This window comes from Echiichthys vipera (assembly GCF_963691815.1).
Source record: "Echiichthys vipera genome assembly, chromosome: 7".
NCBI classification, from domain to species: domain Eukaryota; kingdom Metazoa; phylum Chordata; class Actinopteri; order Perciformes; family Trachinidae; genus Echiichthys; species Echiichthys vipera.
The window spans coordinates 12,763,419-12,824,366 of record NC_139832.1 but is presented as its reverse complement, the minus strand read 5'-3'; the positions used below and the strand labels follow the sequence as shown (position 1 = coordinate 12,824,366).

The 60,948-nt window shown below is 39.1% G+C and overlaps 3 protein-coding genes across 4 annotated transcripts; 2 read left to right on the top strand and 1 right to left on the bottom strand.

The window, feature by feature from the left end:
* Positions 1 to 2,788: 2,788 nt before the first annotated feature.
* Positions 2,789 to 4,015, top strand: gcnt3 (glucosaminyl (N-acetyl) transferase 3, mucin type; the record flags this gene model as incomplete). Its single annotated transcript, XM_083916426.1, has 1 exon — positions 2,789 to 4,015. One exon carries the CDS (start codon positions 2,789 to 2,791, stop codon positions 4,013 to 4,015), a length of 1,227 nt encoding a protein of 408 aa, XP_083772552.1.
* Positions 4,016 to 4,486: 471 nt separating this feature from the next.
* bnip2 (BCL2 interacting protein 2) lies at positions 4,487 to 17,571 on the bottom strand. Of its 2 annotated transcripts, XM_083915974.1 has the most exons (11): positions 16,676 to 17,571; positions 12,613 to 12,708; positions 12,413 to 12,480; positions 11,765 to 11,941; positions 9,964 to 10,146; positions 9,693 to 9,795; positions 9,480 to 9,611; positions 9,256 to 9,342; positions 9,080 to 9,178; positions 7,136 to 7,171; positions 4,487 to 5,182 (listed from the first exon to the last, which is right to left on the bottom strand). In XM_083915974.1, exons 1-11 carry the CDS (start codon positions 17,050 to 17,052, stop codon positions 5,125 to 5,127), a joined length of 1,416 nt encoding a protein of 471 aa, XP_083772100.1. In that variant the 5' UTR covers positions 17,053 to 17,571; the 3' UTR covers positions 4,487 to 5,124. The 2 variants fall into 2 exon arrangements, with proteins under 2 accessions (XP_083772100.1, XP_083772101.1); XM_083915975.1 differs by lacking the exon at positions 7,136 to 7,171.
* Positions 17,572 to 50,187: 32,616 nt separating this feature from the next.
* Positions 50,188 to 52,240, top strand: foxb1a (forkhead box B1a). The gene has a single exon (XM_083916287.1). It carries the CDS (start codon positions 50,592 to 50,594, stop codon positions 51,531 to 51,533), a length of 942 nt encoding a protein of 313 aa, XP_083772413.1. The 5' UTR covers positions 50,188 to 50,591; the 3' UTR covers positions 51,534 to 52,240.
* The last annotated feature ends 8,708 nt before the right edge of the window (positions 52,241 to 60,948 follow it).

Here is a 60,948-nt window from a genome sequence, read left to right as displayed (position 1 = left end):
CTGACAACATATTTTCTCAACAGCTTCTTTCTCTAGCTCTGCCAAAGTTGTACTAGTTTTGTTTATTTCACATAAGAAATCTCTTTGTGTTTTTGTCTGGGCTTATCGTTCTGGTTCTGCATTATCAGGATAGAGTGTTAAATGCTAACTAATGATCATTTCCTTTACCCTTTGATTGTTGTTCAGTTAATAATGGACATTTAATAAAGTGCAGACAAATACTGCAACTCAAGGCCAACAGTACAAATGAATGTTCACTCTGTCCACATTGCAGCCTGACCTCATGTCTACAACTGACATGTTTTTCTTGTATACGTCCAGTGCAATAATTTATGAAACTGTACTATTGTAGGAAACCTGTGAGCTATGTGATAGCTCATGTAGGCACTGCAACGGCCCCAGACCTGACCAGTGTCTGACTTGTCACTTGGATTCTGCTCTTCATGCTGTGGAGAACCGCTGTGCACGCTGCTGTCAGGCTCCAAGCACTGACACGGACTGCTGTGTCTGTGACAGCCGCTCAGGTGCAGACCCTGCCCATCATAAGAAACATAGTATTGTTTGAATGTGACCATCTGCTAAAGGCAGTTTTTGTGTTCCAGCTCTGTGCGTTGAGGCCCCCCGACCCAAGTCAGGAGACGATCAGGTGACGGATCTGAAAATGTCATCTAAAGCTCTGACGCACACCTCAGCAGGCTTGCCTATCGCCCTGCTGCTAGCACTGGTACTGGCTCTGGCTGTGTTTGCCTTGGTCAAGGCCCATGCCAGGAAGAGGCTCTGCTGGGGCCAAAGCTATGAGCAACTGAGCGGCAGCGCCAGCATCAGCATGCCGCATGGAGTTCCAGAGCCGGACAGTGGAGATGAGGTGGATGTGGTGTACACCAGTAGAGGTGGATCAGTATATCGACGCTACAGCTTTATCCATGAGCAGGACACAGACGCAGACCAGGATGTGGATGAGAGCACTTGTCTTAATCAATCTTAGATACATCCAAACCTGAACTTACAGTATCTGTGGAATGTAATGTGGAGGATCACAATATCAGGACCGACAGATGAATTCAAAATAGTTTAGTTAATGTTTAGAAGAGGATGTAGCGGTATTTTTGTTAGACAAGACATTTGTGAGTAGGCAGTGAAAAAAGACATATACTTTTTTGAACTTGATATTAAAGAGATATTTGTTAAACAGTCAAATGATCATGTATAATAAATTAAATCTGTATGATTTATTGTCAATTAAAAGAAACTGAACCTGTACTTGATGCCCTTGTGACAGGGCTTTCAAAAAAATCCTTACACTGGTTACCAGTCACTCAGAGAATCAACTTCAAATCCAGTTGTGGCTCTTGGCCCAAATACTGTACATCTGTGTTTGTGCCATGAACTTCCCAGAGCCCTTAGAACATCGGGGACTTGCCTACAAGTTTTCCTAGAGATTTAACAAAACACGGTGGAGCAGCATTTCGTTATCATGCAACTCAGACTTGGGGGGCCATTGCAAAAAGGCAGCATTTAGAAATCCGGGATGAATGAAAAAAGCCTTCCTTGATCTAGTCTAGACTGATCATGATGGCTTAATTTGTTGCACATATGCCAAGTCAGGATGAGATCGGCTTTCTTGAATGACAGATTTTAATAATGGTCGGATCTTGAAGTGCTCATAAAACTCTCTAAATGTCAAATAGATATTCAAACTGCAACTATTCTGTTTTTCTCACTTGGAGAAAGAAGCGCTGCAGCGTCACTCGGGTGTATCGAAGATTACCCGACGATTGGAACAAATTCAGTGTGATACATCACCTCCAGAGTCTTGTAAATCCCTCTGGGGTCCTTGTTTGCAATAGGGACACACGGAGTGAGAGGACGTTTGAAGGGCATGCCCTGAAACTTTCCCAGCGGCCACAATTTACCTAAATGGAAACGCACCTATAGTGGCGTTTCCATTACAGTCAAATACCAGTTGGTCTCCCTCGCTGAAACGGCCCTAATTTGAATGTGAGCCGCCCCTAGCGGCTGTTTGACTGGGCATTTGTTGGCCCTGGTTGCTGATTGGACATAACTCTAAGCGGGATGTGACATAGGTAATACTCAATGCCACAACAACACGCAACATTTTTAAAAGCCACTTTTAGTAGTTAGTAGTAGTGCGATTTTTTAAGGCGCGTTTCCATTTCCATGTCAAGTCAGGTGTAAGTAAATGAAAGCGCAAGTGTTAAAAAATATACACCTGTCATTCGTGTCACTTGTCATTTTCACAAATTAACAGGTGAACACGTTCCACTTGAAAGTGAGCAGTGGAATTTAACTTTAACCCATCTAACTTTGTGAAAGACTAATCACACATTGATGCGACCCTTATAGGTCTGTTGCTGTCGTCAAAATTGTAATCTTTTACATCGGCTGGATTTTTTTTATTACCCTGTAAAGCTCATTGAATTCCCCTGGTGTAGGAAATGTTCTATACAGTAAACTCTTCTTGCCTCACCTTAGTGCACCTTGAAAACACACACGTATTTTTATCTTGAGATCATAAAATGATGTCAAAAATGTTACAAGGGTCATATTGGCATGCAGCATTTATTATTGTGAATGGCATTCTCTCCACACCTTAGAAGGACACACCTACTCGAGGAGGCTGTTTCAACTTGGAAATATTAAAGAAACCACTGCAACTTTCACTGAAGACAAGGACACCTGTGTTATAGTAACCTCAAGCAAAGAAATGTTTTTTTCAAGGTTATTGAAGGGCACGATGCGGAGGTCCCTCTCTCTCATCTTAATGGTTATGTTACTTTCCTTTGTCCTTTGGGGAGCTGGCTCGAAAAGGCAGTCCTTATCTGATCTCAGAATACCACGGCAGTTCTCTATTGACTTGCCTGGCTGCTCGGCTATCATCAGAGGGGACGCAGAGGGCATGAATGACAAATTAGAAGAGCTTTTGGCATCCAGGAAAAGACGGAATCCTTTATCTGGGGACTTCTACCTTAACGTGACAAAGGACTGTCCATCGTACATTGAAAATAGAGGTTTCCTCACAGCAGCTCTCAGTCAAGAGGAGAAAGACTATCCCATCGCCTACTCCATGGTGATCCATGAGAAGATTGAGATGTTCGAGCGACTTCTACAAGCTATTTACACTCCTCAGAACATCTACTGTGTGCATGTGGACCAGAAATCCTCCAAAGAATTTCAGAGGGGTGTGGAGGCAATTGCTGCCTGCTTTCCTAATGTGTTTTTAGCCAGTCGGTTAGAAAGAGTGGTATATGCCTCATGGTCCAGAGTGCAGGCAGATTTGAACTGCATGAAAGATCTGCTGAACTCACACGTCGAGTGGAGGTACCTGCTGAACACCTGCGGGACAGACTTTCCCATCAAAACCAACAGAGAAATCGTTCAAGCACTGAAGGCCCTCAAGGGGAGGAACAGCATGGAATCTGAGGCTACCAATGGCTACAAAAAAGACCGTTGGCTGTATCATCACAATGTAACCGACACCGTCATCAGAACAAGCGTGAAGAAAAGTCCCCCACCCATTAGCAGCCCCATGTTCACAGGAAATGCTTACTTTGTGGTCACAAGAGCCTTTGTGAAATATGTAATGCAGGACAGAGAGGTTCAGCAATTTCTGGAGTGGGAGAGGGACACATACAGCCCTGATGAGCACTTGTGGGCCACCCTTCAGAGGATGCCCTCTGTTCCCGGCTCAATGCCCGCCGACATCAAATTCGATACATCTGACATGCAAGCAGTCGCTCGTGTGGTGAAGTGGAGCTATTTAGCAGGAAATATAAAACGTGGAGCCCCTTACGAACATTGCACTGGTGCTTACAGAAGAGCAGTTTGTGTGTACGGAGCTGGGGACCTCTCATGGCTCCTGAGACAACAACACCTCTTTGCAAACAAGTTTGACCCTGAGATTGATGACACTGCTATTAGATGTTTGGAGTCAGTTCTGCGTTTCAAAGCTTTAGGTTCGGACCCACTGTTATCAGATCAATATTCCATGTTCTAAACTTAAATCATTTCAAATGTAAAATATCTTGTACAGTTCTCAGATGTAACAAATATTATTGAAACCATATTAATTTATTCAATATTATATTTTTAAGGAGTTTTGCATTTTTTTTCATTCTTCAGTAATTTCCATTAAATCATCTATTTGTAATGGAATTAAAAAAAACATTTGGTTGCTGTTAATGTTAGTCTATTGTTATGAGGTTATGTAATTTCTTACAATATTCTGTGCATTTGTATATTATTGTCAAGATATTATTTATGGATCTTGCAATGTAATCTCTTTCTATCCCTATGATTTCAATGAAATCTAATAGTGGTGCCATCTAGAGGATTTAAGTGGAAGACATGTACAAGGCACTAAATACTTTTAGTGTTCCTATCTAACCATATCCATCTCTTTACCATTGCTAATTGAATAAAAAAAAATGCAACACAATGATGTGGATCCATGACTTTACTTGGAGGAAATGTTACATTAAGACCTACTGTACATCTTTGCTTTAGATTGCCGCTCTCACAAATGTTCTCCCTCCACAGCCCAGAGGGCAAATTCAAGTGAGGCAAACATTAAAACTTTCTTTTCCCCAGGCAGGATTTTGATAGAGAACATCAGCAGTGAACAGTGAAAAAGGTGCCATCAAAACTTGTTCTATGAAATGCCACTCAATGGGTCAGAGACCTAAAATGCAGTTTAAAATCAAAGCAACCATAAAAATATATTAATTTCTCTCCTTTGTCACCTTTTGAATATAAATATATATTTAAATGTAATAAAGCAGAACATGCATCAACCATTTGTAACAGAGTGTCTTAAATAACGTGTAGATACACCAGTAACTAGGAAACACCAATAAGCCAAGTTTGACATGATACACTGGCAGTAAATAAAAAAGAAAAAAGAAAATTAAAAATGTTTCAGACAGCATGTGGAAAAACATGAAGATCAAGCTGTAAAAAGTTCCACGATGTAACAGGCAGCATAGTTTCAAAAAGGCACTTCCTTGATGCAAAGCGCTAAGTCTTCAGTCACGTTGCCCAGAACATAAACCTATGAGTGGCTGTTCGAAACATTCCCCTCCTCCACATCTTTCAGTGCGAGCAGTGTCACTCTGGAACAGCAGCAGCTGCGATCTCCACTTTGCCATGCATGTCCTGGTCGATTCTGCAAACAAATTCAACAGTCAGACATCTGTGAGACGAGCTCACCCAACAGGCTACAGATAACAGTCTACTACACTGCCAACAAACACACTTCATATCATCACATCCTCAAATGTGACCATTGCCTCCAGACCATTTCAGAAGGGAATTCTGCATGTGAGAGAATATTTATTTATTTTACTTCCCAGACTTATTTTCATACAAATGAATGCTTAATAGATTCTATGCTCTTTCTAATTTCTACTGGGCAACACAAACCCACAATATCATCTATTATTATACTGCCCATACTCCCCTTGAAACTTTGCAAGACAAATGCACCAATGTGTACTTGTAATACGGTATGTACTGCAAAAGACCAAATTCCCAGACTGCTTTCATTATCTGCAGTGCACACTGCAAATTAGGGATGGGCAATATATCAGTGTCGTGATATGAGACTAGATATCGTCTTAGATTTTCATTAGATCTTAATATGACATCAAGGTTGTTTTTTCCTGGTTTTAAAAGGCAGCATTTTACAGTAAACTGTTAAAAGTTTCGAAACTTACCAGACATTTCTAGCTGTTCTATTATTTGCCTTTGCCTACTTAGTAATTATATTATCAAATTACAAGTGATTATTTATATAAAATCACATTGTGTAAATATTTTGTGAAGGCACCAACAGTCAATTTTACATTTTATTGTTGTATACAACTGATATTGAGGTATTTGGTCAAAAATATTTTGATATCTGATTTTCTCCATATTGCCCAGCCCTACTGCAAATAATCAAGGATGTACAAAAAGAAAATGTGTGCAGGTTATGCAATTTTTGCAAGCCTGTGAACAATCTATTATAGTCCAAAGCCATGTGATGAGTGCAAACTTTGTGCTTCCTATATAATTTTTGTTGATACCGTCAGAAAGAACTCCATGGTAACGTGTGAATGTGGCATTTGTCTTGCAAAGTTTGCCAATCAGCTCAGGAACTTGTGCACCTAATAACAGAAGTGCAACTAATTGTGCCAGTGTTGTATATACAATACTGAGTCTCTTCTACAACCTTACCATTATTACTTTTCCTATGTTCTAACATTCCATTATATATTCGCAAATTAATAACCTCACGCTTATCAGTATTGAGCAGAAAACCTTTGTGTGCATGAGCAAGGCTGACAAAGGTTTGTGGCCATTACTAAACATCAGCAGGGAGCGGGTATGCAGTGAGTCATGCAAAGAGCTGTGAGAGTGGACAAGCTGTGTTCAGTGAGAGCAAGTTATTGAGGGGAACCATGTGAGGACATGGTTACAGTGCAACCACAAGACCACAGTGACGAAGACAAGCTACTTCCTTGTAGTTCCACCCTGTTCGGTTGTACAAACAAGAACAAACTTACCCAAGATCAACCACATCACATTCTAAACCTGGTTTTCAAAAAGACACATGCAAGTAAGTGCTAAGAGGTGCCCCAACTTTAATATCAGAAAGCAGCAATGCAATAATTTACCTATAACTTGTTGTTGACATATCAATAATTCAGCATCACAGTGGAGACAGATAAGCTATAAAATGCACATGGTAGATTTTAAACCACATACAGATAGCTTGATATTATTTTTGAGGCAATAAATAGAGAACAAACTGAACAACAATTGACTTTGAAATGAACTTCACATAATTGGCTCAGAAATGGGATTTAGTTGGTTAAACAATCACCAAGCCATCTATTTTTGAAAACCAATCAAACAGCTTCTCAGTCTGCTTTTAAGGGAACGTCCATAATCTACTGAGAGGAAATGTGGGACATTTAGGGAGGAAAGCTGTTGATTTTGGCAAGAAGGTAACAGCTAATCATCCAACTACAAACACGCTGGACAGAGTGAGGTGTATTGGTGCATTTCTGAGAGCCAACAGATCATTTCGTTGTTAGTTTTGTGAAAGACTGACCCTGGGTGAAAGTGCATATACCTTTTACGGCTTTTCCTATTTTTTTCGTCGTCAAACCTTAAGAGGGGGCAGGGAAATGGAGTTAAGGAAAGGAGAATAACACAGCCAACAGCAACCATGAGAAGACATCCAAAAGAGCAAAAACATTTGATGAGTATTTGCGCTGAAGTCTTTTCAAAAGCCACGTGAATACAAAACCTGCCTCAGGTTAAGCCACATCAAGGAAAATCACAGCATGAACAATTTTTCAGCATGAGCTAAATAGTTTTGCATATCTGCTAAGGTTAACACGAGGAAATAGAGAATTCTTCAATAGCTGTTTACAAGACAAAATTATCTAGATGCAGTTTTTCTCGTAAGGTTGACGCTTGTTGACAAGGCTATACTATGCTCTTAATGTATATTTTACAAAGGAAAATGTTTATACATTTGTAGTTTGCATTTGGATCTTGAATGTAGTGCAAATTATAATCATGCTTCTGGGCATTTTGGAAAATGCCTAAATCCTGCCCAGGAATATCAGGGCTTGAGGAAGATAAATCATGCAAACTGGCCACTCAGAAAAAGCAGAATGATGCTGTAGCTCCATCTACAGATGAAATGTAATCAGAGTTTGCAGGATCAGTCAGAGTGGATAATGCGTATGCACAAAACGTCTACTGGAATTTAGTAACCAATTACAGGAAAAACAGGAAGGAACGTCAAAACACTTTTTAAAAAGAAATGAATTGTTTAATTATACATTGTTCGTGGCTATGTTGTGGTTGTGGTGGCCTTTACTGATGTGGTCATGGTTTATTTATTTACTAATTCAAGTGAATTGTTCTACTGCACAGCTATAAAATCTGCAATCACCAGGTCGACTTCATGATGAAACAAAACAAGCCTTGATTCTACCTTCGACCAAGAACCACCCTAATACTGATGACATTTCACAGGGTCAAGGAGTTGAAATCCTTATTTTATATAAACAATTTGGGATCATTTTCAAGAACAGGTTACTATGTGATAGTCAGGGGATTAGGAGTAAATGTATCTCATGTATAGAGTCAGCTGATAGCTATACCATCTAGAATATGTTAAAGGTTGAGTATTGAGAATCTTTAATAAAAGCTATATTAAAAAAAAATAATACACCCTCAGGGCGTTTTGAGGGGTACAGAATGAAAGTATTACTTTTCCATAAAAAAATATATTCGGCCTGAATTTTTTTTTTTTTTTAATGTTTTGACAGGTTTAACGATGACTTTCTGTCAAGTTCTATTCACATTGTACCCGCCGATAGCGGCCGGCATTGCAGGTTTCAAGGGTTACCTGTTGTTCGGCTACAGAAACAAGGAATCATTTTGAGTTGAGAGCTAGCTAGCTAATCGATAACACACCACTCAAAGAAAGACTTCCAGCTGAAGACTGGCTAACGTTAAATACTGTTGTAAAAGGAACTTATTAGTGGTGGTTACCCTGTATGATTCATCACTTGACCTGACGCAGGGTGATCGCTTGACACACTCAAAAACTAACCTGGCAACCCGACCCAGCCAAATAATTTTTTGTTGTTGCGACTACGATCTTGAGACACTAGATGACGGTGTTCTGCTCATTCTCCATATTCAACCTTGAAGTATAAATTTATAAAAGATAAAGATCCCTATATACACAGTTACCCTCAGGAGCACTACCATTAGCCCAAGACACCATCAGGTTTAATGCTACGCCAGATGAGGACAGACTTTGTTGTGTGAGCTAAGTGAAATTGACAGTGAGGTTAATTTTTACTGTCCTGTCTACAAGGACATAAGGGATGTACTTTTCAGTAAAAATACCTCCATCCAATGACTATCAAAAAGCTTGAATGGTGCTTCATAGGAACCTTTTTTGTAGCAATATTTTATGTTCTGACGGGACCATCGTATTGCTTTAGAAGAGCTTGAAAAGTGCTGATATGTTTGAGTGGAGCATACTTACTGTTTGATACAATCTGGTATGGACACGTACTCCATTGGAACCAATTCTGCAAGGTCTGTCAAGCTGAACACATACTTGATTTTCTGACTAAACTTGGAGCTGTGAAAAGAAGCAGGAAATGTCACCAGAGAAGATCTTCATTTCATTATTCTAGTGACCTGAAATATTACAGTTACCTTATGAAAGGTTTTGTGAGTGCCAGCAGGGTGCGAATAAACCAAGAGGGGTGGACAATTATCAAAGACTTCAAGTTCTTCCTTAACCTGTGCAAAAAGAGAAACTGTCAACAATTAAAGCCCAGATCACATATGATGATTTTGTTCTGGGGATTGGTCTAATGCCTCTGTATCGGTTGTGAAAATACGATTTGTTTTTTAATGTAGTAGCCACCCAAACTCACCTCCTATCAATCTGCTGATAACACCGTCTGAGCCAGCCGACAGTTGGCATCTTTTTCCGAGAGGTCGCCCCATTCAAATAGACAATCATATAGTTCTCAGCAACCAAAAGCTCCAGCGTGCCAATGACATACCTGCAGGATCACAAAAATCCCATTAGCGCTGGTTCTAAAATGATCGCTCACAAGGCCAGAGGATGTCAAACAAACACTCACTTGAATAAATTGTCCATGATGTATCTGTAATTTGGTTGATTGCTTTCAGGCATAAAGCACACAGCGAACACAATTATGGCATTCAAACCGTCTCCATAGTAACCTACAGTGAAGAACCAAACATAAAAAATTGATGTTTCAGTATCAAAACACTGTTTTCATTGTTTATTTAATATTTTGAATGAACAGACTGATCAACTCATGTCAAGCACAAATGCAATACTTAAAATTACTGTATTGATGTGTGTGTGCTAGATTTCACGTCACTGACCTCCATGGCTGATAACCCGCTTATAAGGTTCGATGGCCTTCATGTCCACTCTGTGTTCCTGATCCCCAAAACGAAACACCCTCCAGCGTCGACCCTCCTCCCTTTCCTCCGAGGCGGAGTACTCCTGAACTGAGTCCACGCCCTTCTGTAGGAGCTCTGTGGTTTTCGGTTTGGGGAGGTCGTCTAAAGGAGAGGAGACATTTTAAACCCACAGCTTGGATGCTACACCCCCTGGGTGTGAGGGCTGTGCGTTATCAAATCATATACAAAATCATCTATTAAATGTTTAGATGAATAAATCATTATTTGAACTTTTCAATCATGTTTTTTGATCAGTGGACATTAACATTACATTTTATTTTCGGCTTTCATCTTCTGTAACTTGACAGCATGCTCTCTCACTGAATCAACACCAACAATCACATCTCAACTCCTGTGTCTCCCTTTCACTTGAGGTCAACATTTACAATTACCTTTTACCATTTCCTGGGGGGAAACCCTGCTATTGTTCCCTGCATGAGAAGTAAATGTGTCGAATAAACAAAGGACTGAGAGGTGCTGAAAGGACGTCTGTGCATCTTTTATATATAGGATATATAGCTGCACAATGTCTGTAATTCTGCCCATCATGTAGACATCAAGTAAAGTGTTAAAATTATCATGAATGTGAAGCATGCAACATGCAGAATCGGGGCGGAAAAAGTAAATAGTGCAACCAAATCACATCAACACATTTTTATGAGGATCTCTCTGTGAGCGAGTGTTTCTTCTTTAAAGCACTGTATGAGCCACATAAATTGATTTAGCATGGAAATGCCTGGTAAGATGTTCATAAAATCATCTACCACATGAATCATTTAAAATCCTATAATGTCAGATTTAAGTGGTAAAATGCCTAATGTAATATTTCTCCAATTAAAAGCCAAATTCATTAGGCGCACATTTTTATTTTTGTATTCTGTTATGTGTGATATTTTGTAAAACACACTGAATGACTAATAACTAAACGACACGTTAGAAAATGTTAAAATGGCTTATATCTAATAAGTGCAGCATTACTGTGCAGAATAACCACTTCATAACCAACAAGTTGCCACTGTTTCCTTAAGGTAGAAAAATTCAAGGAAAGAAGAAATGACATGCATAAAAAACGTTAACTAAAAATTAAGCGTATGAAACACAAAACCTTGCAATGATTTGTTTGAACAACTGAAGACAGAATGCAATCTGAACAATAGGAGTTGATTGACTCATGGTTGGCAGTACAAAATGGGGGCTGTCCAAGAGACCTTACCACAAGGAAGAGAGAAACCTGTTCCTGGCCTGCAGCCTGTTTCCAGGCTGAGAATGGAAACAATTCTTCCAAGTAAAAAAGAGGAAGGCAGCAGTGTGGAAACACAAAAACAATAAAGCACATTTTAACTACACTTAAGGCAGTCAGCTGCCTAACCCAAACCTGTGCAATCAAGAAAGGGTAACACCAATAGATCCAGAACCAGGAAATTAAAGACTGATAACACACTGATAATAAAAGTCTGATAACACACTTGCTTCTGTGTTACAAGCCAACAAATAAACCCAAGAAAGGCAAATCTTTTCATAAATATATATCACAACCGTGGACTTCATTTGGGTCAAATTTGAAAGCGTTTTGCACCTTCCACCTCATCGAGTAAATCTAAACTTTACTTTTTGAACTTTAAGTATTAATAAAACAAGCTGGAACAAACAGGGTTAAAATACACTAAGTAGTGAAAATGTTATTATGGTCAATAGTCATTATGTGATATAAAGTTCCTACCTTCCCATTCAAACTCATTGCTGTTGTCTGATGGTGTGTCTATGTCATCCAGGTCAAGCTCTGTACTTTCATCCAGCTCATCAGAGAGAAGAGAACCTTCACTGCGGTCAAGTGTAAGACTGATGTCTGGAGCTGCAAGCTTCTTCTTTGCCTTCTTTCCATGGCCCATTGCATAGCCTAGGGTAGATGTCAAATCATGTTTGTTTATACTGTTTGTAAGAACTATTAAAAGAGTAAGTTCTCTTTTTTTAGGTGTATTATAATACAATTCTGTAGTTCAGCAAAAGCTAACAGAGGCTTCATTTAGTCAGTTACGCAAATTAAATGGTATCTTTCAGCGTTACAGTCTTAGTACAAAATTCCTCATGTAACTGCGCCTTCACAGCAAAGAAAACCCTGTCTGAGAGGCTTAAAAAGACTATGTTGGAAGATAACCTTTTGCATTGGCTAACTCAACTAACTGCTGAGTCCTCATATCAGTTTCAGCTGAACTTAAACATGCATTTTTGCATAAATAAGAATAAACAGGATCGATTACAGTGGCTAACCCTCTCAAAGTACATATGTGCATGTGGGTTTTAAGATAGACTTGTGAAAAATGTGAACATGTCATATTGTAAGGCGTGTTTATTATTTTGTTTTCATTACCAGGGTCTAGTTCTTCAGAGGTGCCTGCAAAAAGCTCATCTTCAAGCTCCTCTTCCTCCGGTAGGGGCCTAATTATCAAACAGCAGGTGATCATGCCTTCATTAAGGTTATGTTACATGTGACTTTCAAGACACAAACATGTGAGACAAAGCTGTGAACCATGATGATCCAATACATGATATAAACAAAATCGTGAATACCTTGGAAAGTCCTCATCCTGCCACTCTTCCTTAAGTTCAACTCCTTCCATTCTTAAGCGAGCTTCTGTTGTGGCGACTGACTCTTGGCGCTCCAAGCTGGGAATGAAAACACAAAAAGGTTATGCCATCTTTTATGTCTAATGATCTTTAATTGCTAAAAGGGGCCTCTTGTGCTACAAATGTATTGGGATCAAGAGCAGGGCCAGCAAGATTATCCATGACAAACAAAACACATAACTAGTTGTCTGACAAGACTGCTTGTGACTTTTACAATCCTCAAAGGATTAATGGAGAAACGTAGACCAGGAGTCAAAGGATTTTTTTGTTATAGGGTTTATACGTCAGCAACTGAAACAAAGTCAGAAGATATAAATAGTGACATTGATGGAACACTACAAGATGAAACTCTTGACTGAAGCTACACAAAAGCACATGATTGCACACTCAACAACAGTGGGGATATTTCTGTTCTGGATAGGATGTGTTCAGGAAATACAACACTATACTGGAAAACGTTGATTTGATTTCAAAGAGTTCAATTGAGCAAAACAAGAGCATAAAATCTCATTCTTAAAACGGTCTCCATACACGATTTATATAAGCTCTACTGATGTGGAATGTTCATAATACCTTCCCTCTGGTGGGCCAACAGCAGCCCCTACTGACAGCCTCAATGAACATTCACAGATTTGTAGATCAACATTTGAAATGTGATGAAACAGTTATTCGGATCGATGAGGTTTCTAATATTCCAAGAGCTAAACCGAGTCAATAGCTAAATCTCAAATTATGCAGACATTTAGTAATAGTATTTACAAGAGTAAGTATTAGTTTTACAAGATCTGTTTTAACAATTGTAAGACAGTGTGTCATATATTGGCAAATTGTTCATATGAATTGCCAAATAAGTTCACTGAAAACTCTTTCAACTAACACCCAAAGTGAATATAGCTTACTCCTCAGTTTGCAATAACATGCATCTTGGGCAATCCGATCACACGGGGTCAACTCTCAGTAGGCCTGTTCACACCTGGAATTTACACTGTGCAAGATTTTAAGAATTTTTTAGTCACCATGCACATGACATAACAGGAGAACAAATAGAATGAAACATGATCCATGTCACTTTTGCATTCAGGCATTTCTTGCAACATTTAAGCACTTTTTATTTCAAAAAGGCATTTTTGGCGTCAGTGCTGGACATACTGTATGATGTAAGAAGAATACCTAGCCAAAGTTTGAGGTAAAGGGGTTCCTATTGCTTGAAGGATGAACCTTGAACTTCCAACAATTACTAAATAATAAAGGGTAATGCCCTATTTCCATGTGGTTAACCCTATCTGTTACTTAACATCTGAGCATTAAGTGAAAACTCTGTTTATGTTTATATGCCAAGCAGTATGTATTCACATAGGCTTATTGCCTTTTTGAACAAACCAAATACTTTGCTAATGTGTCATATTTGATATGGACAGGTACTTTGTATTGCAGTGCTAATCAATACACAAGTCAAAGCCCTGCAAGAGGGTCAGCTTGCAACTGGCCACACAATCAGATCACTGGCTTCCTGACAAGCTTACAAGCTTGTGTTAAGGGCTTAGTTTATAAACCATAAGGCTACTCACTAATGCCGATCATGGTATCTGTATCTTTGCTGTACAGAGCTCCCTTTGATGCATTAATCACATACACGACTGTATTTCTGCTTCCAGACACCAAAACATTCTGGGCATTCGGTACTCAACATTTCAAATAGTTAAGCTGTGCTCATGTATAATGCTGCTAATCCCCACATTACATTTGAAATCCAACTGAGAGGTAGAAGAGCTATAGAAATGAAGTTTCCTGAAAAGAAAACATTTCAGCCCCATTAGGGAGTCAAGTGAGGGAAAACTGTAATACAAATAATAAAAATATTAATAATACTACTACTACTACTACTACTACTAATAATAATAATAATAATAATAATAACACAATTAGTGGTGAGTTTAATTAAGCTGCAGATTAGACTGGAAGGTTTGTCCAAAATGTTACATGATAAGTTAATTTTCATGGTCATGATTTCATCAACCTTGCCAGCAATATTATTATTGTTTATTGTCTACATCCTTGCAATATGATTCTCTTTCTACACCCTTCCATTTCTGCGTGTACCCCCATAGACTCTTCTTATGTCCCATCTGTATGAAGAAAATGGTGGGGAACCGTTACTATAACATGATATATTTGAATTTAGTTCCCTTACAGCAAGTTAGTGAAAGCTGACTGGACCCTGCAAGAAATCGCTGAGTTCCACTGGCAGCTAAGATTATAGGCACTTTGTTGTACATTGTTTCATCTCAGTTGTCAAATTCCATGAAACTGATTCTGCAATGCAGTGAATAATATATAAAGTAAATACTTCTACACCAAAACAGATACTGAAGCTTCAAATACCAGAATGTCATAAAGTTTGAAATGTCCTCCTCATTTAATATTCATGTCTGTCTGTCAGGGCTGTAAACTAGGGGTCGCCAATCGCCAAATGCGACTAAAATATTTCCCTAGCGACTTAGATTTGGAGGGCTACATGACACTGATTGGGTAAATGTTTGTCTCGATGGTCGTGCTTGTGCAATAAATTATGCATGATATAGCAAAACATTGCAGTGGCTATAAAATGATAAATTATGACGGTGGCAAACATTAGCGCTAATTCTGTGATTTGTTGTGTGTAGAAGTAGCAAACCCGAAGTCACTGCTGTAGAAAATAATTCCCCTCAGAAGCAACGTAGCGGACGCGTCACCGCTCTTTAAAAGATGGGCGTAGTGACTTTGATCCTCGCACAGCTATGAATGTTTGGCAGGAGAGCTCAGTTAGAGGCAGCCGGCCTGACTATATGGATGATGCAAAGAGGGTGTCTGAGAGGGTGTCTGCTGAAGACATTGATGAAGTGTTCTGATTACAGATGTATACTGGATCAGATCGGTCCCAGTTGTAGTTCTGATGAGTAGTTTCCTTTGTCAAAGTTTTGCACTGTTAAAGTTTTCAATTAGCAATGTTTTGAAATTCAATTAATAATATTAAAATCGATTTCTAATACTCTGGCCTCTTGTCTAAGCATGTATTGCTATATAATACTGTTATCTCAATGAAAAGTACTGAAACAGATGTAGTTGCAACAAAAAGAGGCTATTTATTATTTGGCCAGTAAAATAAATTGACTTGGCCGGTAGATTGTTTCATCCTTAGGTCCCCTTGGCAGGTGAGCCAAAAAGGTGGGAAAGTGAAGAAGCAGCACTTGCCCTTCCCTCATTACCACCACTGAGGTGCCCTTGGACAAGGCCCATAACCCCCAAATCACTCCAGTGAAGCCGCTCAGTGGCAAGTAGAGCAGACTGCGGTTTTACTGGGCAGCTTCCTGGTGTGAATGTGTAACTGTGTGAATGTGATAAGGGTGTTCCTGAAAAAGTGTTTGCCCCCTGAATAAATAAAGGTAAAAAAAAAAAAATTATTAATAATAATAATAATAATAATAATAATAATAATAATAATAATAATGTCTGGAAACTAAACTAACAGAATATGTTTGAAAGCCAGTGGAGACTCCCATGATCATTATAACAATATTATTACTTTTTTATTTTCTGGGTCTCAAACAGTTAAGTTTTGACCGTAAGGGAAGGTCTTAGCACTGAAAAATTGGTATTAGATAATCGCTGGCCTTTCAGTCAACACAGTTGTTTTGTTTTTATATATGTACTTATCCTTGTTCTCCTATTGATTTTGTTTTTGCCTGCCTTTGTTTTGGTTTTGTATGCATACGACTAGGCATTCATGGGTTTCCTGGACTTGTGATTAAGATAAACTGAAACTGAAAAAATAAAACATTTAAACTTGAGCCTAATTTCTTCAATAAATGGATAAAATATATTTTAAAAAAAAAATCCAAATCCAGTACAGTAGAAAACAATCACATACATTTGAACATAGGCAGGCGTCTGACTCAGGTAAAGACGAGATATTAAACCATAAACCAGCTTATTAAGTTACCAAACATAAAAATGTACATATACAGACCTTCCAATGGGTCCCGGTGGTGAACGTGGCTGTGGAAGGCTCACTGGGGTAGAGCTTCTTGCCCCCGGCTGTTTCTGCTCATTGTCTGGAGTTGTTCTTTCCTGTGGCGTACCTCTTGTTTTGGTAAGACTCTCTTGAAGTGCCTCTTCGCCATTTTCGACTGTAGAAGAAGTGCTGTTTTCTAATTCCTCCTCCTCCTCCTCCTCATCATCATCACCGTCTCCTGAAACGCCAGAAGATGAGGGACTAGACGTCTGTCTGTTTCCCAGCTCCTCGTGAGTCCTCCCGGGTGTGACAAAATCTGGGCTGCTATTGTTCAAATTCACATCACTCACACCCTTCAGCACCGCTTCACTCTCAATCACATCCGATGCCATGGGTTTCTCCCTGTCGACCTTGTAGTGTTAGAGCGGATCAGAGGGAAAGAGTCCAACAACGAAAAGCCAAAGAGAGCTGGATCTGACTTAACACCTCTTGTTTAGAAGTTTGTGGCTAAGCGTGCTAGCACTCGTCCGCTATTCGCCAAGAGGACTGTTGTTGTTGTTGACAGTTGTGTCAACTAACTGCAAGTAACAGTGTTAAATGTCACACACGGGGTGCACTAATAGTCACCCTTTTCTAAATGCGTCACAGTAAGTGAACTCGGGAGGCCAAAAAGTATGCTAGCTTTGCCGAAGCAGCGGTGTGCAGTGATCCTAACTTATCAATTTCCTTCCTCCGAGTCAGAATGTTCTCCTGCGAACGTGACGTCAGCGAACGTAACGTCACGCTAACTTAAGCTACCGTTAGCTAACGAACTAGCCTGCAGCAAAAGACAAGTTCACGTTGTTCACTTAACGCCGGCATTAATCATTTAAAACCAAGCCAGTTGTCAATAACGACACAAATGTTAGGACAACCACTCCATGGATTCAGGTACAGTATAAAGTCAGTATCCGCTAGCCGGGTCCACCACCGACTAATAACGGAAGAAGACGGCTGTTTGCTAGCGCCGCTCCACAGCTAACTTTTTTTTTTCTTCACAACTTTATTCACATATTCTCACAAACATCATGTGTTTTTATTCAGTAATTCAAAAGTCATCACATTGCATGTAGTACAGTTAAACAAGTGAATCCATTCTTATTACATGTTCACACGTGGATACGTAAAATGTACATATAAGGTTAAGCAAAAAACAAAACAAAGGGAAATCACACATTTATATTCGAAGTGTTTCTTTGTAATTAAAAGAAACATTGCATTGCATTAAAATACCACAGATGATTGTATAAACAGGGATTGTGTCACTGTTTTATTCTTCAGAAAACGGGCTTACCTGTATTCTTACATCTACTTCATATATATTTAACTAAGAGTTACTGTTTATTGTCTTTTTGTACTCTCTGTATTTTATTAGCTAAGAGTTTATTGGTTATCTTATACTGTATTTTTTTTATATTTTTGTAAGCTGCTGGAAACTCAATTTCCTTGCAGGAGTTATCCCAAAGTGATCAGTCTAAGTCTAAGTCTTTGTACACGTTTGATAACCTATAATTGAGTATAATATTCTTTAAAACTGTTAAAACTTTCTTCCTTGTCATTTTATCAAGGTATTTCTTATATATGTTAAATCTTCTCTTACTTATACTAAGAAGTAAGGGAATGTTTTTAAATATGTTTTTTTATGACTAAAACTTTCCCCCAATATAATCACCACATTCCCCATGTATTTCTCCTCTGAATTACAAACATCCTGTAACGCAAACAGTTGTAGAACAGTTCTGCATTATTATTAAATAAAAAATATATATACTTATATATTGTTACTTTTGTGCATTCACTTCCCATTTTCTATGAAAATGTATAAAAAGAGGTGTGGGACCAGAAAAGCCTTTTTTTTTAAAACTTCTTCTTATCCCCTTTGAAAATGAACGATATTATTTGCGTTGTTATTTTGGTTTTGTTTTTGCTAATATGTTTTATTTTGTGTTTTTATTATTTTAACATGTTCAATAAATTTACTAAATCCCCCCCAAAAAAATGTGCCTACAAATTTGACATGAATTTGACATCAATATTTTAATTTTGTTGTTTTTATTTCAGAGAGCAATATTTTACTTCATTTACAGATAACAAAGTATACTATCACTTTATAAAAGATGCATTGTTATTGATTTCCAATTTCTGCTGCAATTTCCCAGCTTGTGATCAATAAAGTATTTCTATTCTATTCTAAAAAACCCAATGATAAAGTACCTTTATGAGTTACAACTTAATTTTTGCTGCTTACATACTGTAGTAGTAATAATTAGTAGTACTGTTTTAATTCTGACTGTTAGGACCTGTAATAACGCAATTATAGAAATTATTTCATAATATAACACTCAAAAACTTGATCAAAACTCAAGCCTTTTACTTGTGATACTAGAAGAAGAAGAACTACTTAATTTTATCCCACACGGGGAAATTCAATTTTTTCACTATTATTATTATACATGTTACACACACAGGCCCGAAATACACACATGCACAACCAGGACCTATACATGCAATTAAGGAGAGATGTTAGAGCGAGGGGGCTGCCAGTGAACAGCGCCCCGAGCAGTTGGGGGTTCGGTGCCTTGCTCAACAACATGGTCCACACAAGGACTTGAACCAGCAACCCTGCGGTTCCCAACCATGTCACCTATGGACTGAGCTACTGCGTAGTGACTTAATATTTTTTGCATTGCACTGCTGCCAAGTAAAAGTACTTTTACTGCCACTTGTCTATTTCTATTAGTATTAGTTTCAGTATCAGCAAGCCTATAGCAGTGTGTTTTTTCTACTTGCAGCTTCAGCCCAAGCTTCATAAACAACCCCTGTTATTTTGCTATGCAAAGACACACTGGGGCATGTAGAAATGTTTCGCTTTGTATTTTTGCGGTACACATGATTGGAGTAAGGAACGTGTTATTAACTGTTTTAGTAAGTGTGTGGACTGCTGCTGTCATGTGTTTTTTTCACTTCTAGATGGTTATGGATAAACATGTTCAGGTATTTTGGCAGTACCACATCACCACATACAATTATTTACATTTTTTGTGGTTAAGTTTAAAATTTCTACCAATAGGATTTGAATCTGATTTTGAAACAGTTGTGGTCACTTCAATAAGTCTTAGCTTCAGCCTCAGTGACTATTCTTTGCCACTAGGTGGAGGCAGATGCTCACTCAAACACTTCAGTCTTCACCATAATTCCAACCTTTGTGAAAAGCAAACTGTGTCCAAGATATAATTGTACTTTAAAACATAATTACATTAGCCAGCATTCAACTTACATTTCTGGATTTATATCTTTATCAATATCTAAAGCTTTATCTCTTTCTAAATATATATATATATATATATTTATAATTTGGCAATGGTATGCTGTTATTTCTTCTTTGTAATTCAAGTACAATTGCATTGCTTTTTTAAAAGTGATATTCTCAAATTAATATGTTTGGGGTATACTGAAGAGTCTATTTAGTTTTAAGAGTTCACAGAAACACTCACTTCCAAATTGAAGTCAACTGCAACAAATGTGCCAGAAGTTCTCTTTTGGGGATACTTATAATTGGTGAAACAAAAAAAAGACAGCTATAAATGTAATATAATGATGCTGCCTGGTTAATACCTCCTCTGTGTGCAGCGGATCATTCAGTGTAATTTCTAATTAACACATTGCTATTTACTCTGTTGGATCATTAGGCCTCATCACAAAAGGATAATCCAGTCAAATTGAGAGTTTATGCTTCCCTTCCACCCTCCACCATGGTGATGTTTGCTAATGAGTCGTGTTGCAATTATCCAACAAATTAAGATAAATGTTGCCTGTTTAGCCAAGATGAATGTACTGAGCCAGGCTATAGCATTAACATATATAACACAGGTAGAAACATGTGTCTTAAAGGTTTCTTGTAAATGTATTTATTCCCAAAAATGTCACAGAAAATAATAAGAAAACATTGATTTATCATGACTTTTTTATTTTGTCCTTATTCCTTACTGATTTTTTAAGTTGTGAAATTCTATGTAAAAAAGCAAAATATGATAAATGACAAAAAGGAAGTGTTTCATCAAAAACCCTACCGCAAATACAATTTTGTTCCAACAGAAAAAAACAGTGCAAACTAGCTTTAGTGACTGTTGCACTATTGTAATGTTTATGTTGCATTGTTCATCTCTCATTGTTCATCTCTCATCAATACACAATTACCTGCAAGGGAGCAGATAGAGTATTGTTGTTGATACAGTTCCACTTCAGCCTAGCAGTTGGTTTAAAGAATAAAGTAGCATTGTCTCATGCCGGTTGTATCTCCTTTTAAAAGTAGTACGAGGACTCCAGATCTCAAAGCAGATGCTTTGGCAGACCCCTCCTTTCATGATGAAAAGAGGGATGAACGTTGGGATCAGAGATGGAAGCTGTAACCTATTTGTGAAGCAGAATCATTAGGAAGGTTCTCTAACCAATTTCCATAAGTGGGGTAGCGGGATGTATTTAGGCTACTCGAAGTATATCACTAATGAGAAAAGACAAAAAGGATTCATGTGCATGTTTTATGCAATCTCTTTCTGGGTGTAGATGAATAATTATTTATGATTGCAAAGCCTAAAAGGGAGGCAAAAAGATAGCAACTGCAAAGAGACTGGTAAAAAATTTAAAGAGGAAGTTAAATGAATATTTAAGGGAAGATGAAATATTTAATGGAAACAAATGAGCAAAACATTTAAAACGGCATGATAAATAGTAGTGAGTGTCATTAAAATGACCCTCGTAATTTGTGCTATTTGCTGCAGTAGCCATAATGTCTCATTCATACTCAGAATGGTGCAAACAGAGGACTCCGACAATTGTTTTCAACATGCCAGTCATTAAATGAGGACGCTGTGTCTGTAACCCAGGGCTGACCTCACAGCTGAGAAATATTAGCCTTTGATTCAATGGAGTTTGTATTGATGCCACAAGGCAGAAACAATTCATGTTTTATTGACATTCTTCAAGTTGAGGTTAGGGTTCTGAAAAAAAAAACACATAATGACATAAATTCTGAATATACTTGCAGTTAATTTCTCAAGACACGTTCTGCATTAGGCTTCATGATAACACCAGTGTTTCAGGCTGACACTCTACATCTACTACTACAGCAACTACAATCTGTAAATTTTCACCTGACAACATAAACAGAAAAAAAAAAAAATCTGAAATATGTACCAGCACAGTTAATTTGTTTTCCAAATGTGAAAATGATTAAATCAGCAAACAAATAATTATTCAAGTCAATGAGAACAATTATCTCAAAGACGCCTCTGAGACTTGGATGTGCATACTGAATTGATTAATTATCCTGCTAAAGATAATTGAGTGGAGCTAGATCTTTGACTGCATCCTTTCAACACACTTATACCTTCATTTTGATCTTGAAGAATATGATCCCCGGCATCAATTATAAATATATGGTCATCGTGAACACCTGTGTTATAAAAAAATAAAAACCGCCATCGTGTGATGGCATGTGGGAATTAAAGAGCTGTATTTTAATTTGGCCGTCATCTTGCTTTGCACTACTCTACATTATTCCTGGATCACAAGGATAAAACATGTAAAAAAGTCCATGACTAGAAATCAAGGGATACTCATCTCTTACTTAAACTTCATGAACCTTAGGTTTTACTATGTATTCCAATCTTTATGAAATTGCCTATAAAATGTATTAAAATATAGGCGTGTACTGACCTGAGTTGGTCTGTACAAGTTAAACTTTGTCAGCAACGCTGTGTCATGCCCTTACTAACCCGTGGGCAGACTATTACTTACTTCTGAGCCAGACAGAGATCATTACCTCTGTGAATGATAGCAAGGTAGCCCGAGCCCAACAGCTTTATTTCCCAGCTCTACTCGGCGGACGCAAGCCATCACATCCTGTTAACAATTCCATGGCTCCACCATAAAGATAAGCTCTCTCAATCAGCTCCGTCTGTCTCAATCGACACTGGAGGGCCATCTGTCATCACTAGCTGGGACGGGGAGCCCTCCATATTCACTTGTGATTGACACCGTTTAGATGATTCAGTCAGAACCACTGGGCTGTTTATTTCCTCTGTGGACCAGTGTAGTGTTTTCCGATTAAGGGAGTTCATGAAATATTTATTCTTGATATCATTCAACTTTCGTGCAATCAGTTTTTTCACGCTGTGCAAATATTGATCCATTTCATGTGGAATCTTCCAAAAGGGGCGAGATAAATTAAGTCAGAGGCTTTGACATTTTAATCAGAGTGAACATAAGAAGCCAATTGTCACTGTCAAACCACATGAAGGTCATATCAGTTGTTAAGGATCTGCTTGCCATAACATTTAATCGTTACATCCTAATGATTCGTTTACATGTGAGATCAGCTTGATATTTCATGTATAATCACATATTCTATTCAAGGCCTTTTATTCTATTAACCTGTCCTGTCTTTACTAGATCCTTTCTAAGATAATTCCCTTATGGCTTAGCCTTTGATAAATATGCTTTTAGGTCTATCTAATTAATGCATTCCACTGTGATTTTCTTCACTTGTCACCCACTCTTTAACCTCATAGCGGAGGAACAGACTTTTCCTACTCAAATTAAAGGTCCTCTGAGACGCTGTACATGTGTGAGCTAATGATGTAGTGTGCTGTACAACCGATATCTTATCTTGAGGGCCTTGTTGAAATGTTTTGAGTAGAAATGAATAATATGACCTCACTATTATAGAGTGTGGATATATTCCGAGCAAACATGTTTTAGTTTATTGTGTTTCTTCTTAACTGATAATTCTGTCCTTCTTTTCAGTTTGATTTCCTTGTGAATTCAGAGTTTTTAAATAGAGGTTTGGTTGTATCATGTTATTAAGCAGAGATTTGCTTTGTTATGAGGTTCTCTCTGAAATATAAAGTGCCATATTACAGTTGTAATTTGATGATGTGATTTGTGCCAAGAGACCGTAACTCTTTACATTAATTTGAACAGGGTAAAATGTGTAATGAAACAAAACTACATTTAAATTCATGTTGGCCCAGACAAACAAAGCGATGGGCTGATGTTGAGGCAGCATTTCTGAAGGGACACATGAGGATAGGCCTCCACTAGCAAAGTCTACTTTTTCAAGATTAATTAATCCAAGTCAGCGTTTTTAAATGTACTACTCAATTTTTCCTGCTATGTGATCCGGGGACCATTCATACTTAAAATGAATGGGATAAGATGGTGATCAGCATTTACGCCTGTCCCTTTTTGTAACAAAATGGGTTTAATGAGATTAAGGCCAGCTGTACTCTTAAGTCAGTGCAATAAAATATGATGCATATGATCCATAATGTGCTATATTTGCCATAATTTGCATTAAGAAACTCCAACATCGTTTAAATTATCCAGCTGTCACCTGTTACTTTAAAATTATACAATGTGGCTAAACAGGAAAAACGGTCTGTAGGTCAATATAGGATCTGTTGTCTGTGACTATGGTAACAAGGCCCAGGGTGCCTGCTGCTAAATCTTTACAAACAGTAAACATTGTCTTTATACACATCCAGAGCAAAGGTTGTTAGGGAGGAACAGCTCAGGTTCTTGGGTGGTCAGTGAGTGTTGAATTCACTAACAAATAAGACAAATAAATGAACATTGTATTGACTTTTATTCAGATAATCCAGGCTAGAGAACAGATTTTTATTCAAACCGGCCCCTGTTTACTTTATCATCATCTTTAAGAATCTACTCTGTATTCAAACACCATGGTACTGCAGATGTGGGATATGATTATGTGATTTCTGAGTATTGCAGTCTTCAGTATACAGGCAGTTATCTCTGTTTGTCTTGGGGGGCCCCCAACATGTAATTACCTAATGAATTATCAAGTGCATGTATGTCACAGTAGGAATGATGGATCAGTAGGGAAGAACTCCACATCACTGTCCAAATGGAGCTTGATAATAACATTTAAAGGCAGTGTGTTTATAATATGTGCATAAAATTAACAAAACATGAACTGTTTTCTTACTACAGTTTTGTATGATGTATTATGTCTTATAATGTTATTGTCACATCATATTAAAACTGCAGACATTCTGATTTGCATTGTGAGGTTATGTTATGCAGACTAAGTTTAGAGTCAGTTAAGGTAAAAGCAAAATGTTGTTCATATTTATTGTTAGTGTTAAAATACTAAATAATTGATTACTGCCTAATTGAGTTCATGGGGTCCATTTGATGTGCACAACATCAGGGTATAGCACTCTTGATACAATAAAGGGAAATTTTCCATTTTGCAGGTTCACTGAGGACACTCTTAATAAAGATTCAGTGAAGAGTTATATTATTTAGGCAAAATATAATTTTGACACTTGACTGAGCTCTCAAACAGCCTTTAGTACATCCATTGTCAAAATGCCAAGAATCTTTCAAAGTCAAAGATTGATCAACCCCTCAGACAACATGAAACTCTTTGAAGTATCCTTTTTATGTAGTGAGGCAGCAAAGCCTACCCGTAACTGTCAGTGCATGCATCTTACATCCAGTGAATGATGAGAAAAAGCAAAACTTATAATTACTCTCTTTGTCACTTTTTTATGATAAATGTTTAAGTTACCATCTACACAAAACAATAAATATTGTGCACAAAGGCTGCTGTTTTCCCCGGTCTGGCTTCATCCCTCTAAAGAATTTATTCAACATTACAGCCAAACAGTGTAACTACAAAAATACTTTTCCTTGTCTTTTAAAAAGATGAAATATTTTCTCTGGTATGTAATTCTCCTCTCTGTATTTCGAGAGATACTGACCTAAAAAGGTTGATCAAAGACTGTTGGAACTCTACAGCCTGCAGCAACCAATAAATTGGTCCATTCGATGTTTTGCACTGACAAATTATTCTCCAGAGTACTAACATTCTTGGTAGCAACTCAATTAACAAGAGACAGATGTAGCAAGAATTCACATTTATGTTTCATAGACCTTTCAATATTTTATTATTTCACTGCATGTTAGCACGGACTCTTTAATGTCACAGAAATGATAACTATTTGCTAATAAAGTGATAGTTGTTTCGGTGCGTGTTGCATATTTGAGGGGGAAAATACACTGTGTTTGAATCCCTTTAGGCTTTTACACAATCTTGGAATGGCCTAAAGCATCCATATGCTTTAAAGTGGCTGTTAAAAGCCAATATTTCTTATTATCGCTGAGGGGAGACCAGTCCCGCTCACTGTCAATGTAAAGAGAAATGTCGACAAAGGAATGTGGAAGAAATCATACCTAGGAGAAAAATCCCTTATTAATGTAACCCTTTCTGGAGTTTATATATTTAAACTTTATGAGTTCAGTTCATTTCAGTTTGGCTTGTAGCATGATAGTTGTCTTGTTGATAACTGACTGAAAAATCCATCCCCATTAGTGCCATAAGTTTGAGAAAGACTGTTTTGATTAGTTTTATTCTTTAAAACGCATATATATCATTTATCATCATATTAGTCTGTTCGTCATAAACTGTGATGAAAATGCAGTGAATGAACTGTGCATTCACTGTTGTCTTTTAAAAAACAATGATTTGCCATCTACCTGGTCTTCTTTGCACAAGGGAATATATACTATATTAATATGCATAGGTGCCTCTGTCTATGTTTGGGTGTTGGATATTAACCCTCAAAAACACTGGTGACCTTTTTCACCGAACCATATGGTTAACAGTGAGCGATCTCCCTGCTTTTCAAGCATCATTTACCTCAGAAAGACACGGAAACAGAGAACATCACAACATAACTCAATGAAGATGGATAAAAACAATAAGAATTCACTTAGAATAAATTTAGATTTAGATGAACCATAACTTTCATATATATGTTTTTATACATGTACCGTTTTATCATAACATTATACACATAGTGGACATTAATTCTTCAGAATATTGTGTCTGTGAATTTACAGAGCATCAACAACATAAATATATGATTACACATGTGTTATGAAAATCAAACAATAGGGATTACCACCTTATGTCACAGAAAATGAATCTAGTGTACTGATAATGTGTCTCTACAGATACAAATAACACAGGATTTTTCTAAACATGCTGAGCCTTTGCATGTGGTGGCAGCGACGATTCGCATGCGTTTTCTTATATGCAAATATGTAAATGGGACCAGAGCACAATAACAGCTTTATAGTGTCACTGTAAATTTCTTAGAACATGAGAATACCAGACTGCATAATTAGCTGCCAATGAAATGTTCCCTCGAGTCAGTCCTCTGCTTTATTAACAAAGTAATGCAGTTATTTTTAATTGCCCATTTCATTGCAAACCAAATTAAATGAAATAACAGGCACATTTCTGAAGAATCGGATAGTGTATTGTCTTCTTTACCTTTGTATTTCTAATGACAACTGGTCAAGACAAATTATGAAGTAAAGTATACAAATGTAAAGAATATAATCTAGAATATCCACTGAAACAATTTACATACAGTATGTACTCACACATTACAAAGTGTAAGCCAATATTTCAGTGTAAGTGTTTATTATAGGTGGTTGTTATCACAGGGCTGTTTTAGGTCTATCTGATATTGAGATATACATTATGAGTATGTCAGTATTAGTGTTGATGGAAATTCAATAGCATTTTAAATAGATTTTTCATGAGCGTTAGAGCTCATTGGAGCTCATTCTAAAGAAAGAAAAGAAAAAAGAAACCATTTTAATTTACATTTTTTTGTTACATGTATATACAGTATTTGCACTCATACCATAATGTGTGGAGGTGTGGCATGCAGTAGTGAAAATACTGTAGTTAGTGTTTTCACCACTTATTATTATTGTGTTATGTTGGGCATATTCTACTTTATTTAATGTGGTCTAGCTGCCTGCAATATATAAAGACACTGAGTGGCATTCAAAACATGACAGAGCTCCAACAGATGCAGAAACATAGTTGCAGTATCCATTACAGTTTGAGATGGAGTTGAAACTGTTTAATGATTTAGATCAAAGTAAAAGTTAAAAAACTGAAAGCAGAAGGTGCCGTTTGTCGCACCACATGAAAATTTCTCGCAGCATAGCTTAAAGAAGACAACCAGAGGGTTGACGAGCAGTTGTGAGGACATCAAACACTTTTGCCTCCTACTGAAGAAATACTAGAGAATTTTTGGTAAGTGAGGCTGTCTTTTTTTGCTGGCAGAGATTTCAGAGTGGGTGTTGCACCAAGCAGCAGGGGGGCACCAGTGGAGAACTACCTGGATAGCTATCCTAGCCACAGACCTCTCCCAGAATGGATCATTAGCATTGTGCCAAAGATGGATGGCAACTTTCTGCACGACTTGCTGGCCGCTAGTGTAAGGGCAGGGCGCAGGCTTTCCTCTGGTCCCTTGGCCTGCCTGCTTACCTGCTCCTGGGTCTTAGTTAACATTCAGAGGGCCCTGACCTGAAAAGCAGGCTTGGCAGCAGAATCAAGGTCCCATCCTCCCCAAAGAAATTAGAGGTGGTAATCTTTCAGGAACAACTTGCTAACCTTCCCAGACCATGTAAATGCAATACATGCAGCTGAATGCCCTGCTTCTGTTTTGCAGCCCCTCTGTGTCTCCGTGTCACTGGCCATACCAGGTCGTGTCCAATTTATGTGTAGTTGACAGCTCAGAGGTGACAAATGATGGCTAGGGCTAAAAGAAGGTTACATTTAAACACAGCACAGGTCAATGGGGTAGACGGCTGAATACTAAATCATTGTCAGGGAAACTAATGATACGGCATTATAAGACAACAGGGCACAGTAAAAGATAAAGTGCAGGATGTCATGCTTATATTATAATCAACCAATGTCTGTTTCCACCGCACATTCATCTTGATTTTGCATAGACATTCACATATTCTAGTCACTGCTGAATGGAAACACTGAGGAATACCTCCAAATAGCTATTTATGGAGCTCCATCCCATTGTGTGGTATGAGAATGACTTTTTCCTGGCTACTTTATTACCTGTAAATAAAATGACCCTTTATACACTTCTGCCTGTAATATCAACATCATCATTATTATTATTATTATTATTATTATTATTATTATTATTATTATTATTATGGAACTATTCCAGTTCCACTGTACTTAAAACTGAAAATACACTTTGTGAAGCATTATAAATAAATATTTGATTCATTTTGGGTAAGATATGTTACACCTGCTGTAGCTATTTCAAAAACATACAGGAACTGAATAACAAACACAGAAAGAGCCTGGGAACCGAAGCACGAGTTGTGGCATCTTGACAAGTCTTTAAGTAATTCTTACAAGAACAAACACCCCTAGGCTCACTTGCTTCATTGCTTAAGTCAAAACAGAGAGTACATACAGCCACTAGGCTGCCAAAGAAATCACATAAGTTGTGCCCACTCTTTTAACAAGAAAATTAAATTATTCAATGGTCATCACTGAAGAAAAGACTGGCTATTGTGTTGTTAAAATCAACATGAATCTGGTTTATACTGACATCTATATTCAAAAGCACGGTAGTGTAATTATTTGGGTTTATTACTAGAAATGTTATCTAGTCTTTTTTTCACATTTTTGTTTACATGATATGAATACACACCAAAAATGTTATTTCAGTATATCTAGGATGTTTTATTAAAAGGAAAAGGCGCTGTGGCAGCTAATAATAACCATTAGTACAACCTAACTCTATGTAGCTGGAGGTTATGTGGACACGGAGTGTCCAGGATCTCAAGGACGGCTCACACTCCCAGATTAAACAACATTCACTCTCTGTCAAATGCCTAGCTCCCAAAACTGCCAAGCCAGAGGAAAATGAGCTCCCACACGACCCTCGCTGTGGATGACAGGATAAAACACAAGACTGTTGTGCCTGAAGGAGACTTGGGATAACGAAATAATCTTTAATCTCTGTCCCTTCAAGGCACTTTCAACACCTGTTATTCTTGATGGCATTGTGAGAGAGGGCAGCTCGCAGATTCATTTTAAGCCTGGTAATTATTACACTAATTATTCACTTCGGTATGGGGTGATTACCAGTCCTCGTTCAGGTGAATACACGTCCGCTTGTACACCAGCTGAGGCCAGAGCAGCTCGGTGGAACAGTTGTTCCACTCCTTTTTCCCTTGCAGATATTTGACCTCTTGTTATGTTTGCAATCTGTACTTTGGGGGGAAGGGAGAAAAACAGCCTGAAACTTTTAATTGCTCAATAGAAACAGGAGTGATAAGCACAGGTTTTGGCCATCTGTTCAGCCCACACCATCTCTTTAGTAAAGAAACTTCCTATTTAAACAGGTTGCATGGTTTCCATATTCTGTGTGATGGATCTATTGGGGCATTTCTCATTGCAGCGTTGTAGCAATGCTGTCCTATGTAACAATGAGGCATTATTTCTCTTAAATTAATGAGTACCCATAGTATTTTTTCTATTTCTCATTACTTATTAATGAATCAAGATATATTCTTTTCATTTAACGGGATGCATTTATAATCAGAGCTTGGGGGTTTGAAAGCCTTTAAGACAAATATTTCTGCTCTTTGACTAGATTTAATTCAATTAGTAGAAATACAACATCAAATACTATGCCTCCATTAACAGATCTTTCATGTTAAAAATGAGTATCATGAATATTGCATCCGTGGTCATATGAAAACAATTATTCTCTCATGCTGGGGAGATACAAAAAAGCAGTGCATAAGTAATTTCCCTATTGTGAAGATAGTTGGGATTTTTAGATCTAACAGATATAAACTCTTGACTGTAATATTCACTTCATCACAGGCTGTAATATGAAATGGCTCATCACAGAATCCATTTCAATTACCAGATGATAAATACTGTCCAGAAAGCAAAGCAATTTACCTTTTGAGTTTAATGTTAAATGCCTAGGTCAACCTCTTGCTTACCACCGCTGCCATTGAATTTCCTATTATTTTGAGCTTAAAGAATAAGGTTGGCGATGTTCTATATTGTTATTATTGCCAAAACATATCGGAAAAGACAAAATCCAACAGTGTGTTAGTCTGTCTCCCAGTACTTCCCAACTTACCTGTCTCAAATCACAAATATATACTTTAATTCTCTATAAAGGCTAGACAGTTTGCTTGCTCTGTGCTCTGTAGTGAAGCATTACTCAGACAGAAATAGAAAGTGTTTTTGTTGAGGACTAGTTAGTGAGTTATTTATGGCGCCGGAATGGTGCATGAGGGACTGGCTCAATATAAACTACAATGCCCATGCTAATTGTAATAAAGGAACATTTTAGCGACAATAAGATTCAATGATGTGTTTTAATAACTTTTAGAATCCCGGTATATCAGACTTTTGCTATTATACTTGTTGGTAGGGTAAATTAATTAGTATAATAATATAAAAACATTTTTATGGGATTTGTTGACAATAAAGAAGAAATGCTGAATGTCATCAGACTGATCCTTTAAACAGACAACCTAAGACAGTGACAAGGAAAGTTTATGTAAAGATTTGGATTTAGAGGTGTTGTTGTTGGAATTGGAGTGTAAAACATCAACAGGTAAGAGAAAGGGACTGTAGTAAGTGACTTTGATCATAGCAAGTGAACTGATTTGATCAGTCAGTGATTGGGGTGTTGATACACCCCAATCACCTCCAAATGAATAGCTTCAAAAACAGGTAAATCCCATCCTATGATGCAAATGCAGCCATCAAATCCATGCGATATTCTATACTATTCTCTAGCTCTTACAAATAAAGAGGAATACATGATATTGTTTTCAATATTGGTATACACACACTAAATACCATACATTGTAATGTAACTCCATGTTCTGACATAATTCCCATACCTACTGCTAACCTTGAAGAAACTCAGTGATTAAACGGAAATATTTTTAAAGTTAGAAAAAACAGTGAAAGGAAATGCAATTCTGTGCCAGGCCTCCTAAAGGTCAGGTCTCACTGTTTCTGAAAGCACTGCTGAAATATAAATGCTTTGCCACACCGTGTCTGCTGATTGCTTTACTCTCTAGGCAATGTCAATTTTGTGAAAGTACTTGCAGATAAAGTCGGCAGGACGTCAAGAGCCCTTGTAGAAGCTGCTGTCTTGTCTTAGCGAAGGGTCCGAAAGCCCTTGTCTATTACTGGAGACACCCCAAGGACAGATGTTTTAGGCTTAGGGGGGTGATGGAGAATAATAGCACATTAGATTCCTAATGTCTCTCGGATGCAGGACTCGGGGGAGACAGAACTCCCGGGTAATCCAAATTCATCTCTCTCTCTTTCGCTCTGTCTCTCTCCCTCATTTCCTCCTTTCTTTCGCCTCTTTCTTCGCTCTAACCGGAGTTTGGTCCCTCTCTGTCTCTTGAGGTGCTGAATCCTAGCCTGAAGCTACAAGCTACTCAGACCATTCATCAAAAGCATGGCCCTCTCCAGTGAGGGACAGGATGCTATGGACTAATGAACTCAGTGCACGGTATGAACGTTTGTATCATATCTGTACATATCTCTGATCATAAGGGAGGGAATCTTTATGTATAACTAGCCATCACAACACAAAACACACGTGCATCATATTTCAATATCAAGAGAAGTGTCCACCTCTGTCTGGTGTTGAATGAGAAATAATTCCACTAAAAACAATACTGAAAGGCTGAATGTCATTGTGATGTATCAGGTGTGATGCTGGTCTCAACAGCCGATATACATGCAGGTACAAATGGATGTTTAGTGTGAAAAAAAAGAACCTGCATTGATCTTTTGCCAACTTCCCCCCTACATCCACTGCCTTTCAACCTGGTAAATATATTGTCATAAAGCTAATATGTAATGAACAGCACTGAGGTAGCATTCCCCTATGGATTCCTTTTTTTATATTTTCATACATCATATGTAAATTGGGGATAAAGGGATTTAATATTTGTGTGTGTGTGTGTGCCAGCATGAATGTGTGATGTACTGAACACATGCTAGTGATATGAAATCCCTGCCCCCACCCCTCCCCTCGCCACCAGCATGGAGCCCCCACACCCACCCCCAACACCAGGCCAAGGGTACACCTTGATGAGTGAAGAGGGAGGCTAATTCAGTCCTCAGGCTTAATTAATCCTATGTCTTATTTGATGAATGGCTCCCAAATTGTGCTGTAATAGTGGTATTTTTTTATGGAGGGAGCTGCAGAGAAGGGTGTTGACACGAAGCTAGGAGAAAGTCAATGTCGGGACTTCCGAGAGGCTCCACTTGGGGCTTTGTTTGCAAAGTTGTGGTCCTCTGTGGACAGTTTAAGCGCCGTCCTCTGACGTCAAGCCAGCTGCAGAGAGTGATGGTGCGCTGCTGGGAACATGTGTTTATGGATTTCTCCCAGCTAAGATCACTATAGGAGTCCAACGCCTTTGTCTCACGCTGGGTTTGTCAGTTTTGACAAAAAACATGATTTGTTGTCTGTAAATACACACAGTGGCCTGCGACGTTCTTTCTCTTCTACATGAATAGCTGCCTGAGGGAGGCAAACACATTACAATGATGAATCCCATGTTTGATTTTCTAATGAGAGGTGCCTAAACTACTGAAAACCAACACTTTCTCTTTATAATGAATCTAACTGTAATGCTAAGTTGTTTAGATGTTTGACCACTGAGTGTATGAGATACTTGGGATATGCCATATGTCTGCCTTTAAAGTAATTATAGATTTTTATTGAATCATTTACTATTACTGTAACTGTAATATAATAGAATTATTGTGATATGTATTTTTTTATGTGCTGTAAATGTAGCTTCAGACCTTATGATATGAGTCTGCCCACAAATTCAGGACTTCTGCTTTTGCCCCGTTTAGTATGAATCCTTCAGTCACAAAGGGGTTCTGCTTTAAGTATGCATTGTCCTAACAGAGGTAGCACTTAAAACTAACGATGTCATAAATTTTTCTGGCTAATGTGGCAGGCGTAAAGGGAGCTTTGGCGGGTGGGGTGAGGGTCTGGTGATTTGAGAGGAAGGATGATGAGATTCGGTGGCCTAGCCCAAGCAATGAACTTGATTAAACTAATCTCATCTCTATCAAAGCATCACTCTGATCCCCCTTGTCCCATTATTCATGGCAATGGGATAATTACACTGAGATGCATGAGGCCAGACAGACAGCACTGTGACACGGGGCCCTCAGACCCTGGGCTATGCCTCCACTACTATGTGGCCTGTTCATTTTAAACACAGATTAATTATGGTCAATGGGATGGTTCACATCTGTCACTCTTAGTGAGAAAAATGGAAATGATTGCCCTCAAGATGACAAAGGATGTATATTAAGTCATCTGCTGGTTGGAGGTTCAATAGAGATGAATGCAATCAGCATTTTGATTTTGACATCAGCACCATGAGTGTCAGAATAATGTGGAAAAACTGCAGCAGTAGACGCGATAATGTCAATGTTTACAGCCGTTGTACTAGAAAACTGCCTGTCTCCTAAAACCAAAATATACAAAGAGAATGACAACTGACTCTTAATATTTTCTGCATAAATGTTCACCTGAACTGTGTGTGTGTGTGTGTGTGTGTGTGTGTGTGTGTGTGTGTGTGTGTGTGTGTGTGTGTGTGTGTGTGTGTGTGTGTGTGTGTGTGTGTGTGTGTGTGTGTGTGTGTGTGTGTGTGTGTGTGTGTGTGTGTGTGTGTGTGTGTGTGTGTGTGTGTTGTGCTTTTGATATGAGGTCTAATGACACATCTACATGTATATATTTGGTCAAATAAATACAGTAATGAGACAATTTTAAGCATGATTTTAGCATGATCCCAGTACCTCTCACATCAGTGACATAGACCATAATCATTATATGGTTGGAAAAATATGAATTAAAGTAATACCTGTATTAGTGTATAATGGAAACCCTATGCATACAAATTACCAATTAATACATACCAAATTTTTATTTGTGTTTACAGTGTGTAAAACTCTAAGTCCTGCATTGAAAAGACAACAACATTTATTATTGCAGTTCAAACTTTATTTGGGGTCATTTTTGACCCTGAGCATGCAAAATGATAATATATATGTTTATGCTGCTAAAGCATGCTTCAATATATTAAACACAATTCCTGTGATTCTACTTACAAATATTTTCATTTACAAGTAAAATGTTATTAAATGAATAACAAATAATTGAGTAATGCAATATTTATGTAATGAACTCAGAGGTATTTGTGGTAGAGTGCTAACGCCTACGCACATCAGTAGTTTATACTGTGCACAATCTTTTCAGGCACTTATATATGCTTCCTCTAAATTTATGGAGACCGTAATAAAAACATAAAAAAACAAGTAAGGCCTTTTCCTTTAATTCAAAATAAATATAACCCAGAGCAGCTTAATTGCACAGTGTGTTTAAACAGGTTTTGTGTCTTTATTTTATTTTATTTTTGTTTGGATGACTGCATCAAACACACGAAAGATTAGTTTCCGCTCAGCAAAGCAGTAAGAGGTGATTTCAATGAGTGTAGGGCCCCCCTGTACACACACACATAGTCCCATACACTCGCCCAAGGGACTCCTGCGGGACAACAAGAAGGAATGAACAGACACGAGCAATGGATACCAAGCTGGTGTAATTGTCTCCTGGAGTGGTGTATGTTGTCAGTGAGCTCTGCTCGGCCCCGGTCAGAGCTGTGTGGCCCCCCAGTGCTCGACTGCAGGTTGTTTTTAACCACCACAATGATTGGGCTTCTTCCCCCGAAAGCCCCACGGATGTTTTTCTCCAGTTCAGCCTTTCAACTGTGTCCCCGAGGACCAACATCGAGTCACAGATAAGTGACCATACCACTTGAAACTAACAAGATTATTTGGTTGCACAGCTTTCCTTTTCTGTGTTATTTTTGAAGTCTCCATTACCTTAGAAGATATTGTTTTATTGTTAGAATACAGATCAGAATCTGCTCCACAAGAATATGTGACTGTAAAATAAAGGTTTATTATAATAAACAGGCTGTGCCCATATGTGTGCAGACATGTTTATTTTCTTCTTCTGGGGTTTATGTATTGAATTAAAAGTGCATATTAATTTGCACGCCACTCTTTGTGCAGTAATTCTTTATATTTGGATTTGGTCCAACACAGTAAACATGCTCTCAGATGCAAATGTTTATTGCTGTGTTGTTTGTAATAGTCACCTTTCATTGAACCAGCATTTTACATGCTGTGTCACAACAGTTACAGATTTCAAATTAGGAATATTGTAACTTTAATATAGGAAATGAAAATACACTTTTAATATATCCTGAGTTTTATTTGTTGTAGTTTTGTCATCACCGTAGTCCAATGGGAAAACATGAGTTGGCTGACGTGCACATATGTATGTTGTATATAATTGTATATGCGCAGGTGCTACATGCATTTGTGTGTGAGTATGTGTGATGATATGCATGTTTTTCTGTTTCTTGTACATGCAGGTTTTTTTGTTTGTTTTTTGTCTCTGCTGTTACAGGTCTTCTGAGCTGTGCTATATAAATGTAAGTGAGCTTGAACTTGAACTTGGACATCAGTCACCTGGAAATGGCCTTACCCCGGTTAAGGGAATGATCGGATTATTGAAGTTCACCCAGTAAACATGAGCGGGGATTAAATGGAAAAATGACGAAGTAACTCGACCTCCGGTACAGTAGGTGGTGCTCCGCCGACATACAGCTGGTCTGAATGCGGCTTTTTTTTACGGTTCACCTTTGATAAAATATCTTCTTGGTGGTGATTGGTTTACATGGATAATGCATGGTGACATGGTTTAAAGGTAACTATTGTTGTTTTTTTCCCATTGTTTTCAGCGCTGTTGCTTCCTGGTTTTTCTCTATTCCCGTTATTAATCCGGGTAAGATGTTGCTGCATGCTAAATGACACGAGGACTATGCATGATGAACTCCACCTCAGCTAGAATAGCACATATGCTTTTTTTGGCTGACTGAGTGTGTTTTACATATTTTTACTTGGATCATGTCTTAAGTAAATCAATATGTCTTTCAAGCATGGCCATTAACAGCAGTGTCCTTTCATTCCCTTTTTCTCCATCAAACCACACTAATCCTGATTTACACAGTTTAAAACCTTGGCCACATCCCTTACCTTCCAAGGAGATAGGGGTAATTAAATTGGTACTTTTTACAAGTCGTACTCAATAAATCTGAATAAATTAACAAGGCATTACTAAGACTGCTACATTAAATTTGCATAGTGTGTTTAATGAATATGCAACTGCAAGTGAAAAGGTCTGCTACTGTGAACTCTTGAAATTAGCATAACTACTTCCAGCATGTTTCTTAAATAATGCTCTCATTTGCACATCACTGAGTTGGCTAATTCTAACTTCAGTCAGTGTAGCCTCATAATTAAGACTCTTGCTTTAATTTTTAATGAAGTTTATGTTACATCAATCCTGACAGTAATGAGAGGGACATGGAAACAAAAAGGCTGCTAATAATTAAATTCACCAACCAGTTTGAGGCGTAGTAATTCCTGAGGAGAAATTACATGACTAATTATTAATTTGATATTCATACCATTCCATGGGTAGACTCACATAACTGCTCATCTTGGTGCCAGTTATGCTGAAATGCAAAATGCCTTTTCACTGCCCCCATGACTGTAAGGTCTCACATGGATTTTAGTGCACAATTAATCATGTTGACACTCCCGATTAAATGTTTTTTATTGGTCCTGATTTATTAGGCCATATTACCTAAGTTGGTTTAACGCCTGTAGAAGTCTGTCGGTGAGATGAGAACATAAACAGAGTAATGATTGAATAACAGTGCTGATTTGAAAGCAGTTCAGAACTGGAGCTGACTTTCAGCACTTTAATTGAACCAAGCCCCCACCACAGCGACTTCCTGGTTGATCCAATACGGAAGTGCAAAAACAGAGTGCCCACTAGAAGTAGTTTGCACAAATAGAGCAATTTCTCATTGCCACATGTTAAATAGGCCATATTCACAGCATAATTAAACCTATTTAAGGCCCCGTACAGAAACAACGTCCTAGTCTGTATGTTTAGGTCATATCTCCATGACAACACTGGGCTACCAGGCTAGTTTTTATTTTTATTGGAGGTTAAAGTTTATGAATAATTAGGGGCGTAGCCTCTTGAATGAAAGCTAGCTGCTGGCCCTCACTTCTCCTCGGAGGTATACTATGTCAGCTAGATGGACGTATCTCCCTCCCCCCAACGTCACATTAATGCCCTTTTTTGGTAAGAGGAAATGAGACAGAGTCAACATCTGACAAGATGGAGCCTCGTGTAGGCGAGGACAATTGGATCAAGTTGAGAGAACGGACCCCGATGGGTATGCTACGTCCATTTTTTTTATACAGTCTATGTATTAAATCAAGAAAATACTAGCTTTAAAAAAACCCTGTCGCTTTCCCAGTCAGTTTGCTTAAATATTCCCATACTGTCTTTATACAAGACTGCATGATTTACAACTTACAGACAACTTTGCACAGAAAGAAGGCAAGAAAAAAACACTAGTCCAAAAATGCCTCAATAAAGAGTTTTAGTGATTTTTTTTTTTTTTTGAGTCAATGGCAAGGTTTACCTTTATTTTTGGTTTTCTGCTTTATTGCTTACTTTTCTGGTCCTGAATTGTGGGTAAGTGTTTTTTGAATGACCCACCTGTTGCCCCCCTTACCCAATCAGAACACACCACTGAATGCATAGATAAAAAAGGTCAGTCTAAGGTATTGTCTGTTGTGGATAATGGATAACAATTCACTACAATGTGTTAATTTTTACATTCAGCTTTTTAATTGGCACCTTCAGCTATTCATTATGATCAATATAGATACAATTCTGTTTGTTTTAAAGGAAAGGTTGGACTTTTTTCTCTGAAAAGTTAAGTGGAGAGTCAACATACGAAGTGTGGAAACCTATTTAGGTTGTGTGTCGATTCTTTCAGATTGAAACATTAGAGATATGCAGTTTCTTTCAGTTAAAAATAACAAACATTCATTGAGAAAGTGGACAGATTTCCACCAAGCTCTGAATTTGTTATTGATTTGACATTTGGAAAACAGTGTGTAAAAGTGTACTGTGTCATTGTCTGGTATCTGAACCTAGTTAGACTCAGAGATATAATGGGAAACAGGGATACATTTGATCTAAATTGGTCTCCACACAGATCCTCTCATTTTAGTTGTCACGACAACTGGCTATCCAGCTGAAAGTTAATTATTTGGGATTGTAATAGCTCTGGTTTAGACAGGGGACCGGAACATTTCCCCAGCTGGTAACACTGTTAATACTCTGTCTGTGCCTACAGTAGCTGTGACTGATAAGGATATCTCCTGGCATCTAGCGGTACTTGACATTTCATAGGATTTTCCGTGTGCTTTTTCCATCAGGGCATTATAATAGCGTAAACCTCAACTCTTTGTTTGTCAGAAATGTAATTGCATTCTTTTGTGTGCATGCGGTCTGTGTGTATTTCCCATCTAAAAATTCAAATGCTTTGTCACATCTGGAGTACTTGCTCCTGAACAGGTCAGAGTCAACAATATTATTTTCAAGTGTAGCCCCTCAAGGGTCTAGTAATCAACACAGCAGTTCATCAGTTTTATTACTACTATCCTTCAAAAATACATCTTCTCGTATATCGGCTACGATGCTGCTTCAAGAACCCTTAATCAACAAGATTTCAGACACACAAATACATATTCCTCTCTAGATATTAGCCATGCTTTCCAAGGTCCTTGGCCGCCAGCTAGGGTTTGCATCCTCACACTGACAGAGTCAAAGCAGTCTGGTGGAATAATGATGCCGAGTCGGCACTGTGCCCTTCCTTATGAGCATGCTTTTATAGACGCACAAATATTCAAGGCTCGCTTTAATTAATATGACAAAATCCCTCTGTAGGGTTACTTCCTGTGCCCTTTTGATTAGCCGTGGATTAACAGGACCTTTATGTTTTCCTCACTGCACCCATGTTTTCAGCACAGGTTAGCTCCCCTATTACTAAACAAATGAATTAGTGCCTGGAAATGTGTCATGCATATTACCTTTCGGCAGGAGGCACATTGAGCTGGTCAACCATAAAGGAGTAGTGCAAAGTGTACAACACTGCAACATCGCTTATTTGCGTTTCTCTTTAAAGCTTTTTGTGATTTACTGTGAGGCTTGCTTATGCTTAGCAATGCAAATGTGAGTCCTACAGCAGCATATATCACACACCAATTAAAATATATCAATAGAAGTGGCACTTGGTTATTGGTCATTGTGTTAGTCGCCAGGAGCAATGGACTGAGCACTGCCTTGGTGGCTGCAGTTCTTTCTTGTAAAATACAAATACTAAGTGACATTAAAACAGAGGAAAGGGACTTGGCTTTAAAATGAGAGCCAGTCGGGATCAGAAAGAGCAGTTAAGGTGTTTGAATTTGTCTCTCTTCTACTTTGACAAATGGACGTCCACACATGGGTTGCGTTTGCAAACTTTTTTATTAAAAAATTCCTGTGATACCTTTTCACTCTGTTACCTTCCCCGTGGGTGTCCCCAGCATCAGCCGTGTGTTTTTGTTTACGTGTGTTGTAAACACTCTTGCATTGTTATTGTGTATTGTGTTGTGCTGGTCTTTGGCTCTGTTAGCCACATCCTTGGAGACCAGGCATTTCCCTGATGTATAAGATGAAAGGCAGAACAAAATGCCCCTCATTTGGTCCCAGTTGGTTAAACGTGTTCTGATCACTGCCAAGGTCTGGATGAACATAAGACACACAAAGGGCCGTGCCTTCCAACCACATAAGCTCACAATAAAAAAAGGATTTGCCTCACTTAGATGTCTTACACACTAACCCCCAAAGGAGAGCTGTGTCGGTGGTGTTGCCGGGCCCGGGAACATGTCTAACAAACAACAATGTCAACCTTCTTTGAATTGATCCCAAAGTTCAAAGCTTTTTTCATCCCTATTCCATACCTTACAAACATAATTAATTTGGGGTAAAAAGAGAAAGATAATTGCAGTTTTCCTCCATTTCCCCACAATGAAAAGATAATAGAAATCTAAACACAATAGGAAAGGTGAAGGGTTTAAGGTTAAACCTACAACGCTGACCTCAAGAGGTTGTTTTCACTTAAAGTGACCCAATATATTGACCCATTTATACTCTCCAGTTAACATGTCACTTGTCATCTTGGTGGGGTTGTACACATAGAAATAGAATAAGAAGGGTTTGTTAGTATGAGCAATGAGTTACAGCTGGCTGGATTGCTTGCTGCATGTCAATCCCCTACTCTTTCACCACTATCTCTATTGAAAAAATGCCCCAAAAGATCATCTTTAGAAAATAAAAATATAATGTAGAACAGACATTCCCATTCAAATCAACATAGCAGGATCGCCATGTTAATGTAAAGTATACCATTGCCATTGCATAGAACAGTGACTATTTTCACATAAACTTCCGTAAAGAGGCAAAGTCTCCCCTCCCATTGTCCCCCAAGGGGCTTTATTTCAATAAAAAATATGATAGTCAAGGGCAAGGGATAACTATTTTTTGAATGGTACCATAAATTACACCAACATATTCTCATCAACAGATCATATGATATCTTACGAAATATGTCATATTCACCACCATGAAACAGTGACTGGAAGTTGACCACAACAGTTATACTTAGGCAACAAAAGGTGACCGGTGACAAAACGTGATGGTTATAAGCATCAAAACGACTTGGTATAGACTAAATGTTGTGGTTTTGCTCAGTGGGGACATGAACACCACTGGGACATGAACGCCAGTCCCCTGGGTTGAAAGCCTGTGTTTTGGGACAAACCACCACCCTGACCTGTCCTCCTATGCAGAGTTTAGCAATCTTATACTAAATCGCAAATAAAAAAGTCAGTTTGTTGTAATACCCTGAGTTTTGTGTGGAACAGCTCAGTGAACGTCTCATCTTGCACAATACGTCACCTTGCTTAATAGCTAGCTAGGTAGCTAACTTGGCTATGTTCCACGGACACATGTGACATTATCTTCCCTGATATGTGTTATCTAGCAAATCCTGGTCTTTTTATCAGCCGGGAAGCAAAAGAACAAGAAAGACCCATTGCTTACTTGACTGTGTAGTCTTTTCAGTCACATATTTTCAGTGTTATACTTAAACAGCTTTATGACTAGCTGCAGCTTTCTTGACTTTTAAATTGAAAAACCTCATATGGCACAAATGAAAAAGGATCATACAAGTATTTGTCTATCACCGTTGACTACAATCAAGACTTCGTCTGTCAAGTCAGGTTTATTTATAAAGCACAATTCAACAGCAAGGCAATTCAAAGTGATTCACACAGAACATTCAAAAGATTTGAAAGAAACAAATATAATCACATATAAATCAAAAATAAAATGACTTTCATATAAAATAAATAAGAAATCAGGAGAAGTTAAAACACAGTACATGCAATTAAAATCATTCAATGAAAGGCAGCAGAAAACAGAAAAGTCTTCAGTTTTGGTTTAAAAGAATTAAGAGTTGCGGCAGACCTGCAGTTTTCTGGAAGTTTGTTGCAGATATTTGGTGTATAAAAACTGAACGCTGCCTCTTCTTGTTTAGTTCCGGCTCTGAGACAGAGACACAGAGCAGACTTGTCCCAGACGATCTAAGAGGTCTGAATAGTTTGTAGCTAAATAGAAGATCTGAAATGTATTTTGGTCTTAAACCATTCAATGCTTCTTAAACCAACAGAAGTACTTTGAAATCAGTTCTTTGACAGACAGGAAGCCAGTGTAAAGATCTGAGGACTGGCGTAATATGATCTACATTTTTGTCCTTAGCGAGGACTCGAGGAGCAGCATTCTGGATTAACTGCAGCTATCTGATGGACTTTTTAGGGAAACCTGTAAAGATGCTGTTGCAGTAGTCGAGGCTGCTGAAGATAAATGCAGGGGCAAGTTTTTCTAGGTCCTGCCGACACATAAGTCCTTTAATCCTTGACATATTCTTAAGGCGATAGTAGGCTGACTTTGTAATTGTATTGATGTGGCTGCTTAAGTTAAGGTCTGAGTCCATAACTACACCTAAGTTTCTGGCTTGGTTTGTGGTTTTAAGCCATTTGGAGTTTGGTGCTAACTTTTAATTGTTCCTCCTTGGCTCCAAAGACAATAATTTCAGTATTTTCTTTTGTTTAATTGGAGAAAATTCTTCTCCATCCAATTGTTGATATCTTTGATGCCTCTATGCAGTGCTCGTATTTGACTTTTGTCGCCTGGTGATATTGTTATGTAAATGTGTGTCGTCTGCGTAGCTGTGGTAATATATGTTGTTGTTTTTCATGATCTGAGCCAGTGGAAGCATGTAGATATTAAACAGAAGAGGCCCCAGAATGGAGGCTTGTGGAACTCCACATGTATTTTGTGTCAGCTCAGATGTGTAATTTCCTATGGATACAAAGTAATCCCTGTCCTTTAAGTAGGATACAAACCATTTTTATGCTGTGCCAGTTGTCTCCCATCCACTGTGTGCTGTTACAACAAATAAGCGAAACGGGAATTCCCCAACCCAAACGCAACCATTAGCAAAGATGTGCTAACTAACCATGGAAAAAAAAGAATGAACTTTCATGTCTGTTACTAATGCTGACCCCCTCACTTGAGTCCCTTCCCTTTTAAAGGAGTGCCCATTCATTTTTTTTTTTTAGAAGAATTACTTTATTTTTATCCCACACGGGGAAATTCAATTTTCACTCTTATTATCATACATGTTACACACACAGGCCCGAAATACACACATGCACAACCAGGACCTATACATGCAATTGAGGAGAGATGTTAGAGCGAGGGGGCTGCCAGTGACCAGCGCCCCGAGCAGTTGGGGGTTCGGTGCCTTGCTCAACAGCACCTCGGCAGTGCCCAGGAGATGAACTGGCACCTCTCCAGCCACCAGTCCACGCTCCATACATGGTCCACACAGGGACCTGAACCAGCGACCCTACGGTTCCCAGCCAAGTCACCTATGGACTGAGCTACTGCCGCCCTTTCTGGACACCAAAGCAATCACAAGCTACCAATTTTGGGCCAGCATATTTATTGTACTTGGATAAATAAGTGTTTATCCGTTGTGAACTTTGTCCCCCCTTTCATGACATTTATGTCATTATTCCACTCCATGGTATAGCTTGACTTGCTTCACTCTTCTTTGGTTTTCCATTAGCAAAAGTTGTGGGTAGTACCTAGTACTTATTATTAGTCCTAACCAGTTTTCCAGGTGGTCGAGTAATATGTTGTGATCCACTGTGTCAAATGCAGCACTGAGATCTAGTAATAATAAGACTCAGATTTTATCATTGTCCGTGTTTAAATGGCTGTCATTAAATACCTTGACAAGAGCTGTCTCAGTGATGTGGTGTGGTCTGAATCCTGACTGGAAAACATCCAAACAGCTGTTCATTATCATGGAGTTGTTCAGCGGCTTAAAAACTGATTTTTTAATGCTTTTGCCGAGAAATGGGAGGTTTGATCTATAATTGTTAATTAGTGAAGTGTGTAAATTGTTATTCTTTAGGAGGGGCTTGATTACAGTAGTTTTCAGGGCCTGTGGGGAGACACCTGAGAGCAGAGATGTGTTTACAGTCTGTAAACGTCAGAGGAGGATTTCAGATGTTGTATGATGTCCTCAAACGTTTTATAGTTAATCACATGAAATTATGCCATGGTATTTTAATTGGTTTTAGGTGGACAGCACATGTCCAGGCACTGACTGTTTGCCTAATTATTTGAATTTTGTCATTGAAAAAGGGGGTAAATTCATTGCAGGCCCTGGTGGAAAGCAGTTTAGGGGCTACTGACACAGGAGGGTTTGTTAGCCTGTCGACAATAGAAAAAAAGTCACCAGCATTGCCCTTCTGTGTGGAGTTTGTATGTTCTCCCCGTGTGTGCGTGGGTTTTCTCCAGGTTCTCCGGTTTCCTCCGACAGTCCAAAGACGTGCATGTGTTAGGTTAATTGATGACTCTAAATTGCCCATAGGTGTGAGTGGTTGTCTGTCTCTATGTGCCCTGTGATAGCTGGCGTCCGGTCCAGGGTGTACCCCGCCTCACGCCCGATGTCAGCTGGGATCGGCTCCAGCCCCCCCGCGACCCCGACAGGGACAAGCGGTTGAAGATGAATGAAAGTTTTAGATTTGAAGTCTTTTTTTATAGATATCACAGTGAACCTGGAGATTTGTTTTCCAGCCATCTGCGTTCCGCAATCCGGCACTGTCTTTTTTCTATTTCTACCAGCGTTGCATTTCTCTATGGAGATTTTTGTTTTGCCAGAGACCACTTTCACATTTCTATAAACTGACTTGCGGCAGGTCTCAGACTCACTGAAGTTTTAAGATAATAGAGTAGCGGAGTAATATGAAGCATGGAGAAGCGTCTTCTGTGTCTGTTGCCTTGCTGCTAGAGAGGGATTGAGGATTGTTGGATTTAATTGCTTTGTATTTCTATCGGAAAGTTATCAAGAAAACACAGTTCTCAAACTAGTGAGTGTGACGGCCCCACTGCCGTCTGTTGTCACCATAACAATTAACAGCAATTGCTGTTTTCTCTTGTACTAGTTAAATAACCACAGAAAACTGTTCAATGTCTGCTCTGCTCTCATTCTATTACTGTGGTTGTACATCACTGGTTAATGACACAACACAGTGCTTAAAAAGCTACCCTCTCTAAACTTGGTATATCTCCAATAAGATTACTTCACTCTGTCCTTGCTGCACAGATTCATGCTAATCCACCTCAAAGCCCTCCACCTCATTTTTTATCCTGTGTGAAAGGTAACTCTTTGTATGTGATTGAACTATTTTAATTCATACTTCTTTTTTTTTGTTTTTACATAATAGCCCTTTTATCTTCCTGCTTCATGGTGGAAGTTCACTCTTCTGTTGAGTTTGTTGTTAATATATTATGATCTCACATTGCTTAATATTGCATTATTCTCTCATTTTTCAACAATATATACAGTAACCGAGAAATATTGTTCATGTGAAACTAGTTCATTATACAGTGAAGCATAGTATAGTAATGAGGGCTTCGGCATTTTCTTCTCAATATTGAAATGGACCCTGTCATATTGTTATTCTGTTTCCTCCTCTCATCTTTCACACATTTGCATTTTTCCTGTCTCACCATCTTCACAGCGACTTTCTTCTTGCTCTTTGCTCTTTCCCTTTTATATCTGTCAGCTGGCTAAGTATAATGTGTAGTTTAATAGGATGATTTGTTGTTACGGACTCATCTGTCACCAAAAGCTAAATGATGAAATGAAAGTGTGAGCGGCACTGTCTTGTCTGTAATGAATTATGCAGTGGGTCAGGGGCCTCTGTTTTGGTTACAGTCGACAGCACAAACACGGACCTCAGGTAGTGCACTCATCAGTCCTGCTGTTTCTCACCATATGGAGTCAATGAACTGGGACACCCCTCCCACACAAACACACACACACACACACACACACAGACACACACACACACACACGCACGCACGCACACACACGCACGCATGCGCACACACACAAACACACACACGCCTGCAGATACAAATTCATAGCAATACAGTAAATAGATGGATTGACTTGTTTTATATTATCCAAAATTATAATGTAATAATACAATATAAAAGCGAATAATTTAATTTTTTATCAGTTATGCTTGCAAGATCAGATAGATAGATAGATAGATAGATAGATAGATAGATTGATTGATGTTATAGTCTACTTAAAGCACATATAGATCATACATCACCAACGGTAACAGAATGATGAAGAAATACAGACTCCTGAGCTTGTCCCCATCTGATGGTCACAGAGTGAAACTGCAAAAAATAGTCCAAAGAAAAGAAAAAAGAAGAAGAAATCGGCTTATTTTTTCATAGAAAAATGCCTTTGGTGTCCTGGATTTTTTTTTAAATAAATATTAATCACAAATCGGCATAGTGGTCAATGTTTCTTTCCTTTTTCCCCCAAGTCTTTCACTGTTTAATCGGATGAAACCATTCATAGACAAATTGAATTAGATGTCCCCGCCTCTGTACAATTGAGATATCTGTTACAGATGATGTGCTGTATAATGAATGCCTAATTTATGTAATTAGACCATTAAGCATAATCCGAGCATATGTTGTAAATGCCCTAAGGTCTTCTTCCAGGTACTCCCTCTGATGTCACCCCGAAACAACTAATTGAGCGGGCTGCTGCTGAGGACCATAATAATCCCGCTGATCTGTTTGATCAAATTCACAACAGAAATAGATTCACCATATTATCGCGTCGAACACAGAGAATTTGTTTTTATTCTGATGTCCTTTTCTGGTCAAACAAAAAAACGAAAAAAAATCCACAGGGCATCGTGTGAGGATGGCCTTTAAGTAGCGTGAATATCCTGTCATAGGCTAAATTTACCATTGAGGAGGTTCTTGTGAGAGCCCTCTGTCTGCTAATTAATTGTCATTCTGCTGAATATTCATACCTTATCATCAGCGCGTCCTTAATTGCACCGTAAAACATCTCTGGGGGGCTGAAATCACCACGGACTTAATTAGCAGAACAGGCCTATTGGTTGGGTTGGAGAGTCATCCAGCAGCAGACAACAAACTATGGGCTACCTGCTCCCACTGAACGTGTGTTGTTGTTTTTAACACAGAGGCCAGGTAGATCTCAAAGCCCTTTGAATAGAGGCCTGCTCGTGATAATCTGCGTGACAAAAATAGAACATTGCGGTAATTTATACTCATAGCCTAACGCTGGCTTTATGAATGTTTGTTTTAGAGATGCGAATTTGTTCACCTCTAGCAATGATTTGTCTATTTATAGTTGATTAGTGGCCTAAATATACATTGCCTCCAGTCTGCAACCTGCGTGCTCTGTAGAGCCTGGGGAAGAAAAAAAAAAAACACAGAAGTGGATTTTAGCGTACAAAAAATGTATTGATCCACATTTCCAAAATAAAATACAAATAATAATAATTCTGAAATAAAAAGTTGCAGATCACGTGTACTATTTTTTATTAATCAATATTAATTTTCGAACTTGAGCGCACTCATTGAATCAGTGTGTCCCCGTGTTAGAATAACCCTCAGCTTTGAATTGCTCTTAATCGTTCTCTGAAAAGCAGATCCCCCCCCCCCCCCCCCCCCCCTCTCCGTAGGTCTGGGTGGTAGCATATCTCAACTCGATTCAGTGTGACAATATTGTTTGGCTATCATTCGCTGCTTTAGAATGAATGGCATCGATCCTCTTTTAACAACATTTGTTTCCTATTGTGCTCGGGGGTGCAGCAGAGGAGGGCAGACGTGTGAAAGTGGCTGTTTGATTCTCTTTTTCATCCCCATGACCTCAGCTTTTGTGTCTCGTCACCCTGGGAATGTCACGCCTCACTACTCTACTTTAAGATGTTTCAGAAAGTGGCCTTTGTTTTCGCTCCTCTTTTTCTTTTTTTTTTTGAAAGCTCACACAAAATTGTTCTTGGTCCCCCCCCCCTCCTGCTATAAAGGATACTTCAGGCTGAGGCACGGTTCACAAGTGCAATGCAATTTGGCTTATCCCAACCTTTGTTCGGGTTTCTACAAATGACCAAACATAGTGCAGACTTGATCTACTGCTGCTTGAACTCAGGAGTTTGGGAGCAGCTAAAAACCCTATTCAGATTCAGAGTCATGGTGGTATTTTCAGTGTGTGCATTCGACGGGGACAAAAGGTCTACCAATATCCCATAACCCTGAAGCTCAAAAAGCCACACCGTCTGTGTGTGAGAGGAGCGAGAGAGAGAGAGAGAGAGAAAAAAAACGTACTGCTCTGTGGCTCGGCTGGTTAATGCGAGTGTTGCAGGTTAACTTCCCTAACTTGGCGTGGCAGCAAGTCTGCAATGCAAACACTGAACAAATAAAAGTGACAGAGATTTGTCATTTCAAGAGGAAAATGTAATGATCATGCGTAAAAAATCGGAATAGTCAAAGGATTTGCTGAATGCCTCAGTGTTTGCTATTTAAATACCTCACAGGCTATTAATTAAGTTCCACAATCATAGCTTTTGCACGTAAGTCAGTGTAACCGCTTTGCACATGGGCATATAAATCTGAGTGAGACCCGATCATGTATATATGTATTTTTTTAAATGAATGAATAGGCTGGATGTCAGAAGATGTTTGGTTCTTGGCAGTGTGTTGTCATTATCCGCGGTGTTTAAGTTGGGTCGACTGGGCCACTTCCTCTTGGACAAAACCTTTTCAGCTGAACATTAATGGGAAATGACAGGTGTAAAGGCAATAATGAAACTGCACGCTCAGTTTTAAACTGACACTTGACTGTAAAAAAAAGTGACTTTTTTAAAAGTCTTTCTAGAATAATATAGCCTCTCGCAATATAAAGTGTAAATAATATTCCTATATTCTTAGGGGAAAGCCTTTTTTTAAAAAACCTATTTCTGTTGATAGGATTTTAGATTGTTAAACAGTGTTTATACAGCAGGGGAGGACGCTCTTCTTCAGCCTGCTCCTGGTTTCTGGGTGAAAATAGCTCGGTGTCCCCCGCAATGCGATTCTTTTCGTAATCTGTCAGACTGGTGATGGGGTGCATTGTGGATTTATGGGGGGAAATTAGCATAAATTATGAGCAAATCTGCGTGTGCGTGTGTGTGGTCCCTGGCATTGCAAACCCTCCAAGCGGAAAGGTGGCCCTGGCCAAAAGCCTGAATAGCAATAGCTCAAAATAGGCTTCCCATTTGGTTTTCACATTCATATAATTGACTTATGGATATTTTATACAGTTTTCACCACACCATCCTCAAGGGTTTATTTGCATTTCTGAAGTACTTTTGAATCTTCTTTACATAAACACAATGGACCTGATTGCCTCATGAAGTTTCAGTTTGAACAGCGTTGTTTGCATTGTGTTGATGTTTTCATATCGTCTGCTTCCTCTGCGCAGCTCTGGGCGAAATTAGCTGAGAAAAACTAATAGTCGGCTCATCAACAAACTCGCTCATGGCACATTTTGTATGGCATTTCGTAAACAATATTAGGCTGCAATTAGTGGGGGAGAGCGAAATGCATTTTCTGCAACATTTTATCAGTAGACATTTCCATTCAAATACATATCATATAAATGTCAAAAGCATGCATGAAACTGCACTTATGACACACACACACAAACACACACACACCACTGCGTAAACATATTTTTAGATCAAATATGATACACGTGAGTCTTAACAACAGCACAGATATTTAACGGCACTTTTACGACAGAATATCATTAAATTACAATATACCGAGTCATGTTCGCGTCCGTTCAAATCCCATACGCTTGTGCATTGTAACTGTAAAGTCCGCTGAAGAAGTATTAGCGCATACCTTCACACACTGAGTGCCATCGCAGTTCAATTCCGGTTGCCGAGCCTTTTCACCCCTTTTTCTGTCTTCAAATGGAAATGATTTCCATTGGCCCAAGGTGTCCATGTAAATAGGTGTAAATGAAACCAGATTATGCCTTTCCTCCCAGCCCCCTCCTCCCATGGCAATTGTCATGTGATAGCAAAGAGGTGGCACATTAATGGAGCGCCTCTACAGGGGTCTTTTCTGCTCATGTCACTACATAAAACTATCAGATGGTTAGAGGAAGGCCATGGAGGCATCCACTTAGCTCGTCTTATCAAGGACGCCAAATGAAGTCTATTCAGCTCTGCTAGCGGGACAAGCTGACTTACTTTGCGAGAAAGACTTACAGCAGCCGTCACTCCATAAATGTGCACCGCCCGCCCGCCTGCACACTGCAGAGGCGCGCAACCTGGCTTTGGTTTTACGCTCAACGCAACTCCAGCATTGCCGGTATACTGAAACTTTCCTCCGCGGTTGTTTTCATGAAGAGCGGCCAGCTTTCACCAAGGAATTAAGGGAGACTACTCTTTTTTTTTAAACTTGCTTTTCTGAAAATATCGAGGATGCCTCGCCCAGGGAGAAACACGTACAGCGACCAGAAGCCACCTTACTCCTACATCTCCCTCACTGCCATGGCGATCCAGAGCTGCCCGGAGAAGATGCTGCCTCTCAGTGAAATTTACAAGTTCATCATGGATAGATTCCCTTATTATAGAGAAAACACTCAGCGGTGGCAGAACTCTCTGCGACACAACCTGTCCTTCAACGACTGTTTCATTAAAATCCCCCGGCGCCCAGACCAGCCGGGCAAGGGCAGCTTCTGGGCTCTGCATCCCAGCTGCGGGGACATGTTTGAGAATGGAAGTTTCCTGAGACGCCGCAAAAGGTTCAAACTGTTGACATCATCCGATCATTTGGCCCCGAGTAAGCAGTCGGACGCTGCCCATTACCTCCAGCAGCAAGCCAAGCTGAGACTGAGCGCCCTGGCAGCCACAGGCACACACCTTCCCCAAATGTCAACTTACAACCTCGGAGTGTCTCAGTCCTCAACTTTTAAGCATCCGTTTGCCATCGAGAACATCATCGCCAGAGAGTACAAGGTCCCGGGGAGTCTGGCGTTCTCCACCATGCAGTCCATGTCTGCCGGGTACCCGCTCCACAACCAGCTGACGACAGCCTGGCCCCACATGTACAACACCAGCATGATTGACACGTCGGCACCGATCTCCATGGCAAGCGCAGACTACAGTGCCTATGGCGTGCCCATCAAGTCCCTGTGTCACGGGGGACAGTCCTTACCGGCTATTCCTGTGCCAATCAAGCCCACCCCGACCTCCATGGCCGGTTTCTCGGCGTTGCCTCCACACATCCCCGCGTTTCTATCAAACTCTCCACAGTCTCTGAGCCCGACATCCCCACAGACAGCGACGAGCCAAAGCAGCCCTGCAACCCCGAGCGAGACTCTGACGAGCCCCTCCACACTGCAGTCTGTGGCTGTGCACTGACCAGATGAACTCTTCCCAGTGTAACGAACTGCTGGCCGGCTCCCAGGCCCCTTTACCAATCCCAAAGTTTATATTTTCTGTCGTCGGAAACTATCAAGGCGAGTTGCAGTTGCATATCGAATTATTTGTGTAAGTGTTGAATGTGTCGCTTTAAAATTGTGTCATAGAAGTCCAGCACAGAATCGCACAGCGAAGTATTTGCTCTTGAAAATATAAATTATTTGATATTTCTATTTTTCAGTTTATTGTGAAATGTGAGTGTTGAAAGTGGAGCCACTGATGGGATCCAGAGGACTTTTTTTGTTTTGGCACCATCAACTCTGATTTGTGCTTGCAATTCCCGTGGCAGTTTTTCCGTTTTATCAAATAGCAAAACTTTTGCACCGTTTCTGTGTGGCCACTGTAATGTCAATGAAACTGCGAGGCAATGGCTCTGTGTTTTTGTTTGCTTTTAATACCGGAATGATGGATAAGGGTATACCAAATAGGAATAGGAATTAGATTTGTTCTTACCATCCCTGTAAAAAAAAAAGAAAGCAAAATGAGTCATCAAATCTTTTCAAAATGGAAAAGTAGTATTTGAGACGTCCTCAAAATGCAAGATGTGAATATTGCAAATAACTGATACTGAAATGTTGTAAAATGCACTTTTTAGTTTTTTGTTTTAGATATCTATTTTCCAGAAAATTTTCTGTGAAGCATTTAATTTAAAAGGCTTTGGTGACCATGTGTATCAGATGCTGTAAATTTGTACTTTTGTTTTTTAGGTAAAAGCATGCATTCTAAAAAAAAAATTGTGTTGGTAATGTTGTTGTTAATGCTGTTGTTTTGTTTTTTGTTTGTTTATTTTTTTGCAAGCATGCGTGCTTTCAGAAAGTGTGCAAACAGTCTGCAATGAATTGGAAAAAAAACTGGTCATCGAAATATTTTCTCATTAAAAGTGAAGTAAACAATCAAAAATGTTTCTGAAGATTTAATCTAAGACGGTGTCAATTATTATTATGATTATTATTATTAGTATTATTATGATGATTGCAGGTCTCATATAACAGTTATTATTCGGTGGGCAGATTTTCTTTAATCGGATATCACTCTTTCATTTTCACGCAACAACAATGGCCTTTTTAATAAAAAGGAAATACAAATTTTAATAATAATAATAATAATAATACTAATAATAATACTTTCTCTTGTATCCAGACCTGTATGATTTCAGAATGTGTTAATAATGTAATGAGTTACAGAGAAGCAGTGGGGAGAGAAATGAATCGTGCAGTCGATTAGGATGCATGGAGTTGCGATGCCATGGTCACAGCGCAGACAACCGGGCTCATTCATCAAGCTGTAGGCTAAACACAATTAAGCCCAACAATAAACATTTAGAAAAGCTGCACACAGTGTCCGAATTCATGTTGTTGCATTTTTTTTGCTCTTCAAATGTCAGAGAGGTGAAAGAAATAAGACTCGTATTGATTTTCTTCCCCCGCCTGTTTCGACCTTTTATTTATTCCGATGGACTTAATTCAACAGGTTTATAAAAAAAAAAACAACAGACGGATAAACATTTTAAAGTGCAACATATATACTGTATATTTTATTCGATTCGAGTCGTTTTCAGGATTAAAAAAAACCCACATCGCGCTTTATCTCCCTCCCCTATAGAAAGCAACAGCCTATTTCGGGGTATTAAACAAATACACTAGAATTCCGTCACTTTATGCAATCGAGTAGATCAAATAAAGGGTCTCGGGCCACTTCATTCTCCCTCATTCACTTGAATTGAAAGTGCAAAGAATAGCAAACTTAGACTGGGCCACCAATGTAGATTTAGCCTTTTTTTCAGCAAGACAAAAAGACCGATTTCTCACAAACACATTGCTGACTGGGGAACTAGGAAACGAGCTGCAAGACCCTTTTGGAATTTAAATCCACCCCTCCCCCATGGACTATTTGGACAACAGTGTTAGTTTTTTTTCTTCTCCCCACTTTGTGCATTTGTGTGTGTAACATTAATTCTGACCCCGGATGATTAAATGCATTGAAACTGCCCCGGCAGATTACGAGCTTTAATTTTGAATCAGATTTTATTTTTCTGGCTGGTCATTACAATTACATTTAAACCACTTTGACAAACATATGGGACTTTTCTTTTACTGAGCACATTAAAGGAGAGGAAAGTGTAACGATATATATTTACTACACATTTATACTTGTGCGGTTTTTTTCTATTCATTTGGATTTCGGTGACCTTAACCTTGTTTTATTTGGTGTGTATTGGACTGTTATAAATAAAATGTTAATTCAATATATAGGAATGAATGTCTGAAAAGAACTTTTGTGAATAAGAAGTCTTCATTGTAAAGTCACCCTAGACTGTGAAATGTAAAAACAACCAAAAGTTTTCATTTGATACTTTATGTAATCTGGAGAAAGTGCAACATTCAAATTATCACACCTTGACATCCTATAATTATGTTTTAAGACACAGCACATGGGGCTGATGCACCATGGGAATTATTGAAATGTTGCACATCAATGGTATGAAGTCACTGGAAAAGGAGCAGTGTTTGGCTGGCACTCAGTTCCACCTTTGGCTTATGGTGCACAAAATGTTCAAATGAGCAAATGCATTTAACTCCTAAATAAAAAGTGTGAAACCACATGTTACAGGTGGGAGAGACAGCAAACCTTTCTGACACCTGACACTCATGAAATTGAAAATAGTCTGGAGAACATTATTATTCTGCAAATAAATAAATAACTGTTTCTGACACTTTGAGCTTTTTTTATTGGCAAACATAGTCCTTTCATCCTCTTTCCTTCCATAATACAAATCAAGTCTAATCTTGCTATTTAATTAAACAGATGATGTTTTACATATTTTCAGTAGCTTCAGTATGAACTTGTATAATCCAAGTCCGCATTGTCCTTGTTCTCTCAACTATGTTCCACTTCAAGAAGAAGGTCATCTCAGGCAGGGGATGAAATATAGACCCCATGCAAAACCTCAATGTTGTAGTTTAATTAAAATAATTCATTAAAGTGGAGGCCCAGGGTAATTAGCATGTATAATTTATGATTTGCTTAATGCATGCAGGCAGTGGCCTCCGCAATAAACTCAACTTAACCTCAAGTAGGGAAGTGATACGGACAGGGTGGTGTTATTTACTGTGTGTTTATTGTTTGGAAATTTGTCAAGAGGATGCAAGTGTTTCATAAAAACCCAGGCCGTTATCAGGCTTCCACTGCACACAAACAACTTATTTGTTTATGAGTTTATCTTGTGGATTTATGCTCACTCATAAGAGAAGCTGTCAGGTTTGTTGTGAAGGAGAGATATTGGGAATTGCCCCCGCTATGTTCACGGTTATCCTGCTGGTCACTGTGTCGGAAAAAATGGTTTATGCTGGCTTTTTGAGCTGACAGAATGAGGACATGGACGAAAACCACAAAGTAGCTCTGCGCCTCTCCCTCAGCAGACAGACTGTCAGCGCTGACTTTTGTAAGAAGCAAAAATAATCAGCGATAGACAAAACTGGCATTAATTATGCTCTGCAAATGTGTCAATCCCTGACAAGCCTTTGACATTTTGAAACATGGCTAGTGGCTATATTTGATTATTTCTCGCAAGTACATCTTGGCTAGTTTTTTATAAAAACAACAAAGTAAAACAAATATTTTCACATGGAGCTGTGGACCATGGTAAACAGATTTAGTGGTAAATAAAGCAACATGGTGCTCTCCTGACGGGAAGGAAAGGAGCTACTGAATGAGAATCCTTATGTCTGAGACACTATCATTCTTTTACACCTATTTTTACAAACCACACGCATTATAACTGTAGTAAATCTGAACATTCACAAGATTTTATGAGAGAAAATCCACCTCTTCTATTGAAATCACACACAAAATGGTGCAGTGTGCATGATATACTACAAGTGAATTCCTCACAGTCAGCGCACATCATCATTATGAGACTATATGGTTAAATCATCAGTCATAATGTGTGACTCGCAGGTTAAATACATTACATGGCTGTGTCGGAGGGCAAAGGGCAGGTAGAGTGGGCAGCTGGAGGGAGAGGCAGGGGGATGCAGCAGCATTCAGGGCCGGCTCAGCCAAACACCCATGTGTGCATGAAATTAGAGTGTCAACATCTGATTCATGCTGCTGGGTGGTGACTGTGAAACAAATTATGTCAGCGGGTGGCGACGGCGAAATTCCACTGAGCTGCAGCAGACAGTGGCTACAGCAGGCCGTAGATTGTGTTTTATAAACTGGGGTGAAACTTTTTATGTGATAAAGTTCTTGGTTCGTGTTCCAGCTCTTCACACATATCTACAAAAAAGATGAATGACAACATCTTTTTTTCAAGAATTGTGTTTTCAATGTTTTCTTGAGTTGCAGACAAGTGAAATGTAAAGCTCCCTGATGGAAGTGGGTGCTGTAAAGAAGATCTAATGGTTCCAGGAAATGGGGTGATAATTGTTATTCAAGATAAGGATGCATATTGTGGCAGGAAGGGTGTGAGGTGCAAATGAAAGAGTTCCTACTCTGACGCTGACACTGTCAGCAGCAAAACAAGGTTTAATAGACCCACATTTCAGATGCAGGAAACATTGAAATTCTTTAAAATGTCATTTTAAGTGGAATTACATTTTACAAACACTTATCTCTCCTCTGTTATTCTTGATGTCTCTTCCCTTTCTTCCTTCTGTTAACTGTTCCTGTGGAGTTTTCCCAGTCTGAATAGTGTCTTTGGATAGAGAGCATCATATGTTGTACAGATTGTAAAGCCCTTGTAAATAAAACTGACTTGACTTATTCTTTGGCAGGACCGTGTTTTCACAGTGCAGTGACAGTCGCTGACATACTTTTCGATTTTACAACATGTGATGCAACACTTTGCTGTGTCTGTACATAGATGGATATCTTATTATTGGCTCCTCAGTGCGGGGCGGGTTGAGACAAGGTGAGACAACCGACAGAAACTCATTCATCAAACCTCAGGCTCCAGCCCTGTCAACCTCCACCTCCAGCCATTACATCTGACACCTGATACCTGACACACATGTACTTCTTCATTTCATCATTTAAAGTGGGGTCAGCAAATGGTTAAATCAGTTAAGGTGTGGACTTTTTCTTTTCTTTTCTGTGCTTACACAGGCAATAGTATCTAATCCTAATGTGTTAATTACTGATACATCTATTTTTATTTTCCAGTGTTTCATTTGTCATACCTGTGAAGGGTGTGTTCTGAGAGCACTAGTGTGTGCTCTGTCGCAGCTCGTCCTGTCTTGTCTTGTTGCACTTGCAGGGTCCCACAGCGAGAGTTTGACCAAATGCTTGTTCATGCAGAACCTCGGTGTGGGAAGCAAGCTCAATACAAACAAGCCGCTTTTAATGAAGGTACTTAACAGGTTTGACACTACAATGTTTTTGCTTCTCAAGTGCTTTAGCTGTTAGGTGTTACAACTCTAACAGATTCTGTGGATTTTAGCGGGCTGGTATTTCCCCCTTCGAAATGTGGGACGAAAAGCTAATTTATCACCTTTCTTTGGGATCTTATCTTACCCTCTCCAGCCATAAACTAACACTTACACAGGACTTCAAAGGTGTGCTGGGTAGCAGAGGTGAGAAAAGGGCCTACACATCCACTTGGGGCCAGTTCCTTCCAGAGATGAGATGGAGCTGATTAGCAGGAGTGTGCAGCAAGCCCCGTGGGGGCAGCAGCTGGAGGAGCGCTCCCCACGGGAGAAGGGGAGAGGTGTGAGTTTTGACAGCTCCTGTCTCTCCCCTCTGGATACTATAGGGTCAGGGCACCCTCAGCGGGCCCGGGCTATGCGCTGGATAGGAAGTCAGCAGTAATTGCCATTCAGCCAGTGGGACAGAAACAGAGGCAACAATAACCAGTGAAGAACACACAGCCTGTTTCCTCTTTGTCTTCATGTGTTTGAGGAAGGATGCTACCTCCTTACTGACAGAACAAAGCCACAATAAAGTTCTCACAATCAAATACAATCATGCAGAAGTTGCAGAGGAAGCCATATCATTCTGATGTGCACTTGGAGCCTCTTCCAACCTCCAGAGAAGGCCCACAGATGGCTGCTTGTTATTGCATAACAAGGCCGCATTGTTTTGTTAATGTAACTTCATCTGTCTTTGATCTAATCTCATGTTGTCGTGGCCAGTGTGAAAATCCCTATCAAGTGCATGATCCAGCACTACGCTCATTGTGATTGTGATAATCTCCTGCATTGAAATTCCACTTTGTTCCTTTGTTTCTTTGTTAGCAAACACAATGTGAGGTTAATTAGCAGCCACTGGTAACCTCTGCGTTCCTGGATCCTTCATCACAGCTGAAGTGTACTCTTCACTAGGGCCACTGGCACTAACAAGACCAAACACAGGGCCCTGAGCCAATTGAAAGTAAGCAGAATACAAACGCAGCAGCAACTTAATCTCTTTCAGACAAACACGAAGGCCCCAAAAGTATCGGCTGTAATTGTTTTCTTCATAACATTAATTGCTCTCATCATTGTTTCCTTTATTGGACTGAAACACACAGAGGAGGGATCCACTAAACCAGCATCAGGATATATTTGCAGAAAAAGGTTGCAGCGATCATGTTTGTCAAACATTAAAAGGCTTTAATGTGGTTATTATCTGATTCCAGTGTGTCACAGTATAATTTTCTGTTTCTTCTGTGGTGCATAGGCTCTCAGCACAATGCATTTATCTGTAATATTGCCCTTCCGCCACTTCAGATCTCCCCATTCCCTGGTGGTCTAATTTATGTTAAGTCACAAACCTCCCCTATGGCTGTTTTGAAATGTTCAGAATGGAGACTGTGTGCTCCAGGTTTATGCCAGCGCCACAATCCCCTGTATAATTGTTCTCTATGGGAAAGCACATCTCAGTGAAACCATCTGCAAGTCCATGGGGCAGTTTCCTAAGAATGAGTGGACTTCTTAGGGGGTTCCACTGCAATCCAGTTTCTCTTGTGAAGCAAGTAATTAATTCAAATCTCAGGAAGTCAATAGCTGCCTGGATCAGAGGCACGTAGCACACAGCTGCTGATACCTCCGAACACACTGCTTGTCTTCTCAGGAAGTCACTGAACAAAAAGGTTACAATGGACGCACACACCCATACACGGCTCAGATAACACTCGTTTTAAACTGCAATTTTTGTGTACTCTTACCATACGTTCGCACACTTCATTAATCTAAATCGCAGTGATGCTAAGAGTCACCAATACTCTAGAGAAATAGGGTTCTTTATGAATGATGTAATGTACTGCCATTAAACAAGCTTTCAAGGTTCTGTGGTTCCTCTAGCCACAATTATTTTATCAAGCGTTGATTCGTTTTTTTCTTGACATTAAAGTTAAACAATATACCACAGACTGTTTTTTCATCATACAAAACATCAATTTAACTTAGCAGGGTATTGGATTTCCCATATAGTTGATACCATCTTCCTATATAGAGTTGAGTTCCCCAAGAAGCCCCAGTTTGTGTGGCAGTTTTTGTGATGATGCACTGGAAAAGTGGTGTTCCTCTCATTTTATCCTCTTTTTTTTTGGGTCATTAAATTCATTAGCTAAAGCGCAGAGTGATGAAATATGATGAAAGAGCCAGGGCAGCACTTTAAGAACCACAAATGAACATCCCTTGCTTGCCGCATCCATCTTTCTTTTTTTCGGCAAACTATAAAGTAGAGCAGATGAGAAGAATAACACACTTTATTCATTCTTACAGTTATGCTTTGTGTCACCATGTCTCTGATTTTGGAATCATTTCAAGAGAATAACTTGAAGGTATATTTTTAGAGATGAAATCAAAACCGCAGTCTCTTCCACTTGACAGTATGATCTCTGAGCTGTCGGGCAGAGATCAGCGGGACAGGAAGGCTCGGTGTGAGGGGAGTGAAAGTCTCTGATTCACAGGCAGTAAACTTTCCTCGCCCCTTCTTCTCGAGACGGGGCAGGGCTGGGCTAAATGCCTCGCTGGGCTGCTCCCTACAGCTCATTGTTATCCAGCCCATGGAGGAAGACACTGCTGTGCTTCCAGCCTGTCTCTGACAACAAGTGTAAATAAGGATCTAAATAACAAACAGAGGAATGCAAGCCTGTGTGTCACAGTGAGCTTCACAGGGCTCTGCTTCAGCTCCACACTGGCCACCTTAATGACTCGGTCAAAGGGAGCGTGCAATGGTTGGCTAATTTCTTTTCTTTGGCATCATTAGATGGCACTGTAGTGGACAAATGAAAAGCAAGGCCAGTTTGTGTGTGTCATGAACTACTGGCTTTGGCCTTCTTGTAAAGACCAAAGAAAAAATTAGCACAATAATCCTTTCTTTCTTTATTTTTTTTACATGTGATGTGGTGTCTTAAATGTGGTTCACAGTGTGCATTAGGTTGATATATAAATCAAATTTCATTTTGCAACATGTAAGTCATTTAAACACCTTTCTTTCAACATACAACACACTCCCTTGTTTATTCATTCCAGTTTAATGATGAACATATTGTTGTGGGAAATGCTTCAATGCAGAATGATTGACACTATGTCTGGGCCCCTGCAGCAGTGAATGAATTATAAGCCTTATTTATGATTCACATGTTTAGTATCTCAAGTAAGTATGTCGTGTAGGTTGTGCTAGATTCACGGCTTTGTCTTTTATTTCATTCTTTAATGGATAACTTGCAAAAAGAGAGTTATGCCTTGTGTTTGACACATCCATAACGCTTTTCCTGCTGCCGTCAGCAGCGCTCAACACCTGAAACTTCATAAATGGCTATCATTGATGTTTCTCATGAGAGCAAAGTAAACATTTTTTTTGCATATGATTTTCTGACTGTGACTAAATCCCCATGGTGTCAACTAAGTCTCAATCCACTTGACCTTTGGCAGTCAGGAGCCCTTCTTCTTCCTGCATAGTGTGTGTTGTGCAGCTTGATTGAGGGTCCTCAAGCATATCGGCGAGTTATGAGTGTCCCTCCTTCTGACACCCTCTGCGGTTTGGTGAGAGCGTTGTGTGGGACATGGAAAAAAGGGCTTGCCCTTCTGGCCACAAATCAGCCGGGGAGGCAAGCTTGTATCTTCAAAGGGTGGGCTTCCCCCCGTGATTTACAGCCCCCACAGAGACGAAGTTAGGCACGGCCACTGTCTCTGCACCTGGGCCTTTATCAAGCAGCCAGGATGAGCTCTTTGCAGAAGACATTCAAATGTACAAGGGGCAGATTAGGCTGACTCAATCTTCTTTTGCTCAGGGAAAGAGAAAAAAAGAAAGGGAACCGGCTGACTTCAAAAAGACCTCTTTCCCTCTGCTTCTTGAATGAGTGAAAGGAGTTTGGGAATGAAAACAGCCTTGTGTATTCAAAGTGCTAATTCACAACTTATTCCTCTAA

Excerpts from the sequence above, each read along its gene's own strand:
- bnip2 (XM_083915974.1), bottom strand. The coding sequence starts at position 17,052 with ATGGCATCGGATGTGATTGAGAGTGAAGCGGTGCTGAAGGGTGTGAGT. Across the intron at positions 9,612-9,692 it reads ATCATGGACAATTTATTCAA|GTATGTCATTGGCACGCTGG; the intron begins GTGAGTGTTTGT and ends GTGATCCTGCAG. Across the intron at positions 7,172-9,079 it reads ATACCAGATTGTATCAAACA|GTTTGACGACGAAAAAAATA; the intron begins GTAAGTATGCTC and ends CCCCCTCTTAAG.
- foxb1a (XM_083916287.1), top strand. The coding sequence starts at position 50,592 with ATGCCTCGCCCAGGGAGAAACACGTACAGCGACCAGAAGCCACCTTAC.